The following is a 72,089-nucleotide window of genomic DNA, read 5'->3' as shown; positions in this document are numbered from 1 at the left end:
GTAGTTTTGTTGCTTTGTTTCCTTCCTTCCTTCCCTTTGAGACTAAAATTTTAACTATTATCTCCAATCTACATAACCAAGCATTATTCATAGATGTCATCTAAAATGGAAGAACATCAACTATGATGAACCATATCAACAAAACAACAAGTCTTGTGTCTCAACTTTAAGCTTAGAATGCATAATTTAGAATGAGATGTATCATAGATGTCTTCTCTATTAAAACATGCATACCATGATGACTCAAATGCCTTGGATGGGTATTAACATCTAATGAGATTTATGGTGTTTAACATTGATTTAGATTAGAAGAAGTATCACGAGTTGGCCAAGAATTAATCTTCTTAGGTGCTACTAATTTCAAAGAAATCAAAGTCTTTGTTACAACCAACTAATCTTGGGGAGTATTTCAAGTAATTGCTTCAAAATGTTTTTTTTTTTATGATGTATGTCGTTATTATGAATTTATAAGCTTCAAGTGATCAACTCATAGGGTTGTTATTTGTTGGCTACACCAGAACTTCTCTTTCTTATGTATTACTATATTTTCTTCTTTCAATGTAAAACTGGTTTGAAAGAATACATCACAGTACTCTTGTATTTTTCAAGGTTTAAAGACTTCATATCTATAAATATAATCACAATCAAACCACCATAACTAGTTCTCATTAGTTTAAATTAAAACTATGAAGTATATCATGTATCTAGAACATTTAATTAGCTTTCATATATTATCAATAATAACGTATATGTTCATATAGGCAAGAGTCTACAACATAAGTGTAAATTATGAGCCTCTTATTTGAAAAGTCTTGAATTTGAATATACTCAACATTAATACATAATAATAATTAATCTTAACAATCATAACAAATGAATAATAAATACTCTAAACTTCAGCCAATTACCTATACATTTTAATAGAATTGTTTATAACACAAATAAACTTACAATACCTAGAGACAATAGACCAACTTCCAAAATACATCATTTAGAAACACGCTTCTTATGGCATTAATCAAAAAAGATGGTTATGATTCAGATGTTTATCAAAGTTAGAAAATTTAAAGACCAACTTATGAATCCCACTATCGCTAAGACAAAATGAAAAGACATTTCCAAGTATCTCTATAGAGAATGATATTTATAAATTTTAGCAAGCATTAGATGCAACCTCTATAATATGTGGAGGTTTTACTTGTCTTATTCGTGCTAGATGTCAATCCAAGTATCTTGACGATATTCATATTGTAATGGGAATCTAAAAATGTAAACTGATGCTAAAACTATAGTGGAAATGAATATGCCATCCAAAACAGGAAAAAACAAGAGTAGCAATAATTAAAAAATGAATGTTGGTTGCTAAATATAATAATAATAATAATAATAATAAAAGTAATAATTGAGTAGACGATTGGGTTTAAGATAAGAATCATTTTATTTCTCTTATTTTCTAACCTGTTTTCATTATTTCAATACCACCAATAGTAGAAAAGAATATCTTATTTGACTGAGGGATTCTAGTTATGGAATAATAGAACTCATATGATAATTGATGCTTTGTTGCTGTTTTGTTTGCTTCTTGTTCCGTGAGCGTCTTGTTTTCTGAAATTTTCAATTTTATTTAGATTGTTCAAGTGAAGAAAGTATTTGGCTAAGTGGGAATTTAGTCAAAGTGGAAAGACGGTTTTAAATATATATGGTTGTAATTGAATAAGTAAAGTCCAAATGAAAATAAAATAAAATATTAGTTTATTCAATTAAGTGTCAATTTAGTTCAATTAAATTAGAAATGAAAATAAAATAAAATATTAGTTTATTTAATTAAGTGTCAATTTAGTTAAGTACAAAGATTATATAAATAAATTTCTAATTTCTAATTATTGAAGTTTTATTTAGTACAAATTGGATGGAACGTTTATGTTGATTGTGAATGAATGAGGAAAAAAATGTAAAATAAAATTTTAGAATTTTGATAAGAAATATTTAATGTTAGTTCAATTATCGACAATTATATGCAATGGTTAATCCAACTTCAACAACTATAAAAATATGTAAGTTTGATAATACTCTACAACTCCCCTTGATTTTTTGCCCTGCATTTTTTCAAAGTTCGATGGTTGTTGTTGGGGAGAACCCATCCTCCCCCTTTGTCCTCATGGGCCTTGTGCCCTCTAGCCCTACTACTGACCTTCTTGTTATTGAGGTGATTTAGGTCACACCACATGTGGTCCCTGTCGCTATTGTTGAACAAGATGTGCATGCATCGAAGATTGTCAGTGTACCTGAACAATCCCCCACAAAAAAGGCTAGAAATTAACGCGTGTGGGGGGCTCTAAGAATATTCTAGAGTCTATCATGGTGAACATCACCACAATGGAAGAAGGAACGAAGATTGGCCTTTTGGACTCTGTGGTTGACAAAACTATGATATTAATATTAATAATAATAATAATAACAACAATAATAAAAGTAATAATTGAGTAGACAATTGGGTTTAAGATAAGAATAATTTTATTTCTCTTATTTTTTAAGAGATTTTTATTATTTCAATACCAACAATAATAGAAAAGAATCATCTTATTTGATTGAGGGATTATATTTATGGAATAATAGAGCTCATATGATAATTGATGCTCTGTTGCTATTTTGTTTGCTTCTTGTTCCGTGAGTGTCATGTTTTTTGAAGTTTTCAATTTTATTTGGATTGTTCAAGTGGAGAAAGTATTTGGGTAAGTGAGAATTTAGTCAATTGGAAAGACATTTTTAAATATATATGGTTGTAATTGAATAAGTAAAGTAGAAATGAAAATAAAATGAAATACTAGTTTATTTAATTAAGTGTCAATTTAGTTCAATTAAATTAGAAATGAAAATCAAATAAAATATTAGTTTATTTGATTAAGTGACAATTTAGTTAAGTATAAAGATTATATAAATAAATTTCTAATTTCTAATTATTGAAGTTTTATTGAGTACAAATGGATGGAATGTTTATGTTGTTTGTAAATAAATGAGGAAAAAAATGTAAAGTAAAAGTTAAGAATTTTGATAAGAAATATTTAATGTTAGTTCAATTATCAACAATTATATGCAATGGTTAATCCAACTTCAACAACTATAAAAATATGTAAGTTTTATAATGCTCTATGTTGGTGTAAATAAGTATTTACTATTTACACTTACTTAAGTTTACTTAGGTTAATGCATATTTTATTATTTATTTATTAGTCACCTAGGAGTATGCATACTCTTGTCATGTTGACAACACAGGAGTTAGCACTCTAATTATGCACATGGTGTCTACAACATAGGATTAAGCACTTTATTTGATCACATGGTGTCTACAACATCTACACACGTGAGACACCTCATAATGCTTATCCTTTTATTGTGGAGGATATGTGCTTAGTTGTCATGCTTATCTCCTAGTTCTTTCTAGACACATTCTAGATGCATTTTAGAGGCCTTTATATACATGCTCTCATAGTTGTCTACTATTATACTTGTGCTTGAGTTCCTTGATCTTGGGTGAATATTGTTCTGAGACAAATTCTTATGTGGTATCAAAGCTCTCAAGGAGATTCTCTTCACATAGCCATTCAAGACCATATTTGCTTCAGCACCTTGACTCAGATTTGGAGAATCCACAGATATTGGGAGCGTCTAGAGAAAAAGTGGACCTCACCATTGCGTTCGAAATGTCAATTTGGTGAAATTTGACTATAAATTCATCTATGTTGAGCAATAGTCAAAATTGAGGCAATTTTTTTTTGCAAACTGACAACCCAAAGGTCCACTTTGCGAAATTGGTATGATCATTTCAGATCTGTACATTTAATTTTCAGATCTGCATATTTTATCATTTGCATCTCTGCTTTTTTTTTCAAATTTGCATTATTTTTTTGAAAAAATTGGCCATCAGGCTTGTAGGAGAGATATTTTGCAAGTGAAGATTGAAGCTTGTTGGTGCAAATCAGATATTTGCATCACATTTAGAAGGTCAAAAAACCCTCAAATCAAATTTTGTTTCATCCAAATCGGACATGTAACGCAAAATCTAGAGCCTTTTGATTTTTAGAGGTGCGATGACGGCAATTCAAGAAAAATATTAATAGAGGTGGTTTGAGATCTTTGTTCCTGAATTTTTCTGCAAGTTGTAAATCTCAATTTTTGCCACTTCAAATGCTTTGTCTAGGCACATCTGGACTCGTAATTAGGTTCCATTTTTTTAAAAGTGCATATTTTTTGTCTACTTTCCAATCTGCAATCAGATTAAAGGTTTTGTGGACAGAAATACTGCTTTCAGAAATAGGCCCTAAATTGGCCATTGTAAATGCACTACATATAAAGTGCCAAAGCCATCTTTTTTGGAGGTGTTTCTTGATTGAGTGAAAAGGGGGTGTTCTTGGTGTTGTGTTCTTTTTTTCTGTTGTCTTCTTTCATTTTCTACATCATGGTAAATTTTAAGTTTCCAAAATTAACTCCACATAACTATGCTACATGGTCCATCAAAATGTGGTGTCATTTAATGCATAATGGAGTTTCTCAATATGTAGATGGTACCTTTCCTAAACCAACAGGTGATAATGTATCAGCAAGTGATATCTCAACTTGGCAAGCATTGGATAGGAAAGCCCTAGGTGATATATGTTTGGAGGTTGATGACAGGATCATGTATCAAATCCAAAAGTCTCATACATCCAAGGAAGCTTGGGATACCCTCCAAACCCTATATGGTAAAGTGTCTGAGGAAGATATTTTCAAAATTGAAGATGATCTTGTCTCCTTAGATCCAAAGACATTGATTCCATACAAGATTTTATCATAAAGTTGAATCAATTATGAACAAAGCTTGGTGATTGTGGAAGTCATATTAAAGATGACAGGTTGGTCTATCTCATACATAATAAGCTACCATCAGAGTACTCCACATTTGTTTCTTCTTATAACACCTCAAAGACTACATTAGGGCCTACCTATCTGAAAGTCTATTTTGATCATTATGTTGAACTGTTGGAAAAAGAAGAAAAGAAGTTGAAATCAATGGGGATTCTCAATTCACGTAAGTCTAAAGCATTAGTGGCCAATAATGAGGGTTCTCAAAATTCAGCTAATCAATCTTCAATTAAAGGAAAGGGAAATAATAAGAAATAGAAGAATAACAAATTAGAGGATGTAGAAAAGACAACACCATCATCAAATCAATAGGGCAAGTCTTCCTTGAATTCAAAAAAGAAGGGGGACACTAATAAGGAGAAGAAAAAGTGTGCCTATTGCAAGAAATTGGGTTATGAAGAACATGAGTGTTATCATAAAAAGATTTATGAGTTGACAAACATCATGAAGAAACATAATGTTTCATTTCCTAATGCTTATAAGGAGAAAGGGTATTCTTAGATTCAAAGGGCAAGGGGCAAGCATGCATGGAAAATTTAAGTTCTTCAATGGAATGGATTCTTGACTCAGGTGCCTCCTATCACATGGGTTCTTCAAAAGAAGATTTTTCTTCATTCAAGCAATCAAAGGTACCACACATCTTTGTGGGAGATGATACTAAAATGGAAGTTGAAGGGAAAGGAAGTGTGGAAATGGAAAATGAAGAGTTTAAAGATGTTCTCTATGTTCCAAACCTAGGTTCTAATCTCCTCTCAATTTGCCAAATCACTCACCTTGGAGATGGCCATAAAGTTGAGTTCCTTCCTGACTCAATAAAGGTGCACAATCTTAAAGATGATTCATTGGTTGTAGTGGGGAAAGTGAATCATGATAGAAGGTTGTATTATTTCTCTCACTTTGTGCCCAAGTCTCGTTCACAAGCCTTGTTGACTCAATCAAATTCTCAAATCCAATTATGGCATGAACGGTGTGGACATCTTTCCTTCCCTATCTTCCTCAACTTTGCTTAAACAAAATGGTCAAAGGTCTACCTTCAATCAAATTTTCAACAGGTGAATGTTCAACAAGTACAGTGGATATGCATCTAGAGAGGAAGTTACATAAAGGGAAGTCTTCAAGAGCACCATTTGTTCTTCGAATAGTTCACATGGTACTAGTAGGACCTTTTGTAGTGACATCAATTAGCCAAGGTTGCTACATACTTACTTTCATTGATGATTTTTCACGATACACTTGGGTCTACTTTCTTCATCACAAGAATGAAGTGTTGGATTAGCCTTCAAGACTCAAATTGAACAAAAATTGAGGAAGGCCATCAAAGTTCTTAGAATGGAAAATGAAAGAAGATATGTGAATAGAAGACTTAAAGACTTTTGTAAACTTGAGAGAATTGATCTTCATAATCCACCAGCATTCAGTCCACACAAGACAGACGTTGCATCAGGGAGGATATAAACTCTTAAGTCCATGGAAAGTTGCATGATACAAGCCAAGTCTCTAGATCCATCACTTGAAGTCGAAGCAATCAGCAATGCCAATCATATACTCAATAGATCTCCTCATCATGCCTTAGATGGAAAGACTCCTTTTGAGGCATGGTGTGGCAAAAAACTAGTTGTGACACACTTCAGAGCCTTCGGTTGTCTAGCATGGAAAAACATATCTTCTAGGGGATACAAGGCACCACCACCTCAGCCTTGTACTTTTATTAGATATGAAGATAGTGTGAAGGCATACAAACTTATGGATCTTGAGACATATCAGATCTTTGTGGAGAAGGATGTACACTTTGAGGAAAGTTCACCAAGCTTGTCCTCTAATCCTCTCCGCACTTCATCTATTGTGGAAACTAATAGTGACACCAGCGATAGTGCTTCAATAGATTCATACATGTGGGGTTCTATCGATAGTTACAGCGAGAGGTCATGACATCAGCATTTTCCACATGCATATATTGCCATAGTGATAGGTCCAACACAACAGGGTACACCTAGTCTTCCAACTCCAACATCAGTCGATGACTTCTTGGTAGACATTATAGGTTTGTTTATGGAGTCACACTTAGAAGATTTAGAGGACAATATTGATGATTATATCCATCTTCTCTTTGATGAAGCATACACTTCTTTAGTTATCATGAGGGCTCATTCTGACCCTCTTGTCCATTCTCTACATGATCGATCCTTAGAGGTTGATGTGATTGTGGATACTTATGAACAACATTTGTAGAGGATTTCTTTATCATTTGAGGAGATAGTTAATTCTTTGGGACAGGTTCTATATTCATCCTTAACATAGACAGTTGAGTAGGTTTCAGAGACTACACTTATCTATGGGATTCTTATCTATGGCATTGTTTCTTCTGAAGGGGAGGAACACCATTCAACAGTCCTAGATTAGCTTCTACATTAGAGTAGCTCTCTCTAGTCGACACTCTTCTTTACGAGGGGGAGACTATCTTGTCTCTCTTCTTCTTCTAATGTTTCTCCTTTGTATATACTTGGTGTATGTCATAAAGGGGGGGGGTGGGGGTGTCTTGATTACTCCATCCATCCATACATCATGTCTTTTTCGTCTCTTTTTTTGGGGGAGGGTTTTTCCCATGAAGTTTTCCCTCTTTCTCCACTTTATGTGAGATTTCATTTTCATTATGTACATGGGTACCTAACATGGCCTAGTAGCTGAGACCCATCATGCATTTCATCCTAGATTATGTGAGCTTAAGTGCATTCCTCTAAGTTTCACTTTGGGGGGGGGTGTTGGTGTAAATAAGTATTTACTATTTACACTTACTTAAGTTTACTTAGGTTAATGTATTTTTATTTATCAGTCACCTAGGAGTATGCATACTCTTGTGAGTTGTCATGTTGACAACATAGGAGTTAGCACTCTAATTATGCACATGGTGTCTACAACATAGGATTAAGCACTTTATTGGAGCACATGGTGTCTACAACATCCACATATGTGAGACACCTCATCATGCTTATCCTCTTATTATGGAGGATATGTGCTTAGTTGTCATGCTTATCTCCTAGTTCTTTCTAGACACATTCTAGATGCATCTTAGAGGCCTCTATATATAGGCTCTTCTAGTGTGTGTGTGTACATGCTTACATGCTTGAGATAATATATTCTCATATTGATCATACTCTTTTGGTCTACTATTGTGCTTGTGCTTGAGTTCCTTGATCTTGGGTGAATATTGCCCTAAGGCAAATTCTTACACTCTACAACTCCCCCTGATTTTCTAAACTATGTTTGTTGAAGTTCAATGGTTGTTGTTGGGATAACCCATCCTCCCCCTCTATCCCCATGGCCCATGTGCCCTCTAGCCCTACTGTAGACCTTCTTGTTACTGAGGTGATTTAGGTCACACCACATGTGGTTCCTGTTGCTATTGTTGAACAAGATGCATGTGCATTGACTATGGAGATCATCAGTGTACCTGAACAATCCCCCACAAAAAATGGCTAGAAATTAATGTGTCTGGGGGGCTCTATTTGGCATTTTGGACTTTGTGGTTGACAAAAATGTGACATATCTTAATCTTGCCTTGGTTGGGATATTTGTGAACTTAAGATCCTCAATTCATATGGTTAGAAAATGGAGTTCTGGTCAATGAAAACTAGAGGGTAGCATTTCTTCTTTGTCAATGCCAAGTGGAATCTTTATGTTTTGTTTTATGGTTTTTAAAGACCTTTCAACAACCTTTTTAGGCTCCTTGTTATATGACAAACACCCTCTCTTGTTGGTCAAATGGAAACTAGGAGTTGACTCTCTTAATGACCCAACACACATGGTATCAGTTTGGGTCAGGCTTCAAGGTCTCCCCTTAGAATTTTAGGATGAGAAAATCTATAGATGGATACATGACTTGTTTGGAAACTACATTACAATGGACTTGGTTTCCCTCTCCAAGTCTTGACCATGTGCCATCAATAGTGTACGACTAGAGGCCATATTAGTGATCCTTGCAAGCTAAATGTGGCTAAGGAATAAGGATAACTTTAAGAAACCCCTCCCTAAAAAAAATGTAAAATGTTGGTGAATTCAACATTTAATGTGAAGGAAAAAAATTTAATTGAGGGCAACTTTTTTGTTTGAGACAAGGCAGAAAATTATTTTCTATTGGTGAAATTTTCCTTTTCGTATCAAAATTTAATAATAATTGTGGTGAATTAAATATTCTTTTTAGCATGCAAATAAATGTAGGCAATTTTTTTTGTTGGTCATAAACATTTTGTAATGTAAGAGGCAAATTATTTATTTTATATAGCGCAAAATATTAATATAGTTGGCTAATTTGTCAGTTTCTATTGAGAGATCATTTAACTTTTTATTGAATTCATAGAGTCATGAGTGGGCCATGGCTCATATGCCAAGTGTACAATATAAATATACTTGTAGTCTTTCAATCCATTAAGATTCAATTAATAATGTGTCCTTTCTTGTTGCCAATTTGGTCATCATCACTTTGCATGTTATCATTGTTATCATGAAAGGAATTGATGTAGACTGTTGATGTAAGATAGATCAATGGCCTTAAATCTATTTTGGGCCTAATTTTAAACATTATAACATAAATTCTAATTCTTCCTAAAATCAAAAAATTTGTCCCAAAGTCCAAAATATAAAATAGTTGGCTAAATAGGGGTAGTTGGAGACACGCATTGGTAAAATGGTAGGTGATGCCTGGCCCCAAGGAAAATATTATTTTATTCTAAGGGAAAAATGACATTGTACAATAAGAATACATTAGGTAAAGGTTGGTTCATATTTTAAAATAATTGTGTCCTAGATGTAGATTACATTGGCAATTGGATCAGGACCGGGATTTGGTAACAATTATGTGTAAACTAATGGGCGATTAGCCTAGTATTCAAACCCAAATTATTTAATATCTTGGTGACCTATTTGACCTCATATGTAGGTTTTATGCACCAAAATGTGATTTCCCAAAGAGATAGAATCACCTTTTGGTGAAGATTCACAACTAAAAACATCATTGCTAAGGAACAAAAGGACAAGGAGAAAAAAAACTCACCTGGGGTTGTCATTTTCACCACCAAAAAGTGCTCAAATATTAGCTCACCTCTTGGCGAAGGCAACACTTTGAATTTGGTTGCAAATGATAACTCACCCAAAGTTCTTATGGATACTACCCTAGAGGATGGAAAAATGTCATAACTTGCCAAGGTTACTACAATAGAAGAAGTAATGGTTAGTCTAGTTACTAGTGTCAAGAGAGGTTAAATCCACCAACCCCCTATTCTAGTGAGTGTGGTGGGATGCGTTAGTGAACAATATTTCCCTTCAAAAATTTTAACCGATTCTTGACTCTATTCCCAAACTTAGAAAAAACACACACACTAAAAAATGAGTCCCTTTGATAGAAAACTCTTTGTATTTAACATGTACAACTTCTTGACTTGAAAGATTTTACAAATTAAATCTTATTTTAAAAGAATGATTTCCACAATTAATTTTGACCAAAAAGTATAAAGAAAAACACTCAGTTCATAATAATGAAAAGAATGTGTAGATTCAATAGCAATTCAAATTTCAGAACAATGATTAGCTACATGATCGATTATCATTTTGAAACTTTCTTAAATAGAAAGTATTAAATGGAGGCTACTTTGTTATTCCAGGTTTGAGACCAACATGTAATACAAAGAAAGAACTAGCTTCACATACATCTACTCCCACATGATAATGAAAAGTATGCTTCAATAAACCATATGTTTTAACAACCAATATTCATATGTAAAACCATATGATACCATATATTATTGCATCAAATATCAAGTATCACAGAACTAAATATAGTTAAAACCAAGCTTCAATATCCAAAGAGTTGACCTTCTCAAAATCTCAAAATCATGCTTATATAGCCACATAGGGCTTTAAATTTTAGTTTTTAAAAACTAACTCCCTTGGAAAGTTATAAAATAACATAGTTTAATAGAGTTTTTTAAAACAAACTAATTTAGAAAGAAAGCATACTAAGGAAATTAGCCCCTAAATCCTATCTAATCAACTTCCAGTTGTGACAGTAGGATTCACCTAGTACTTTGGACTTTTAGGAAGTCTACCACTTGCATCCTTCCACTTTTTATAAGTGACAAAAAATTCAACCAACTCCTTTTGTAGGGGCACTATGATCTCTTCTAGCCTTATTTTCCATATGTGCTCAATCATGTGAACATGGTCCATCTTCTTTTCATGTTCTTCTAAATGATCCCTACATATACTCATCATGGAGTCTGCATTGGTGATGGTGGTGAAAATCCTTGACTACTATCTCTTAGATCTCTTTCATTATCTTCATTTTGTCCTAAAAAGATGGTAATACCTCTTGCGTTCCCCTATCAGGTTTATCTTCATTTTCCACGATCCTAACATCAATACACTTGATGCCATTGTCTATGGTATGTTTCTGTTATCACAAAAGTTTTTACCCTTGTCCAAAGTTTTTACCTAAGGACAACCTTGTGAAACATGGAAACAACCTCCAAGCTGTGGGACTTGAACTGTGCGGTTGAGTCTCCAAAGAAGGTCAACTTCCTTTACTATCAGGGTGCACTTGACTACACTTGGAGAGGAAAAGGGAGAAGGAATGCATGAAAGAAAATCTACCTACTTTTACCTAAGGGGTGATACACCATACTAGAGTGTTTGACCTTATCTCTACCCATAAATGCATAGTTAACTAGTTATAACCTCAAAGAATATAGATTCAAACTTTGCTTAATTCAACAATCACATGTAGATCAGAAAACAAAAGAATTCAATAGGAAGAGACTTCACTTAATATCATTTAAATGTCAAAATTAGATACAATCATGCAAATTGTAGAATATAGACAAAAACATTAACCAGAGGCAAAAAAATATTGCAGAATGTATTAGTGGCTAAAAGAGACTTAGCAAGGGATTATAATGGCTTAGAGGCATGAGAAATTACACTAGTGTGCATATAAGTAATACTAGAGAATTAGAGAAAGATCAACCCTTACAAAGATTACAAAATCTACCTTTATAGCTCAGGCATAGCTGAGATACTTCTAACTCAAGTTTCTACACAACCACTACCATTAAGATGATCCAAATAGTAGATTTGATTTGGTACACTTGCAGAGACATGAAAATCATGGAAACCTAATTGGAACAAACCTTGAAGTGATGGAAATGATGCCAATCATTGCTAAAACTCTTCAAAATGGTTGATTAGATGGTGGGAAGAGTTTCCTTTGCATCAATTAAAACCTAATATTAACTTGGAGTGGTTGGGATCGATTAGAAAGATTAGATTGCATGAGAAAACAAAATTTTTCTTCATTTCTAGCTTACAAATCAGCAAGGTCAATAGTCAAACAAAGTCCTTAAATCAAGATAATCCACATGGGCCAATAGCCTTTTATCTTTCTGCCACCTTACAAGGTCTTAATAAGTTTGATTGCCACATTGGCCAACTAACCGCAACACCTTCTAAACTTGACCGTGATGGCTATGGAACTATGACCTAACCGCAACATGACTATATTATTTATTTCCCTTTACTGGGCCTACTGGGACACGTGGCCATGTATCACTTGCCTAAAATGCTTAAAGTCCTTGTAATTCCATAATGCGAGAAAGTGTCAATCATCGATCTAGGAAAAATTGACGATTGTGGAAAACCTTTGTCACTATTGTGCTTGCTCTTAAAACTTTCAAGCCCATTGAACATTTGACATCCACCTTTGTAGACACGTGAACCCTTGATCAATCAAAATGAAGCAACTGACACATACTTTCCACCTGGAACTCCCTTTTTAGCCTTGGCAGACCACACAAAAGAATGGACCCACATGTCCAGATGTCAAAAAGTTACTTCCCCTACATTGTTAGAAACTCTGACAAAATATGGAATGTGAGAAAGCAATGACTAGTCAAAATGCCAATGAACACTATCATGTCAGCACAATCAAAAGATGACCCACAAACAAGAAAAAAGGCCCCACCTTGGATGTGTGGCAAAATGTCACTTCCTCGCACTCATTAAACATTGGATTATTCCAAAATGTAGGAAAGTGATTACCGTAGATCTATGGGAAATCTGATGGTTGGAGGAAATTGCGAGCCCAAAAAAATAAACTTTAGGAAAATATGAAATATTGTAAGGTTTTATTTTATTATTTCATATTTCCATGGTATTTTTTAATATTAAAGATTGGACGTGACTATTTAACATTTGAATTTAAATATTACAATTTTGGTGAGAAGGAACATTTGCCAACATTTTCCTCTAGACCATGATCAGTGGTCATGTTTCTCCACTCTAAATTGGCTCTTGCAATGAGAAGAAATTGACATCTACAACTACATCAGGTATATATTCTAAGAAATTAGCAATACGATAAGTCTAAACCTTTGTAATTTGGATAATGTACTCATCCCATTTCACTTTGTTAGCTTCCCACATGTTTGGTTCAGACTCCAATTAAGCTACAATATTGGTTTCCCATGTTTTTTTTTTTATAAATTTAGAGATGTAACTCACTCCACTAGCCATCACAATATCCATCCAATCATTAAAGACTTTTTCTACTGACCTTTCCCTTTTAACTTGATCAATGAACTTTTTATTAGCAGGGGAAGAAACATCTATTACATAAGTGCTACTTAGGATGACCAATGCATCAAGATTATGGAGGACGTGGATATAATGTCATTAATTGTATGGTATACTTCATTTCCTTTTTGTATTTCCATTCCTTCCAAATCCTATGTTCAATCTTCTTATTAATGGATTGAATATTTTCATGTCAACAACCCTAGTCACCATTCCAAGGTCATTTCTTTCCACCATGAAGTCTTGTGGTTGAACTTCTTCCTAGTTTTTCTCATTGGTGAGCTTGTAGATATCTATAATCAAATGCATTATTTTATCATCCACATCTAGCATAGCTTCAAACTTAGATCTCTTTCTCTTGGGAGTCCTACCAAGGTATTTACCCACCATGTCTTGCACTAGAAGGGTGACATGCACTATGCTTCTCTTCTTAATGAATGAGAGGTCAAACCAATTGAGAGTGGAAATATCGCCCTATATTTGAGGAGTTTGAGACCCTATTAGGTTTCCAATAGCTAGTGCATTTTTATTTATAATATTAACCTTGTTCTTCACTTTCTTGTTTTGATTCATCTAGTCCATCACTTTCACAGGGCTCTCAACAGTGGAATCTATATTTGGCTCTTTCACTAGGCTCTTTTCCAGGATTACTACAACCTCTTTATCATTTTTCCCTTTTCAAGTCTGGGAGTGGGTGATCCTTCATTGTGCCTAAAATTGAGCTTGGAATGGCTCTTTTGTAGGGGGTTCAACTTCTTGTTCTGAGACCTATTCACCTATAGGGCAATAGGGCACAACCTTATCAATATCAGGAGGAGGTACCACTAAATTAGAACTAGTTGAGGTCATCTGCAAGGGATGCTCTATTTCTTTTAGCTTTAGTCTCCTTTTTTTTAAGCCATGCTTTGGTCCTTTCAATTACAAGGATAGTTCTCACATGAAGATCATCCTCTTCTATTTTATTCCTATCCAAGCTAGGTATGGGGAGAACTTTAACTTTCTCTATGTACATAGGGTCCAAGACCTCTTCATTCTTTGCTTCTTCAATTCCTAAGACTTTTATAGGAAGCTTGAACTCCAAAATTTTCTTTATTGTAAACTAAGACCATAGCCTCTTCCTTACCTCTAGATCATCTTCATAGTCCACCCAATAATCTTCTACATGAGGCTCATGTACAAATGAAGGGTTGGGTTCAAATTGGGAACTAGCAAAGATCTTTCTATCAAACTCAAGTTTGCAAGAGTATGGTTGCAAATTCATAATTTTTAGTTCTTCTCTAAGATAGAAGCATCTTGGATACTTTTGCAATGGTATGGCCTAGTTCAATAGGGAAATTGTAACCTAAACCTTTTTTGATCTTGCAATTCTTATCAACTTTGACAACTTGGCAAAATACTTGATGCAGTGCAAGGTAGGAGAATCCCAAAGGAAATGTCCTAGCCCCTAACAAATAACCACACAACAAAAACAAAACAACAAGAAACAACAAATGCAAGATCTGATACCAATTCACAACTCTTTATTCATAAATAACTAATTACATGCAATATGCCTAGCTATAAGGCCTTCCAGGTTAGGACCAAATAGAAACAACACTTACAATACCAGTTCTGCAAGATCCTACAAGATCTAGATACCACACACCAATTCCAACTAGTCCAGATCCATAACTGGATAAGAACACCAAGAAGAATTCCACACTTGCACCCTCAAGTCCACCAAATAATCCTCTAGTTCCTAAGCCACAACCCTAGCTCTTCAAAATTTACATCTACACTTCATCCCCTTCTCAATGCTAGAATGAATAACCATTGCCCTATCCTCCTCCTGCCTAAAGACACTACAAGACCCCTTACTTATACCTAACTAAGCCATAAGTCAGCCCAATGCATAAAAAACTAAATTAAATCCCTTACATTAAATATATGTTAAGCTACAAGTCAGCCTCAACACAAATCAAATAACCCATACATAAATTAAATGCCAAAAGTTGGTTCACAGACAACTCAACACCAAAAAAACCCAAGACCAAGCCAAGCACCAGTAAATTCCCAAGCATTATTGATCTCTATAGACCATGCCAAGTAACCAAAGACCATGCTGAGTTCCATAGACCATGCTGAGCTCCCAGACCATGCCAAGTTCCATAAACCATGCCAAGCTCCCAAACCATGCCGAGCACCAATATCTACCGAGCTCCACAACTTTAAGCCAAAATCCCTCCAAACATATAGGATTGCAAGAATATAGAAGATGCTCCTACATCAAACATCCTAAGTTCAAAAAGATGTTCTAGTAACTAGAAGAAAATCTTATGGGATTCAACACATAAATCTCAAATTGGTTCTTCACATACATATCCTCCAAATCTTCAACTCTTACACTCTTTTGTTTATTCTTATTCTACCTATTCACATCCATCCTCAGTGTGCTACAATTTCTATTTCCATACTTATCTCCAACCTTCTCAAAATTTTCCAAATCCACTTGACTACCAATACTCAGGCTCCTCCTACCAAGCTCTTCATTCTACAAAGGAATTAGTGAAAACTTCCTACCACCTTTCTCAATAGTAAACACATTCTTGACACAATCATACATAGCCCTGCAATCATACTATCAAGGTCTACCAAGCAACACATGACAATTGTTCATGTCCACAAAATCACACACCACTTGATCCTTATACTACCCAATTTGGAAATCAACAAGGCATTGCTCCCTCACTTCCAAAGCATGTTCACCTTGCAACCAACCAATCATATAATGATAAGGATGCCTCAATCTCTTCAAACCAAGTTTGTTAACCATCTCCTTAGTAACAAGTTAATTAGTACTACCACCATATACAATCACATTGTAGACTTTATCACCAAACTTAAAACAAGTCCTAAACAAACTAGTTCTCTGGCAAGAATCTAATGTCCTGTCACCGACAAATACTTGTCAAGCTAGCAAAATTTCTCCTTACTCAGGCTGGCAGTTTTGAAAATCATTCTAAATAGTATTTGTCCTATCAATTGGACACTCAAAAGATCTATGCCCTTCTTTACCACATCTAAAACAATTAACTCTAAACTTAGCTCTACCTATCCTCCTTTTTTGTTCAATAGGTTTTGGTTCACCTTTTGCACTCAGTTTAGCTTATGCTAAGCTATCCTGCTTCTCCTTCCCTCTAGCATTACCTTGAATTTTCCTTTTCAACTTATCCTCTTCCTTCAAGGCATAGTAATAAGCATCCTTAATTGAAGAAACATTCAACATACCAACCTCATCATGAATATTAAATCTCAAACCATTAATGTACCAAGCTACATTTTTCTTTGACAATTCTCTATGACCAGACCAAATAGTCAACTTGTAGAACTCCTCAGTATCATCTTTCATAGACATATCTTTCTATTTTATATTCTACAACCTCTTAAACAACTCAAGTTCATAATCAACATGAATGAACTTAGCCTTCAACTTAGTCACCATCGATCTCCATCTAGAGATCTTCATTTCACCTTCCTCTTCTTTGTCTCTTTGCAATTATTTCCACCAAAGAGTAGCATTTCCTTTCAATTTAGTTTGTGCCAACCTCATTTTGAGTGCATCCTCAATATCCTCAAGCTCAAAGTAGTCTTCCAATTCACCAATCCAATCAATCAGGTCTTCAGGAGTCAAAATACTTAAGAAATTAGAAACCTCGATCTTATGCTTCAACTTTAACTGAGATCTGGGTCTAGCAAACTAACTAGCCCTAGCTCCAATGAGTCTCTCCACACAATCAATTTTGTCCTCGCCACTAGATCTAGTAACTTCAAAGTCTTCAACAAATTCCTCATAACTATCTTCAGTACCCACATGCCTAGGTACACCACCTAAAGCACTTACAATTTCAGAAATCATGTCACTCTTTATTGATGCTATCTGAGATTTGAACTCTGCTCTAACCTCCTCCATCTCAGATCTAAAATATTCTTTAATGTCCTTTGAGATCCTTTCATCCACAATATCACTAAGATCATCAGTTACCCTAGGGTCCAACCTTCTCGGAGGCATCTTCCAAAATTTACAAACCCTTAGCAATAGATCCACCAATCCAAAAAATCAATCAGCCACAAGATCAACCTTCTCTACAAATCCTAGTGTAAACTACCTCATCTTTGGTAATCTACCAACACACTTAGAAAAAACCTTTGCTTTGATACCATCTAACACAGTGCAAGGAAGGAGAATCTCCAAAGGAGATGTCCTAGCCCCCATCAAATAACCACACATCGGAAACACAATAACAAGAAACAACAAATGTAAGATTTGATACCAATTCACAACTCTTTATTCATAAATAACTACTTGCATGCAATATGCACAACTGTAAGGCCTTCTGAGTTAGGGCCAAATACAAATAGCAATTACAATACTAATTTTGCAAGAACCTACAAGATCTAGATACTGCATGCCAATTCTAGCTAGTCTAGATCCACAACTAGATAAGAACACCAAGAAGAATTCCACACTTGTACCCTTAGGTCCCCTAAGTAATCCTCTAGTTCCTAAGCTGCAACCCTAGTTCTTCAAAATTTGCATCTACAGTTCATCCCATTCTCAATGCTGGAATGAATAACCATTGTCCCATCCTCCTCCTACCTAAAGACACTACAAGACCCCTTACTTATACCTAACTAAGCCATAAGTTAGCCTAGTGCATAAAAAACTAAATTAGCTCCCTTATATTAAACATATGTTAAGCCACAAATCAACCTCAACACAAATTAAATAACCCATACATAAATTAAATGCAAAAATTCGGCTTATAGACAACTTGACACCAATAGAAACCAAGACCAAGTTGAGCACTAGTAATTTCCCAAGCATTGTCGAGCTCCATAGACCATGTCGAGTAACCAAAGACCATGCCAAGTTCCATAGACCATGCTGAGCTCCTAGACCATGCTGAACTCCTAGGCTATGCCGAGCACTAGTATTTACCAAGCTCTACAACTTTACGCCAAAATCCCTCAAAACATATAGGACTGCAAGCAAACCCAAGATGCTTTTGCATCAATACTTCAATCATAGCATATTTATCTAAACATTATCTAGGTAGCTTCAAAGCCTTCCCCTAAAGACTTTAAACTCTTTGATAAGTGAATTTAGGGAATTGTTTAAAATAGCTACCATTAATTGTAATCAATTGCATGCACTCTTCTAACAACCTTTTTGTTTCATTTCCTTGTAACTCAAACACCAACTTGGCTAGAAAAGTGTCTTGGACTCTATAGAAATTATTAGGATTCTTCTGCTTATACAACAATGGTTAATAAAAAAAAAAATCTATATTATCTACTCACATATCATGGGGTAAACCTTTCCATTGCTCACATTAAGCTAAAATGTGCAACAAGTAAGATGACATATAAATCTCTAAAGTCTTGGACACCTAAGAAATCTCTTCATGCAACATGTTTGCAATAATTTCAACCCAATCAATATATTTATGCTTGTCAAGAACGTCTTGGATGAGTAAGTACATCTCGTTCTTCCATAAGAAGGTGTGTGGAATTTCCTTCAATCTATTTAGGAGAATGATCACATCTTCAACCTCTAGTATCATATGTTCTTTGATAAGAGGCCTTGACAAGCAAGAACCACCTTTCTCAGGTTTTAACAACTGGTTCTTTGAGATAATAATATTATTTTCCATGGAATTAATTTTGAATTAGGAATATGACAAGCTAATAGTCCAGTCCTGATAAGATTCTTTGGGTGGAATTTGTAGGGCTTCCCTCACCATTTAAATTTTGGATGCACCTCTCCACTGTATCATATTTGTCTCTACACTCTAGTACCATATCAGGGTAGGTATAGCTTCAAGAAAATAGGTAGCTTGAATAAGACCACTTTTAGACACACGTTCAACCTTGGAACGTAGGCATGTATTCTTGAACCTACCCACTACCTTATCAATTTATTCATTCACAAGGGATCTATCTCCTAACTGTGGTAAAAAGTTCATCAAAGGGCCACAATTTTTTTGTTTGGGTAATTTAGGACATGGGTTCGCCATTAGAATATACAAGTTTCCACTCATATAACTAGACAAGGTATAGAAAGAAACCATACAATCTCTTAAAATTACTAAATGAAACAAAGTGGAGAACTTAGTTGGAGAATGCAGACTCATCGTGTTTGGATTTGACAAAAATATTCTAGCGTAGACACAACTTTCTATTCACCTTTGACTCTAAGAAGATAGACCAAATTTTCTTCATTCAAGAAATGATAGCATTTACTAGAAAAAAGAGTTTTTATGGTAATGCATACCTAGAGGACATGCACACTAAATGATCGAGAAAGTACTAAACTATTAGGATTTCTTACTCATTAATGAGTGCCTTCATGTTTGCACATAGTGAAATTTTTATCCTGTTATCAACTTAACTGATTGGCATTAATTGCATGTCTTTTCATCATTTTCTAAAAGATTGAATATCTTCATACTTCCATGTGTCTATAGGTAAGTGACTCTTAATCTTACAATATTTGAATATTTGAACTATAAAATAATCGATTCAAAATTCAAGTTCATCCCACAAAGAAAATATTGGAACCAAGTGCTCATCAAAACTGACCCAAAATTACTTAGATTGGCTTTCTTTGAATAGAACTATGAACTTGAACTAACTGCAAGAAGTTAAAAGTTCAACTTTTAGAAGAGCACTAAAATCCACTATGAAACAAAAAAATTCATGACAGGTGTATGAGATCAAACATGATGAACTTTTTAACCTTAAGCCTTGAGCCTTTGAGCCAACTAATTCATGGGTTCAAGTTTAACATTTGGGCTCAATGCAAAGTAAGACTCAAGAATCTTCCTGATGGAAGAACAAGAGTCTACACATCTTTAAACCTTGAACCACTTGATTAAAGTTCAAGATTCAATATTATTTTCAAGACTCTATTTCAAAAATCATAAAAATACTAAGGTCTAAGTTATAAACATGGGTAACAGATGGCTCTAACTAGGGATTAGGAGTATGAGGGACCAAAGAGGGACTCATAATCTCTAGTTTCGCAACAACTAAATTTAAACAAAAAGAAAGACAAAAGATGACTAAAAAGAAACAAGACTACGTCACAACAAAAAATTATGTATATTATATACAAGGGCAAAGAAAATATCTCACAGTTGATACAACTTAGGTCTTGCTCATTATAGGAAAAGGGTATCTCCATTCCATCTTGGTACCTTGATTTGAAAGAGTTTGGTCCAAGCACTTGACTAATTTTGAAAAGGTTCTTCCAAATTAATTCATTTTTTTCATGGGGTCTATGAGACTCTCTCTGCTTTTCCCAAAGAAGTACTTTATCATTTTCCATGAACTTTCTTGTTCTAGCCTTGTGATAGAAAATCTTCCTGATTATTTCTTGGTGGCTCATAATGTGATCTACTATGCTCTCCCTTTATTATTTAATCTTTGTAAGATAGAAGATATTCTTTCAAGAGCACTCCAAAATGTCCCATCTTCTATTGCGTTCTAAATTTTAGCTGCAGCTAGCTCAAAGGGCAATGATAAATGAGATTCTATTCCATATACTTGTCAAAGGGGTTCTTTCCTCTAGCCCTTTTGGGAATTTTTTTGTCAACCCATAATAATTCAAACAACTTCTTATGCCAGTCTCTAGTGTTTCCATTGACCAACTTCTTCATGATAGTAATGCAATTTTTATTTGTAGACTCTGCTTGGCCATTCCCTTGTGGAAAGCATTCAAAAGAGTGTGAAAGATAGATACAATTTTCATAGAAGAAGAGTTGCAATTCTCTTGAGGAAAATTTATTAGCATTATCAACTACCACTTGGGTCGTTACCTTGAACCTAACCAAAATATTTTCTTTCAAAAAGTTGCACACAACTTTAGAAGTAGTCTTTTTCATTGGGACAACTTTGAACCATTTGGTGAAATAGTCTATTAATGTTAGAATATGATTGTGTTTGACACTTAAAGGACGATTTAGAGGCCCTATAAAATCCATACCCCTTTGTTCAAATGGATCCCCAATGACTACATGTCTCAAAGGAAATGTTGTTAAGTGGGGTTTACTTGAAAATGACCTACATTTATCACATTGACCTACCCACTTATATGCATCTTTCAACATCCTAAGCTAGTAATATCTATTCTTGAGGATATTAAAGGCTATGACCATGGATGAATAATTCCCTCCACATGCCTCATTATGGAATTCTTGTAACAACTTCTTTTTTTGGTCACTATTAACACACTAGAGGAACATGTTGTCTAATCCCTTCTTATATAAAATGTCATCAATGATTACATATTTTGTAGAGTTCAACCTTAGGGTTCTTTTCTCTTTACTAGTAATATTATCGAGACACTTTCCATAGGAAAGTTATTATGAAATATATGAGAACCATGTATCCTTTAAGCTTGCTAACAATTTTAGTGGTTCATCTCCTTCAATAGAGTCTTGCATTTGTGTCATTAGCTTGAATAAACCCCTTCCCCTCACAATTTTGGTAGGCTTGATTGCTAGATCAAATTCCTAAACCCATGCCACTCAAGTTGCTTTATTATTCACAACCACCTCCTACTAAGTGAGAATTATCTTAACCATGGTGTTGGCGACAAATACGAATATATGGGAGTACAAAATGTAATAGTGAAACTAATTTACTACCTTAACTACAAAAAATGTTTGCTTCTCCATGAGTGAATATTTCAACTCATGGTTCTTTAGCAAAACATTCATGAAAGAGATAGGAACTTCTCCACCTTCATTATTCTTCTACAAAAACACGACTGGAATGGTGTGCTCACTAGCATAAAAATAGATTATAAATGTTTTTTACAATCTATGTGTGCCAAAAGTAGGGCTTGCACAATACATTTTTAAACTTCTCCAAAGGCTTTAGTGGCTTCATTGTCCCATTCTCACTTAGAAGATTAGGTATGGGTCTAGTGGTTTCCATGAAGTATGGTATGAACCTCCTTAGAAAGTTTATTTGACCAAAGAAAGATCACACCCCTATTCCTATATGAGGGAAAACATAGTTTCTATATCACCTAGAATCATTTAGGATCAATTTTGATGTCATCCTTCAACAATAAATGTCTTAACATCTTACCTTCAATGATACAAAGCATATACTTATTTGGATTCAAAGATATTCTATTTTCTCTACACCTTTGAAGAACCATTCTTAAATTATGAAGGTGTTTCTTCCTTCTTCTAAAGAAGATAGTCATATCATACAAGTAAATCACAATCATCTTGTCTAAGAGATGAAAAAAGGATGAGGTTATGACCCTCTGAAAGTTAGCACTTATGTTAATAAGCTCAAACGACATCCAACTATTGGAAAAGGTGCCCCAAGGAGTAGTAAAGGCTACCTTGTGTTGGTCCTTTGCAACTACACTAATATGATTATACCCTAAAAATCCATTAAGCATGGAAATCATTTCGTATCCCACAAGAGTATGCAAGATGTGGTTCATATTTGGTAATGAAAAGTTATCTTTTAGGCTTGTTTGGTTCAAGTTTCTGAAGTCTACATAGATTCTGATTCCACTGCTCCTTTTGTAGAATGGCACTATGTTGTCTATTCATGTAGAGTGGTGTATGGAGTAGAAGATGCATGCTTCAACACATTTTCTACTTCTTCGAAGATAGTATCTTCTACCTTTGCATTATAATTTGTCAGCTTATTCCTAAATGAGGTTGCTCTAAGTTTTAGTGGAATTTGATGCTTGAACTGGCCTTGCCTATAGTCTTTTAAATCTTGATATGAATAGGTGAACACATCACCAAACTCTTTTCATAGCTTATTAAATCTCATCTTTTCAATCTCACTGCAATAGATGCTCAAATTCACAAATTTGTGATTTTCCTCCATGTCTACATTTATCTATTCACATTCACCTGATCAATTCTTATATTTCTTTACAATTTTCCTCACATAATGATCTCTCCTATCAAAGAGCATTTCCAATGCTATTACTCCCTTTAGAATTTGATTTCCTTTTAATTGAATGACTCCACCATCAGGTTTATTCATAAATTTAGGACATAAATCCCAACATTATGACCTTGATCCTTCAAAGTAGAGGTCATCAAATGCTTCAATTCCTTGTAGGAAGGTGTTTATGCGAGCATCATCATCAGACACTTGCTAAGAATCAACATTGTTAGGTACACTAGATTGGTGAACCAATTCTATAGTATAGTAGTCTTCTTGAAAATCAAGGTGTAGTATCATCAAAGATGCTAACCCCGCTAACACATAAGCTTTAGCATTGAATTCCCTAGGTAGTGCTTCAATGGAAAAGGCATCAAATCCCTCCACAATTTCCTAGACTTTATTTCTATGGTGCTCTTGTCTACTATTTGTAACAAAAAAAAAATCCTTTACTTGCTTGACTACCAATTCTGCATCCTTGCAAGTCTTCAAGAGTTTCTCTCCTTTCCTTTTGGCTTCTTCAATTCCCAACATAAGGGATTCATATTTGGTAGTGTTGTTTGTACTTTCAAATTCTTTCTTGAAAACACTAGGAATTATCTTTCCTAAGGGTGATATCAACAAAACTCTAGCTCTTGACTTGGCTCAAGAAAAAGTACCATTGAATTCAAGATCTTATATACCTTTATCTACCACTTTTTTTGCACATGTTACATATTCTTTAGGCAAGATCACATAGTTAGTGAAGTCATTTTCATTATACAAAATATGGGATTTGGAGTCTTCGTAGGGGAAGACTATGTACCATCTTAAAATGGATACACTTTCCTTTTAATATCATTGATCTCCCTCCTCTTCAAGATCCCCTCTTCAAACCATGGATATGCTCATGCACACTCTCTTTTCCTCTTCTTGCTTCTATCATTTTACCTTATCTTTTTAGTGTCTTCCTTGGTTCTATGTGGCATCTAAGACCCGTGCTCCTAGAAGAGGTCAACCCAAGTCAGCCTAGTCTAGACTAGGTTGACCTAGGTTGGTTTAGTCCTCCTAGGTTGATATAGTCCTAGACTAGATTGACCTAGGTCAACCTAGTCCCTTGCAATTCTGAATCTTAGGGGGTTTATTTAGTTTATGACTATTATCTAGTCACCATGTATTGTTTTTGTTAGAATGGGGTTTTTTTTGCACCAAAAGACTGATCTATCAATGCCCAATACAATTACTCAACTTTTAGTATACATGAGGTGGTTAAGCCCTTGTGATGAATCTTGAGGGAGGCAGTGAATTTTTTTTGAACAATCTCCTTCTCACTGTTACCCAAGGGTCTAAGGATTCAAAACTATGACTAAGCTCTAATACCAGTTGTCAGAATGAGGTTTTCACTACACCAAAAGACTGATCTATTAATGTCTAGTACAACCACTCAACTTATAGTACATAGGAGGCAATTAAGCCCTTGTCACAAATCTTGGAGGGAGCCCTGAAATTTTTTTCCAATAGTTTTCCCACCCAAAAAATCATATATAAGGAGACTTGGAGGCTTCATTTTCATATCTCAAGCATCTCATCCATATCCCATGAACATCAAGCATCTCATTTTGAATTTCTTTCTCTATAGTGAATATTTTAGTCTTTTGCATTCAATGAGCTTAAGAATTCAAGCATTCAAGCAAGGAGAATTCTATCTAGCATTGGAGAATCCTTTTTGAGCATTTCCTTTTCAAGATCTAGCTTATTGTTTGCCATCAAAGGAGGATATCAGCATTGAAGCATTCATCCTCTTCATTAATGGATATCCATATCCATGGCCCCATGGCAGAGTTGTGATAGATCCATTGCAAAGTGTGTAGATATCCCTACATCCCTAATTCAAGATCTATAGTACATATACGTGGGCAAGGTGAATCTTGAGAATTATCTTATTCTTTAAAGTCCTTTACATTTACATTTCTCATTTATGGTTGTTTCCTTAACCTAGGGCTTGTCCAAGGAAAACCCTCATCTAAACCCAACCTTCCAAACCTTTCCTTTCTATTTTGATTTGCAAGTTAGGAGTGAAAAGAATTGCAAATTTGGAACCTATAGTTCACAAGCTTTCTGGAGTCATCGGTTTTAGAGTTGCATATTACATCAACTTGGTTGTAGGAAATCCTTCCATGTTGACCTAGTCCTCTAGTCTCAAATTTTGGAGAGATTTATGGGTTCTATTCCTTTCTTCATTTCATTCCAAGACTCATGAACGTAAGTTCATAAAATTTTCAGATCTAAAAGTTATTAAGCATAAATACATCATCCTCTACACATTTCAAGGTGAGTCTTTTGCATTTTATTTTATTTCATATCTTTACCCTATATTTACATCTTAATTGGGTTAATTGTATTCACATAGCATCTAGTTTTATATTTCCTAAGCAATTAGTTCAATTTCACATTCACATTATCCTATCAAAGGGCCTAAGAGAGTATATTTCTTGGTATTGTATTCCTCTTTAAAACCTATATTTGGTATTAGCACCCTCCTCCCTTTGGGTCCTAGCTAATCTAATTTGGATCATAAGTGGAATCATACTTGGAAATTCCACTCTTTCCCTTAGTCACATATTTGAATGGCTTAATGCCCCATAAAAGTGGAAGTCTACATCCTATCAAAGTGCTTCTATTTCATAGTTGAACATTTGTTAGGCCCACACTAATTCCCTATTATAGATATGATGAAATGAACATGATTAGGAGTCAATTAGGTTATGTATGACTTTCTATCACTAATAACAATTATGAGATCCTATTAGAGACTAATGTAGATTTGGGTTATTATAAGTGTAATACCCTTCAATAATATTAGATCACATGAAAATGAGACTCAACATATTCAAGCTGAGAACCTAGTTACGAGATTTAAGGTATGATTTACTAGATCTTTTGATAACAAAACATAATGGTTGCACTTGTAGATTGGTATCAAGTATGATGGCATAATTAGGAAACATTCAATGGCATGAAAAACTAACCTTCGGGGCACACACACCTCATAACAAGATAAAAAGGACATTGTTAGAAATATTACTTGGTCAATTGATTTGAAAGGATACTAGTTAACAAGTCTGCTCAATAGTGATTTTCACTTATGACATATATACTAAGATCTGTTTTACATGTTTTAATGATTTAATAGACATGACTTCGGTGTTTTGTTGTTATGATAGACAAGGATTGTGATGGTATTTAGAATGGTAATTTTGTCATGATTTGAAAGATTAAGGTTATGTATATCTTGATATTTTAATGTTTTGAATATTTTATGGAAACAATTAGATGGAAGTTAACTGAATATGTTAATGCAATTAAGTGATATTGGATTATACTACACTTATGTACATGTATTTCTATATTATTTCATTGGGCTACTGACATTAAGTTGAGTGTGCAGGAAAGTTGAACCATGGAGATTATTTGGGGAAACAAGGTTCAAACCTATGTGAACACAGTAAAGCCAAGGTGAATCTTTGAAAGATTCAAAACCTCGTTGTATTGTGTTTGTTTCGTAATGTGATTGTGCATGGGTGTTATAAGTTTAAAGATCATGATTATTTAGAGACATGTCATCGTGATGTGTAAGTGTTTTAATGTGTGTGTCATTTGATGCTTGTGTTGTCTATGTGTAAATGATATGTCATATAGGGTTTTGGGCATGAATTCATTTAACTTGAATTTAATCCCCATTATGAAATTTTGTTAGCCCACCTTGGAGAGTGTTAGGATGAGTCACCTTCACGATGGTTTTCAAATTTAAAATTTGGTAGGAAATTTAGAGAGCCTAAAAGTGGTTCCCAAGTGTTATTTTGGTGAAAATAAGTCTTCCACATGGTAGTAGTATAGGTTGGGGGTCTAAATATACCCATAAGTTGGCCTAGGGGACTTAGGAGACCCTCTAAACTAGTCATTTTCAAGCCAATTCGAAAATAAGAGTGTCACATGACTTCTTTCCTCACCCCTCCACTTGGTTAAGTTCTTATTGGTAGAAAGGTACAAGGGTGTAAGGGGGGGTAGGTGGGGTTGGAAGTAGAGGTCTTTTTAGGGAGCTTGTGCCAAACTTAGGGGTTGTTCACCCACTCTCTAATTGTAGAGACACTTACGGTTTGTAGGAAGAAACTTGGAAGAAAAGAAGGAAGCTCTTCATCACCACTTCATAGCCATTAGCTTGGAAAGAGGTTAGTGCTTCATGCCATGAGTTTTCTTATCTCTTGAGAGTTGAATAATGTAGATTTGCAGAAGTGTTCTTGTAAGGTTTATGTGTTGCATGTAGTAGTTATTATGTATGTAAATGAGCATGTTGGATTTACTTGAATTTGATCTTGTTTCTTGAATTTGTTGTGGTGGATTGAATTTTATGTTTGGTGTGAAGGCTTCACTCACCCTTGGGAGGGAAGAGAAGCCTTGGGGTGAAGGGGTTAGTTGGGCTTGACATTGGAGTTGAGAAATCCTTCTCTTGGAGAGGGGATAGATTTCATGGAGTATGAGCTCCATTGAAGCCATATGCCTATCTATTGTTCTATAGGAGGTATAAGTGAGGATATCTAAAGAGGAGTAAGTGTTGATAACCTTGTTGAGGCATGTGTTATTGATAGCCTTGTTGTGGCATGTTTCTTGGAAGCCTTATTGAAATATTGTAATTTGTTCTATGGGAGGTATAAGTGAGGATATGTGAAGAGGAGTAAGTGTTGATAGCCTTGTTGAGGCATGTGATATTAATAGCCTTGTTGTGGCATGTTTCTTGGAAGCCTTATTGAAATATTACAATTGCAAGATTTGTTGTTTCACAAGGATATGACATTCTCCTCCTTGAAGAGCCCACCTTCACCCAATGTTTATGATTCCATCTGTGAATCATTGTGCAAGCCTTGGTTGGGGATTGTAAATGTGTTGTTAAATTGTGGTATTCATGTTGGTTCTTGTTGTTGTGATGCTGTTTGTATGTATCCCGATTGAGCCTTGTTTTCCCTAGTGCGAGGGTGGCCTCCTTGAGGCCTAGGTTGGGAGGTGAGCCTCCATGGTTCACCATATTTATTTCTCATTTGCAGGTCCTTGCTGGATGATCTTGAAAACTTGGAGCTCTTATTATTTTTCCATGTGCATAGGAGATGAGACATTTTTTTTTTGTATTAAAGCTAAGGCTATGGGAAAATTCCATCTTGTTGTGTGCATTTAAATGTGTTGTAAAAGTAGTGTTATTGCCTCTCATTGGCAAGGAGATTTGGTGAAACATATATGTTTAGTAAATAGCATTTCGATTGTGTCTATTTTGATATGTTGATTTCACCACCTTTCATGTGTATCATGGGATCATTATGGAAGAGAAACTCATTGTAAAAATTTGTTGTTTCAAAGTTTTGGATAGAAATATCAATTAGGGAATTTTTTTTTTTTAAATACTTGATGTTCTTGAGTGATCTGTAAAGGACTGCCAAACTAAATTTGATACCAAAGAAGAGTTTGTGTTGTTAGGAAGATTATCTTGTTGATCATTTCTCTTTATCATCTTAGTTGTATTGTAAAATAATTGAGCATGTGTATTGATTTGAAACTTGCATGGGAATGCAATGTTAATCCTTGTGCAAATGGTTTCTAACTTCATAAGGCTTAGACAAGGTCAATTCTAATAGTTCATATATAACCTTGTCAAGAAATGTATATCTATTGCATTAAGTTTAAAGTTTGAATGCTAAATGAAGCACCAATTTAGACTATACACAGTTTAATGAATAACCCAAATTATCATTGCAATAACCTATCATGAGTACCCTAGACCATAGAAAGAGAAAATCAAATAGATGACATAGAATGTATAAGAGCATAAGAAAATAACTTGCTGTAGGTGCCCATTCATCTCTCTGGATTTTGTATGGGAATGTAGAATTTAGGCCTAGGTCTATTACAGACCAATAAAATATTCAAGAGAATATACCATAGAATCTTTAGAGGAGAAAATAAAAAATTACCTTGTTAAAAAGTATGCAATATCCAATCTCAAGAAAATCACCTTAGGGATAAAATGAAATATAATATATAAGTGAAGCAATTATCAAGATAGGGGCAAATGAGAAAAGACATATTGACCATATAATAATGACATATACATTTTAACATCATAAACAAATAAAAAAATAGACTACACCTACCCTAGGCGATGATATTCTAAACCAGCAAGGAAACTTTATATATATATATATATATATATATATATATATATATATATTGGGGAGGGAAGGGGTCCCACCTTCCCTTCCTCCTCTCCCACACTGTCCCAAGTTTCTAAGCACTTTAAGTGTTGATTGAGCCTGGCAGAATGTAGTAATACATGCTTCCCTTTATATTTATGAAGCCACCCACCTAGGGAAGAGCCTTGGTCGGCTAGGGGTAAGTGGGTCCAATTTTAGATTGTTTAAAAAAAAAAGTAAAGACATGACTTAGCGCTTGGAAAGGGGGGAAGTTTTAAACCAAAGTCAAGTCAAGGGGGACATGTACATAAAAGAAGGTATAGCATTTTGTTTTAAAAGGGTCATGTCAAGGATAGAGTCAAGGGGTAAATTCGCATGGAATAAGGTGTTTAGGGAGAAGGTAGTATTAAGTGCAATGTGTAGAGTAGTTGGGAAAGTCAATATTAGTGATTGGTTAGAGGAAGTAATTTAGGGGTTAGGGCTATATATGATGTAAAATTAATGTAGTTAGTTATTGATATTTAATAATAATAATAATTGTGTTAAAATAAATAAGTTAGTTTTAATAATTAATAATAGTGTTAAATAAGTAGGCATGGTAAATATTACAAGTTATGGAATGATATGGTAGTAGTTGGTGTAATTAGAGTTGAATTAATTAGAAAATTATGTGGAATCATTGAATAACAAATTAAATGATATACTTATAATTGTCAAAAATGTTTGGGTGTAAGAATTTAAGTATCACATTTATATCATTGAAACACATTTTCATACATGCAAGATATGTGAATCATGATGAAGATCCATTACTAAACATGTATCCTGAAAATAATTATCTAGAGTCATAATCTTGAAGTGTATGTTGAACATTGTAGATACATACACAGTGTTATATATATAATAAGATGAGATAAATTATTTTATTACAAAAATATAGTAGAGGGTAAATAGAGTTAAAGAATTTGTGAGGAGATATATAATTACATGTATACTTTTGTATTTTTTTTATTGAATATCTTATGTTACGTGTATCCTTTCACATCAATAGTATATCATACTTGTTGGTTGGGTTGTTGCTCAAGTAGAATGTATGCACTAGGTTAAAGGGTATAATCATGGGTTATATGCTGTCAATACATAATGAGCTAGATGATGTAATCTACCATCATCATCATCATCACACACACACACACACACACACACACACACACACACACACACACACACACACACACACACACACACACACACACACACACACACACACACACACACACACACACACACACACACACACACTCATATCATTTTCATTAGCTATTACTTATTCAATAATTGTAGATCAAAATCCCCTTGATATAATATAACATTAACGTAGAAAGGTTAGGGTGTCATAAAGATATAAATCTAAGCTGGTGCGGATCATGATAATGAAGTAATTAATGGGGCTAAGTTTACTTTAATAAGATATGGGTTAGTTAATACGATGTAGTTAAGGAAGCATGCTAGGTATAATGGTTTAAGTAATGAGATTATGATGAGATTAGAGGGTCCATTGAATAGTCAAGAGGTTGAACTAGTAGATAATTATGATGTTACTTATATATGTAAATTTTGTATTGCATTCGAATTGTACATAAATATATTCAAGTAGAGTCCCAACTATGTTTCTAATAGAACCTTAATAGTATGTATGAACATTATATGTATACCCGTCATTGAGTATACTAGATATGTCTTCTCCTTAAGTCATCGAGTTAGAGTCATTTACCGAGTCCCATAATAGGATTATAATGAGTAATTTTGATAGAATAAGGATACAAACATTATCTGATGAACAATGGAAAATAGAGGAACCACCAAACCATTACCAAGCTTTAGTTATGGTAAAAATTGTGGGAAATAGCTTTATTGACAATGTTTGAACTCATCCTTATTAAGATAGATGTAGAAAGTACCATAAAAAACTACCTTGGCATCATAGCCATGTTTAATGAAGCATTTGATTATTTGGTGATGTATTGGTAAAGTTTCCTTATCACCTAGATGGATATATATAGGACAATTGTGGATCATAGAAGGTGGTCAATCAATTACCGATGTGTCCTTGAAATTTGATACTTGCACACTTAGTTGTGTTGGTCCCATTCTTAAGTTAACATTAACCTAATGAAAGTATGAATGACTTATCTGATTATCATTGTCATTGAAATCTTTGACGTATAATTTAAATGTTGTCAAAAAAAAGAAAAAAATTAGTTGTGTTACTTTTCCTTGTATGTTTGGGCATGACAACATTTTAGTGAACTTGACGTGAACCCTGTGTCTTTTTGGTGTTGGATTATATGAAATATTTTTCCCTCTTATAGTGTATGTTCTTTACTTTGGTTGGATCTCAATAGGTTTTAGTTTTGTGATCTCCTTTTTTTATGAGATTAATTACATGAAGCCCTACCTATAGCATTCCTATTAGGTGAAGCCATAGAATCATAGGTTTATTTGATGATAGTCAATTTTTTCTCATGATCTTAATCCTATCATAGAGCATATTTCTTCTTACTTATGTTATGACGAGGATAATTCTTTGAGAGTTCCTACTTTGTGAGTTGATAAGCTTTCTAATGAATTTGGTAAATTGGAAACTTGGCTTGCTTAAGAAAATTAGAATCCTAATAGCATTTCTAATGTTGAAGCTCTTAAGAAGCCTATTAATAACGATGATAATAAAATTTCTATCTTGTGTGGTGTATATCACATTTATAATACTCATGCTAAGTCTTTGGTAAAATGTGCTCAAGAGTTAGGATACTCTCCTCCTTCTACCACCATTGAACCTTCTATCTTGATTTACACCACTCTTTCAAGAATACCTACAAATGATCTACCTCTTGTTACTACTTCTACATAAGTGTCCATTCCTTTAAGTGTTAGTCTTTCCAGTCTTTCACTTTTCACAAGTATTCCTCCTACTTCTATTCCTTCTTCATTACCTTCATATAATGCGGTTCCTTTTACTTATTTGAACCCTTATCCATTCCTTCCAATTCTCCTCTAGCATCCTTACATATTCCTTCCACATCTAATACCTTTCCTAATCCATCTAGTATGGCTACTAGTGTACCTTTTGATCTGACTATTAGTACCTTGGTTCAAAATGTCTCTACTTTACAAAAACAACTTGCTCATTTAGCTCAATCTAAGTACAATATTCCTACATGTGATGTGGTGAATCCCCTTTCCTTATTTATCCTTTGTGCTATTATTATGGAACATATTGAGGTACCTAATCTTGAGGCTTATAAGTATAAGGTATATCTTGTGATTCATGTTAAAACTCTTCAAAATATATGTAGTATTTTTTCTCATGACTATAGGCTTATGGCTAAGTTATTTCCATGCACCTTAAGGAATAGAGCCTTGTAATGGTATTGATCTCTACCTCATTATTTTATAGATTCTTTTCAAACTCTTGCTAATGCTTTCATTCTACAGTTTTAGAATAATATTGGTCCATAAGTTTCTTTAACTAATTTAATGCATTTTGAGCAAAATTATAAAGAGAAATTTATTGATTTTATTGTTAGATTTAAACATTTGTATGCTCAAATTTCTTATCCTATGCCTAATCATGATATTCAATGAATTTTTATTTCTAATTTATAAAAGAAATTAGGGATAAGATTCTCCTTGCTGAGTATACCTCCTTTTCACATTTATGTGCAGTGCTTCACCATTATCAATTACAAGTGAGCCAACTTGAGAGATCTACTCTAATGGATCCTCTTTCTAGTAATAAGAGTGATGCTGTTAGGAATTCAAACAAGTTTTCTAAACCTAACAATTTCATCAAAATCAAGTCTATAAATATAGTTGATGATCAAGTGGCTACTAAATCTTGAGGTACAACTACTTTTTACTCTGTATTTCATCCTAATTATTACTATACTCAACCATCTAAGCCATTGTGTGAGGCGATGACTAAATTAATTCATGCTCATGTTCTTAATCTTCCTCTTGTTCATCTTATTGATCCTAGTAAACCTCTACCTAAGTTTTAGACTCTAATACTTTCTGTCAACATCACTATTAACTAGGTCATGATACTCAAAACTATTATGGTTTAAAGAGTTCTATTAAAGACCTTGTTTATTATGAGGATATTTCTAGTGATGCTCAAGTTAATCATAAGAATAAGTATTTTGTGCCACCTAATCAAAAGTTGTAGATTTACACTAGTCCTTTACCTTCACACTAATGAATGTCATTAATCAACCTTCTTCTTCTAATTGTCATATTTCTTATGAAGAGAACATAGTTTAGAATTGAATCAAGTGGTTAATCATGTTGAGTTAGAGTCTAGCCTCCAATTTCTTCTCAACCCGATCCTCAACAAATACCACCTATTATTAGCTTTAGTCAACCTAATATGTTTAAGGAACCTAATGGTCCTCTTAACATCTCTGCTAGAGTGGTTTATATTCCTTCTCATGGTATTTTGGTTGATCCTTCCTCTACTGTGAATGTTATCACCAAAGAACACCTTTTTATTAAAAGTTTGTATAGAGATACTTATGATTCAACTATTGTAAGGATTCAAACTTGTAATGGTTTTATTTACCAACCTTAAGGTTTTATCACTTTATCTATTATTATTTTAGAGAACACTATTTTTACTACCTTTGTGGTTATTCCTACTTTTGATCAATTTCAAGTGAATCTTGGTATTCCATGACTTTATTCCATTCAAGTTGTTGCTTCTTCTATTCATAAATGTATTAATTTTCCTAGTGATGGAGTCATTATTACTATTTATCATTCTCTATATAAACCATCATGTCCTAGAGATTGTGCTAAGATTGATTTTTATTGGCCATCTTGTCCTAAAAAATGATATACTCATCCTAATAATCTTTATAGAAACTATCAATAACATAAATTAGCTAAGATTATGGAGTTTAGTCTTCCTAAGGGATGAATACCTTCACCTGTATTTCCTACTTCATCTGAACCTTCTATTTGTGCACTTGTCTTACCCTCTACATCCATATCTTCAGCTACTACAACTCAACTTGTTGATGTTCCTTCTATGGGACCTATGGTAGTTGATCCTAATCCTTCTGCTATCCCTTAGAAAACTATTCATAATCAACATGTTTGTCAATGTCGTAAGAACCATTAAGATAGAGCTAAAGCTCAAGCTCATTCTCATGCTTCTTAGCTTACATGTTTATCTCAACCTTTACCTTCCTTTGATCATACCCTACATGCATCTTTGGAGGTGTATAGGATAAAATATGGATGAGTAGAGTTTTAGAATAGTGCACATGAAAGAGACCCTAAACACATATTCTACACATACACTTAAATTATTATGATATGTGTTGGTGTAAATAAGTATTTACTATTTACACTTACTTAAGTTTACTTAGGTTAATGCATATATTTTATTATTATTTATTACTCACCTAGAAGTATGCGTACTCTTGTGAGTTGTCATGTTGACAACACAGGAGTTTCCACTCTAACTATGCACATGTTGTCCACACTTAGGAGTTAGCACATTATTTGAGCACATGGTATCTACAACACATTATAGACACCTCATCATGCTTATCTTCTTATTGTGGAAGATATGTGCTTAGTTGTCATGCTTATCTCCTAGTACATTCTAGACACATTCTAGATGCATCTTAGAGGCCTTTATATACAGGTTGTCCTAGTGTGTATGTACATGCTTCTACATGCCTCTAATAATAGTAAGCATTCTCATATTGATCATACTCTTTGGTCTACTATGTGCTTGTGCTTGTGCTCCTTGATCTTGTGTGCATTTTTCTCTAAGGAAAATTACATGGTATTAGAGTTATACCAAATTATTACATGGTATTAGAGCTCGAGGAGATTCTTGTCACTAGCCATTCAAGACCATAGTTGCTTTAGCACCTCAACCCAAATCCAAAGAATCTGTAGAAATTGGGAGCATCTAGAGCTAAAGTGAACTTTGCCATTGCATCTGGAATGCTGATTTGGGGAATTGACTATAAATTTGCCTATGTTGGGCCATAGTCAAAATTGAGGCAAAATTGGTATGATAATTTCAAATCTGCATTTTTTTCATCTGCCTCTCTGCAATTTTTTTTTTTAGATTTGCATTATTTTCCGAAAAAATTGGTCACCATGCCTATAGGAGAGATATTGTGTAGGTGAAGATTGAAGTTTTTTGGTGAAAATTAGATATTTGCATCATATTTAGAAGGTCAAAAAACTCCCAAATCATATTTTGTTTCATCCAAATCAAACATTTGAGGCAAAATCTAGAGCCATTTGATTTTTGGAGATGCGACTGTGATTTAGGAAAAATAATAACAACAGTGTTTTTCAAATAGCGATATCTTCCTCATATAGACTCCCTTTTGCAAGAATTTTTTTTTTTGTTTTGGGGTAGAATTTTGTGATCTACACATTGGTGTAGGTGGTTTGAGATCTCTATTCCTAAATTTTTCTACAAGTCACAAATCCCAATTTTTGCCACTTTAAATGCATGGTACGAGCTCATTTGGACTCCAAATCAGGTTCCATTTTTTTTGAAAGTGCATATATTTTTGTCTACTTTCCAGATTTGTAATCAAATTATAGGTTCTATGGAAAAAAATATTGGCATGTGGCTATTGCACTAAGTGCCAAATCATAGATGGCGGGGGGGGGGTTAATTGATTATTTCTATATTTTGGGGGTTGCATACATTCATTGATCTCATGGAGGCTTGTCACATATGTTAGTTTGGTACAAGACCAAAGTTGACACTAAGGAACTATCAGAAATGGAGTACTTTAATGCTTGATCATCTAAGAGAACATCAGGAAGTGATTCCTTATCTCTGCTCAAAGATACTGCCACCTCATCCAAATTGGGCAGATCATCTTCATCATCTTATTCATTTTATGTATAGTAGTATGAGTAAGGAATATTTTTCTCCTCTTCTTATGGAAAGTTTACCTCATGATGTTTGAATGGCTCTTTGGGAGCATATGGAGATCCAAATATTTCTCCCTTTCCTAAAGACATTATATCTTTGGTTACCTTAGCCATGATTCCTCCAACTCCAGATGAGATCTCACCTCTTGATTCTCTTGTTGACTCTACTAATCCAATTCTAGCCACAGATGCTTCAGATTTAGTGTAGCAGGACCCTTCATGTCTTCCTACTTTACCTTCATGTGACAACTTCCTTACCACCCTTGCAAGCCTATTCATGAAGTCTCACATTGAAGATGTGGGAGACATCCTAGATGATATTCATCTTCTCTTTGAGGCAAATACTTTATCCATTTCCATAGTGACAGATTCATGTACTTCAACACAATAGGGTACACATGGTCTTCTAGCCTTAGGTGATGACTTCTTGACTGACATTTCAGGTTTATTCATGGAGTCACACACAATGGATTTGGAGGACTTATTTAATGATATACATCTTCTCTTTATTGAGGAAAATCCTTCTACAATTGTTGTGAGGGCTTACTTTCACCCTCATGCCCATTCTCTACATAATCAATCTTTACAGGCTGATGTGATTGTGGATACTTATGTACAACATCTGCAAGAGGTCTCTTTGTCATTTGAGAAGACTATTGGTTCCTTGACATAGGTTCTACATCACTCCTTGTTCGATCTGCACTTCTTCTCAGAAGTTTTGGAGGAAGCCATCATCTGCATTGATACAGGGACACTTGAACACATTTTAGAGATACCTTTCATCATCGAGATTCTTTCCACACATAGGGGAAGCATCTCACCTACACCTTTTCCATTGTTTCTTCCAAAGGGGAGGAACATTATTCAGTGGTCATGGATCAGCTTCTACATTGGAGCATTTCTCACTAATCAACACACTACATTTGGGGGGGGGGGGGACTACCTTGTCTCCTTCTCCTTTTTGGGGAGGACTTTTTCCTCTTAGGGGGTTTTTTCCTTCTCCCATTTCTCTATTGTATATATTGGATGTATGTCATAATGGGGGGGTCTTGATTACTCCATCCATCCATATATCATATGTATTTTTCATCTCTCTTTTTGGGGGAGGGTTTTTCCCATGTGGTTTTCCCTCTTTCTCCACTTTATGAGAGATTTGCATATGCATTATGTACATGGGTACCTAACATGGCCTAGTAGCTGGGACCCATCATGCATTTCATCCTAGATCATGTAAGCTTAAGGGCATCCCCTAATTTGCACTTAAGGGGGGATGTTGGTGTAAATAAGTATTTACTATTTACACTTAAGTTTACTTAGGTTAATGAATATATTTTATTATTTATTTATTACTCACCTAGGAGTATGCGTACTCTTGTGAGTTGTCAGTTGTCATGTTGACAACACAAGAGTTTGCACTCTAATTATGCACATGTTGTCTACACTTAGGAGTTAGCACATTATTTGAGCACATGGTTTTTACAACATTCTAGACACCTCATCGTGCTTATATTCTTATTGTGGAAGATATGTGCTCAGTTGTCATGCTTATCTCCTAGTAAATTCTAGATGCATCTTAGAGGCCTTTATATATAGGCTCTCCTAGTGTGTATGTACATGCTTCTACATGCTTTTGATAATAGTAAGCATTCTCATATTGATCATACTCTTTGGTCTACTGTCTGCTTGTGCTTGTGTTCTTTGATCTTGGGTGAATTTTTCTCTAAGGAAAATTATTTTAATATGGGATGTAAATATTGGAGATTAATATTGAAATGAAGAAATAAAAGGTACTTACCTCTAGAAAAGAATGAGCTGAAAACCCTATCAAACAATCTAAAAAATTGTTAATTTTTGCATTCTTGCACTGAAACTATGAGGTCTACCAAACCCATACATATTTTTCTTTTCTAAGGGTAGGTTAACCTTAACCCAGTTAGTGGTGCACAAGTGTCCCTTGGGGCAAGTTGACCTTGATCTACACTACTCTACTATAATTTCTGTTTGCAGACCCTGTAAGTTTGACAAAAAGGGTATCCAAATCAGCACTAATATTCATTGTTCCACACTTGTAATTACAAGAAAAATGGTTTTGTTTGTTGGATGAGGGGTTTTCCTTTATCAAAGCCCAGTTTGGAATTAACCTTGAAATTGAATTAGAATTGTAATATGAATAAAAAAAGTAAATAGAACTATTCACCTTGGTTATATTGATAATCCTCGTCGAGGATTTGAATCTTTGAATCTACTATTATGGATGCTCCAAATGAATGTAGGAATATAAGTAGGATGTCTCAAATCAATGACATTAGATCTTCAACACTAGTCTTGAATGGCTATTAAATTAGGAAGAGGCTTGAATGGAAATGGATGAATCTTCAACAGGAGGGCTCCATAGAGCTTGAATCCTTCAATGGCTACTAATGGATCTCCTTGATGAATTGAATGCTTAAAGATGGATTCTTGCTTGAACTTGATAATGCTTGAATTTTTTATCATGAAAGAGTATAAATTTGTCTCATCACCTTATGAATTATTCTTGTTAGTTCTTGAGCATTCATAGGCTTTTATTATCATCATATGCCTTATAGAAAATGAGAGGAGGAGGCTTCCCTATATGGAGATCTAGGGCACAAACTTCTAGAGAATGATGACATGGGAGCATTAAATCCCAATTAACCTTAACCCCTAGAAATGGACCTAGATTAAATGAAATTTAAGAGTTTACCATTTTAGAGACCAAAACAACCAACCCAGAAGTGGGAAAACAACTATTTCTAAAACATGACATCCAAAAATCATGGAACCTTAAATTTGAACCTGGGATCAAGGACGTGGTTGACCTTGCCCTAGGTTACGGTCAATGTCATCCTTGACCTAGGTCAAGGTCAAGGTTGACCTTGATCTAAAAGGTCATCCTTGACCCTAAGGTCAAAAATCTCAGGATCTTAGTCCAAAATGCCAGAAAAGTGTAGAAAGAAAGTGGAAAAGGGGGTAGAGTAGGGGAAAAAGATAGATCCAAGTCAAAGACCCATTCAAGGTGCTTGAAATGACCCCAGACCACTTACTTAGAGGGCCAAACACTTTTAACATGGAATTACTTCTTGTTAATCTTAGATTATACTTAAGTCATTTACTTAGTTCATGCTAAACAAGTAATACATGCCAAGAATAAGTTGTCAGATAGTATATGCCAAGCAGATAATAAGTGCCAAGTAACTAGTAAGTGTTAAGTCACTCGAGTGTCGAGCAAATAGTAAGTGCCAAATTATTTATATGTCGAGTGATCAATAGATACTGAGCATTCAGAGGCTGAGTTACAACATTGAAGTTGTAATGGATGCCGAGCATCAAAGACTTCAAGTGCCAAGTAATACAAATTTGACATTGTTGTTTGTAATGGAACAAACTACTATGTAAACTATTTTTGAGCTAAAAGGAGGACTTTTTGTGATCCTAGATGATAAGGATGAATCTTTATTGAGAATCCCTATGTAGTACATGCAACCAATCAGAAAAAGGTAAGGATTAAGTGACAATATAGGTAAACCACAATCATTGATTCATACCTAACCCTAAGTCACCTAGGTATTCTTAAGGAGGAAAAACCTTAAACTTTAAGACAAGTGTGGAAGGAGAAAAAGAAAAAAATTGCATGCGTAAATAGAGCATTCATGGTCGCTAAGGAATTGTGAATTGAGATACATTGTAAAATCAATTAGAGGAGAACAAAAGAAAGAAATTACAAGACAATGAAGATACATCTAATTAGGAAGGATCAAGTACACATTAGGAAAGAAGTGATTTGTCATCAAGCAACAGAGTGCCAACTAAAGGATCATTGCTAAGATATTCAAACAGGTGAATCAGTTTAATCTCTTAACAGAGTAGTCTTAACAGGCTATTGTAAATCCTTTAACATGGTTCTTACTTCATTATAATTCAAATTCCTTTTACCAGGCACACTTGTAATAGGGTGTTGAAAACTTTTAATAGGGTAAGATCTAACGATCATGTAAGCCTTTAATAGGGCAAACCTTTCATAGGGTAGATCATGTTTTATGATCAAAATATTGTAACCTTAATTGGATATACTTTATTACTACAGTAGTGGAGATTTGTGGGTTTCATCCCCAGCCTAGTTTTATCCTCTCCTTGGAGGGTTTTTGGGTAACCAAATATCTTGTGTCACACATGTATTGAATGTTTATTTACTTTCATGCTATCAATGTATATGTTTAAGTTGATATTTGAGTTTACGTATATAGATCATGAGATGGATGTGTGGTGAATGATTTTAAGGTTAAATTTTTTAAGTACTGATTCACCCCCCTCCCCCAAAAGGGTATCCAAATCTGCACTAATACTTGTTGTTCCACACCTATACTTGCAAGAAAAATGGTTTTGTTTGTTGGATGGGGGGTTTACCTTAGTCAAACCCCAGTTTGGAATTAACATTTAAATTGAATTAGAATTGCAATAAGAATAAACAAAGTAAATATAACTATTCACCTTGGTTGTAGTGCCTCTCATGATTGCAGTCTATACCTTGTTATCTATTTTGATTTGAGAGATACTAGATACTCTTATTATTATTTGTATTTTGAGATGACCTGAGGTCAGATGTATACTTTGATTCAATACCATAGATGCTTTACTTCTATAATATTTAGTTTATCATATTTACATGTTGATGCGATTTTGAGATGACAATCGATCTATGATGATACCTAATTTTATGGTTTATTGGACATAATTTTTGATTATGTTATGAGATGGATTTTATGCTATAGTTAATTACTTCATTCTTATATATTTATGCTTTGTGCAAATGTGAGTGATGTAAATGGATTAATTAGTTATTTAATGTATTTTTCTTTAGCTATGATATTATTATACAATTACACTTGATCGTGTGTTTTAGTGTGTAGGATTTATATCCCTAGTAGTGGCACATGGAGTTAGTGATTTAGCTATTCATATTTTACCAATGTCATCCATGTATGGTTGACATATCCTTATTTTAATTGTTTTAATTAAAACCTTTCGGTGATTAGTAAATCTGAACTCATCTGCATTATGTGATTAGACCATTAGGCATGTTTGTGCATTTAGAAGCTCACATTGTCGTGAAAGTGTTAAGTGATTTTTTATGATTTTGGGTTTTTGGGTTTTAAACATTTTCAAATTTAATTTCTGGCAGCTTTGCCTTAGGTGAATTCTATTATGGAGAATAACCAATTTTCAATTGGGTTGATTCGGAGTCTAATTGCTATAGTTGGCTATTTGCAATAATCAAGTATTCACTAGAAAAGTGGATAAATATTGGAAAAGTGATTTTATTATTCAATTCTCACTTTTTGAAATAGAAAATCTAAAAGCTTTTTGAGAATCCTCTTTTGAAGGATTCAAATTCTATTAGTTTTGGGAGTTGTGAGCATGCATTTTTCATGAGGTCGGTCTCACTAGATCTAGCTCAGAGAGTTTATGATTTACCATTACTTTAAGTAGATTTGGCGGATTATTTATTTTATTAGGCGGGTTTCAATTTTGGCCCCTTTTGCTATCAGGTAGGACTTTTCTATTTTACTATTTTTACTCCATTTTAGCTTCCATTTGTTGTAGCTGTATGTTAGGAGGCAGAGAACTAGTGTTCCCCTCCATTTTTGTTTGCTGGTTCTACCCGGTTCATTGGGTATGAATGTTTTCCCTATTTTTAGGATGAGAGTTCGAGGTTTTGAGCTATTATGCTGGCCATCTTTGCATACGATGTCTGATTTCATTTATTTTGGGATTTTTGGGGTTTTTGTACCCAAAGGTCAAATTGGTTTTAATTTCAAAATTTTTCCAAAATTTGTGATTTTTACCTCATTTTGCATGTTGCCCTATTTTCTCGAGTTTTCTTGGCATGAGTTGGGTCATTGACCTAGAGTATCCATTTGGATATTAGTCAGCCCTTTATTGCACTTTTATGTCACATTGGGATATATCACACATCCATCCTCCTGAGTTTATTTTCGGTCAATTAAATTTCTACATTGTTTTCTCATCCAGTCCTTGTGTTATGATCTTCATGATGGTGGTGCACCACACATGATTACGTGCACATATATTATCAGTTGACTTGCGAGTCCTATTCTTCCATGGTACTTTTCAAAGTTATGATCATCGGGGTTGGGTTGGGAGTTTGCATGCCTATAGGCACTGGTCATTGGGTGAGCATGTGTAGGATAGGGTACCATATGGAGGGGCTTCTATCCTACAACCTGGTGACTATTTCCCATTGGTTGGTAGAAGAAATTTTATTTAGGTTATAACTAAATTAAAATATTTGGGTGGTAATAAAATGTAAGATAATTAAAAATGGGAATTGTGTGCCTTCCATTGGGAAGTTGAAGGTGCCTAGAATTGTGCACCTTCCATTAGGAAGTTGATGCTACCAATACTAGCTTGGGTTTGTCGATGCCAAGTGACTCTCCATGATGTCAGCCCCTACAGAGTAGCCCATTGAGATGTCTGACTAGGACTTGTAGTTTATGCATTGCATTTGTCTTGGATTTAGTCATCATACTACCTGGTGTGTGTGTTAGCCATGGATGTTATTGCTTGTGTGTGTTTGTGGTTAGATCATTATCTCCATTAGCATGACAGGTGTGGACCTATAGGTGCCACGTGGTTGGGAGGCATAACTACCTACACCACTACTAGGTACTAGTGTATAAAAATGGTCTATCATTCTAGTGCGATCGTTGCTGAGTGTTTTCACTTGGTACTCCAAGTTTTAGAGTATGCTTTCTTGTGATTTATGTTTTCATTAGAATGCTCATATATCATGTTTTAGATGGTGTTATTTATTGACACATTTCATTACTTTGATGATTAGCATGTGATAGGTGATGTTATCTACTTGTAGGATTATCTTATGCTTTACTTCTAGAATGTTACATTTCCATATGCTTATGCTATAGCATGTTTAGTAGTGACGTCCCTATTATGATAGTATTAATGATCTAATCGGTGGCTTGGGAGGTTACATGCAGGGGATGGCTAGGGCCCACAATGGTCTTATGATGCTATTGACAATCAGGAGGAACCATATACTTAGTTAGTTGTTTTGTTATTGTGATGTTGCTTTCAATACACTGCGATGTTTCCCTTCTATACTTTTACTTCTACTATTTGTTAGGTGGTTAGTTATTATTTTCTATCTTTTAGATATGGTTTGAGTGTTCTTGCCTCAAAATGTGGATCCAGTACTCTCGGTGTGGAGGTTTTGTTCTCAATTTTTCCCCTTTGTGTTAACCTTAAGTGTTTCTTGTGTTTCCTAAGTGACCATGTATTAGCATGGTGTGATACAATAAAATATCACATGCCCATTAGAATTGTATCATGCATTTCCTAATTGTGTCACACGCCTCTTGGAGTTTTGTTGTGTGATACTTCCCATTATCACACCCCCTTTGAAGAAATATTGTACAATACTTGAAAAGTAGCACACACCTTTGAGAGAAGTGTCACCCAGTCCTTGAAAATGTTGCCTTGCTTCTTTAGAAGTATTGTGCAATATTGCAAAGTATCACCTAGTGCTGATTTAAAGTATCGCCTAGATTTTTGCAAAAACCTGTGCAGGCGGGCAATGGGCACTTTTTGATAAGACCTAAACTTTTTGGGAAGTTTTTTGAATACCCTCTTTAGTGTTCTTAACCCTATGGTGTCACATTTTGGATTCAGATTGTTTCTATTCAAATGTAGTTCTATGTCTTTTCATTGTCAGTCCTTTGGGTTTAAAATATATTGTTTAAGTATAAGTTGATAATTCCTTATATTGAAGATATATTTTAATATATGAGATGATTCATTTGAGATAGGTTCTAGACCTCTACGGGCTAAGATAAAGATTCTAGAAAATTTTAGGGTTTTAGAATTCAGATTTATCCAATTTTCAGGAGTTAGCTTTTGTCTTTTAGCTTGGTTGATCTCTTATTTTTTCTCATTTGTGTTTTGGGCAGTGGTGATGCTTGGAGATCTTTTGTGGTTGGTTGTTAGGTAGTTTTCCATTGTGATCTTTGTGATCCATGTATGTTGTTGTCATGTGCACTTACACATGTTTAAAAAATAAATCATCTTGCTTGTATTTCATCCTTGTTTTCAAGGATCTTTAGGCGAGGCATTACATCTGGTATGAGAGCCCATGTTGCAACATTGGGATCTCTGTGTTATGCTTCCACTATAGTTTTGTTTTTTGTTGGGTATTGTTAAATTATGTTGATTATTTGATATCTTGTTGGTTCATTCTTTCGACTCTTATGCTTATGATCTGTCTTTTTTGACATCACCTTATTATTTTCACAGTGATGCCTCCTGCACGTAGACCTGATGGCCATGGTAGTACCAGTAGAGGTTACTGTGGAAATGAACACCATGAAGATGAATGTTAGGAGGGAGAGGGAGAATGAGGTAATAATGCTAATCAGAATGGTGTGGGGTTATTATTGCTAGTACTCTAGGAGATTCTTGCTCGGTTGGGCCCTCGTGTTGAGGAGTGCCAACAAGATCATGATCAAGAAGAGGGATCTCATCATGGAGATTCCCATTAGTCAAAGCATAGAGAGGAAGAATGTGAATGTGAACATTCTTGTACTCCACCAAGTGGAAGAGGGCACCATCAGGGTGGTAGGGACCACAATAGTGAGGATTCCATTAGGTTGAATATCATGAAGTCCCTTCCGCTCGGCAAGGGAAGTGGCCTCAAGGCTAAGACTTGGTTGTTCGACATGGAGCACTATTTCACCATGTATCCATTTTCAACCAACATGAGGGCTTGTTGTGCTATTATGCAGTTGAGGGACCATGCATCCATTTGGTGAAATATTGAGAGTTAGAAGATTCAGGTTAGTGTTGCATATATCACCTAGGAGATCTTTGAGGAGAGATTATGAGAGTGATTCTTATCTCCTCTATTCAAAGAGGCCTATGCTAATGAGTTCCATGTAATTTGGCAAGAAAACATGATAGTGGATTAGTAAAAAATTTGATTCTTTGAACTTAAGTAGTATTTATGCTACAAAAATGATGATTTACTCTTAGCTCATCATTTTATTCGAGGCCTTAAGGATTACCTCATTAGAGAAGTTTTCATGCATTAGCCTAGGACACTTGTTATTGCTATTGAGAAGGCACATATTGCTGAGGAAAATTTGGCCTAAGGTTTTAGTAGTAGATCTAGGTGTTAGAACCAAAGTGCAAGGAACTCAGGGCAAGATGCATAGTATTCCCAATGCTCAGGGAAGGGACAATTTGAATCTGCACCCACCCAAGGTAGTGGTAGTCATCATGGGTCTTGGTGGAAGGGATTTTGGACCAAAGGTGGAAAATTTTTTGGTACCTCAGGTAGGGGAGGATATAACAAGAATCGAGGGCAGAAATCTCAGTAGGATCATCCTCCTTAGATTGCTTAGTATAATTCCAACAAAGGTAGTGCACCTTATCCTAGTACTACTTAGGTTGGTCATAGGACAGGACCCAACTAGTCTGGGAACTACTATTCCCATGGCCAACCTAGTCATAAATCATTTGAGTGTTCCATCAAACCATCTATCGGACCTAGTAAGGATGCAGGGAGATCCGAGCCTAGTATAGGAGATGTAGGTGGGAATCATAGAGTCTTTGTGGTTGCTAACAATCGTCAAGCTAAGCATCAAGGTATGGTGGTCAAGGCTACAAGTATGTTGCATGGTATTTCTACTTCAATTTTGTTAAACTCTGGTGCTTCAGGTTCTTTCATATCACCATTTCTTGTTCAACAATGTGGGCTAGTGGAAATGCATCAGGTTGATAGGTGGTAGGTTGAGTTGGCCACAGGTTCCAATATGGCTGTTGGCTCATTGGTGAGAGGTTGTAGTTTGAATTTGGGAACCTTCACCACCACAGTGGATTTACACATTCTACCTTTGGGATCATATAATATTGTGTTGGGCATGGATTGGTTAACCCCCCATTAGGCGAATATTGATTGCCATCGTAAGGTGGTATAGTACATTGATGACATAGGTGGGTAGGTGGAACTTTTGGGAGTTTAGAGACCAGTCTTGCTTCATATGATCTCATCTAATCAATTGAAGCATAGTGTGTAGAAGGGTTGCTAGTTGTTTCTTGTGTTTGTCAGTGATCTTGAGCAAGCCAAGAGCTGTACAATGACACTTGATGATCACCCACTCCTTTGTGAGTATGCAGATGTGTTTCTTGATGAGATTCTAGGTATGCCACCATAGTATGACATTGATTTTTGGATTGATCTTGTACCAAGAGCAGAAGGATTTCTCACGAGTAACTCACCCCATCACTACTCTTTAGAGGAAAAGGAAGAAGTATGTTTTATTAGACCAGTGTAAGGAAACATTTAATTCTCTTAAGGAGTGTTTGACCTATGCACTAGTCCTAGTAGTACCTAATTCTGTAGGTGATTTCATGGTTTGCACAGATGCTTTGTTGGAAGGCGTGGGTGCGATGTTGATGCAAGATGGTCGAGTGATTGCATATGAGTTTAGAAAAATCAAGGACCTTGAGCTTAACTACCCCACTCATGATTTGGAACTTGTGGCCATAGTGCATGTCATTGTCAGATGGGGGCATTTTCTTTTGGGAAACAAGTTTGAGTTGCATAGAAATTATAAGAGCTTGTAGTATAACTTTACTCAACCAAACCTAAATGCACAAAAATGTCATTGGATGGAGTTCTTGTATGAGTATGACTTTGATGTTCATTACATTAAGGGAGGGAGAATGTTGTAGAAAATTTTTTGAGCATAAGGCAAAATGAGGGATTAGTGATGTCACTAGGAGTGGACTTGTGAGGTTGCATCTTAGAGGCTTTACCTAGTGAAACTTGGTATCAGGAGGTGAGGACAAAGATCAAGTCTAGACGTACCCTTGAGGAAAGATTTTTAGGTTATGCACTTGAGTCTGATGGACTACTGCATCATATGGGGCATATCTATGTACCTATGTTGGTTGATCTTCGTACCTTGATTTTGTTGGATGTGCATTGTGCACCATATTTTGCACATCCTGATGTTAAGAAGATGCATGTTGATCTCAAATAGATATACTTTTGGGCAGGGATGAGGGACGATGTTGCTGATTTTGTTGCTAGATGCCTTCACTGCTAGAGAGTGAAGGTAGAGCATTAGCATCTGGCAGGTCTTTTGCAGCCACATACCATTCTAGAGTGGAAGTGGGATATGATATCTATAGATTTTATCATAGGGTTGCCCATGAAATTGCAGAGACATGATTGTATGATGGTGACAGTGGACAAGTTGTCTAAGGTAGCACATTTTTCACCCATGAGAGCATCCTATACAACTTCTTCTATAGTGCATGTTTTCTTGGAGGATATTGTTCATTTGCATGTGATTCATCATCAGATCATTTCAGATAGAGATCCAGTATTTACTTCAGCACTGTGGACATCTATCAAGCATACTTTGCATGTGTAGCTCAATTTTAGTTTGGCTTATCATCCAAAGATTGACAGTTAGATTGAGAGAGTGAATTAGGTTCAGCAGGATATGGTCACATGTATGTTATGGATAGGCAGGTGAAGTGGGAGGACTATTTGTACCATGTTGAGTTTGCATACAATAATGAATATCATAGTTCTCTTGGCATGTCACATTTTAAGGTCTTGTATGGTAGACCATGTTGTACCCCTTTGAGTTGGGATCATCTAGAGGACCAGGTTCTTCTGGGTCGAGAGATGCTTTAGGATATGGAGCAATAGGTTGTTCGCATTAGGGTTCATTTGGTTACTACTCAGGATAGGCAAAAGAAGTATGCAAATGCCCATAGGTTGGATCATCACTTTTCTATTAGTGACAGGTTATTTTTTGGAGTGTGTCCAAGGAAGAGCCCCATCCGTTATGGAAAATGCTCTAAGATGGCACCATGTTTTGTTTGACCTTTTGAGATCCTCAAGAGGATTGGTCCTGTGGCTTATCAACTAGCATTGCCACCTAGCCTATCACACATTCACAATATTTTTCATGTTTCTGTGTTGAGACAGTATATTCCGGATGTGAACCATGTTCTTGATTGGGATACTTTGTAGGTAGCAGATGGGCAGCTTACTTTGGAGCCCATTCGTATGCTACAACACTAGAGCTTGACCTTGTGAGGTCGGGGCATAGAGAAAGTAAGGGTCCAGTGGGACCCAAGTGATGAGACCTCTATGGCTTGGGAAGATGCTACATGACTAAGGGGATTGTACCCTTATATTTTTGCTAGATTCCATGAGTAAGCCTATGCTAGTGGGGGAGGATGTAGTGCCTCTTGTGTTTGTAGTCTATACCTTGTTGTCTATTTTGATTTGAGAGATACTTGATACTCTTATTATTATTTGTATTTTGAGATGACCTAAGGGTTAGATGTATACTTTGATTCAGTACCATTGATGCTTTACTTCTATACTGTTTAGTTTATCATATTTGCATGTTGATGCTATTTTGAGATGACAGTAGATCTATGATGATACCTTATTTTATGAGTTATTGGACATAATTGTTGATTATGTTATGAGATAGATTTTATGCTATGGTTAATTACTTCATTCTTATATCTTTACACTTTTTGCAAATTTGAGTGATGTAAATGGATTAATTAGTTATTTAATGTAATTTGCTTTGGCTAGATATTATTATGCAATTGCACTTGATTGTGTGTTTTAGTGTGCAGGATTTATATCCCTAGTAATGGCACATGGAAGTAGTGATTTATCTATTTATATTTTACCAATGTCATCTTTATGTGGTCGATGTATCCTTATTTTAATTAAAACCTTTTGGTGATTAATAAATCTAAACTCATCTGCATTATGTGATTAGACCAATGGGCATGTCTGTGCATTTAGAAATTTGCATTATCACGAAAGTGTTAAGTGATTTTCTATGATTTTGGGTTTTTGGGTTTTAAACCTTTTCAAATTTAATTTCTAGTAGCTTTTCCTTAGGTGAATTCGCATTATGGAGAATAATCAATTTTCATTTGGGTTGATTCAAAGTCTAGCTACTATAGTTGGCTATTTTCCCTAATCGAGTATTCACTCGAAAAGTGAATAAATATTGGAAATGTGATTTTATTATTCACTTCTCACTTTTTGAAATAGAAAATTGGAGAGCTTTTTGAGAATCCTCTTCTGAAGGATTTGAATTTTGTTCATTCTGGGAACTGAGTGTGGGTTTTTCACAAGGTTAGTCTCATTGGATCTAGCTTGAGGAGTTTATGCTTTGCCATTACTTTCAGCAAATTTGGCAGGTTGTTTATTTTATTGTGTGGGTTTCAGTTTTGGCCCCTTTTGTTGTCAGGTATGGCCTTCCCATTTTATTATTTTTACTCCATTTCAGCTTTTGTTTTGTGTAGCAGTATGTTAGGAGGCTAAGAACTAGTGTTCCTATCCGTTTCTATTTGCTGGTTTTGCCTAGTTTGTCAGGTATGAATGTTTTCCCTATTTTTGGGATGAGGGTTTTGGGTTTTGAGCTGTTATGCTAGCCATTTTTGCATACGATGTCCGATTTCATTTATTTTTGGATTTTTGGGGCTTTTGTACCTAAAGGTCAAACGGGTTTTGCTTTCAAATTTTTTCACAATTTGGGATTTTTACCTTTTTTTGCATGCTATCCTATTTTCTCGAGTTTTCTTGGCATGAGTTGGGTCGTGGACCTAGAGTATCTGTTTGGATATTGGTTAGACCTTTACTGCACTTTTATGTCACATTGGGATGGATACTATTTTTGGTTGAGTGACTTTCTACATTATTTTTTGATCTAGTGCTTGTGTTATGATCTTCATGATGGTGATGTGCCACATACAAGTATGTGTGCGTATATTATTGGTTGACTTGCAAGTCCTATTCTCTCGTGGTACTTCCAAAAGTTATGATCATTGGGGTTGGGTTGAGATTTTGCATGCCTACGGGAACTCGTCATTGGATGAACATGGGTAGGGTAGGGTAGCATATGTAGGGGCTTCTATCCTGCAACCTAGTGACTATTTCCCATTGGTTGGTAAAAGAAGTTTTATTTAAGTTATAACTAAATTAAAAAATTTGTGTGGTAATAAAATATAAGATAATTAAAAATGGGAATTGTGCACCTTCCTTTGGGAAGTTGATGCTACCAATACTATCTTGGTTTTGTCAATGCCAAGTGACTCTCAATGATGTTAGACCCTATGTAGTATCCCATTGAGATGTTTGACCAGGACCTATAGTTTATGCATTGCCTTTGTCTAGGATTCAGTCATCATACTATCTAACATGTGTGTTAGCCATGGATGTTGTTGCTTGTGTGTGTTTGTGGTTGGATCATTATCTCCATCAGCACGACGGGTCTGGACCTATAGGTGCCATGTGGTTGAGAAGCATAGCTACCTACACCACTACTAGGGACCAGTGTACAGAGATGGTCTATCATTCTAGTGTGACCATTTTTGGGTGTTTTAACTTAGTACTTTGAGTTTTGGAGTATGCTTTCTTGTGATTTATGCTTTCATTGGAATGCTCATATATCATGATTTAGATGGACTTATTTATTGATGCATTTCCTCACTTTGATGATTAACATGTGATAGGTGATGTTATCTACTTATATGATTATCTTATGCTTTACTTCTAGCATGTTAGATTTCCTTATGCTTATGTTGTAGGATGTTTGCTAGTGATGTCCCTATTACGATAGTATCGATGATCTGGTTAGTGGCTTGGGAGGTTATGCATAGGGGATAACTAGGGCCCACGATGGTCTTATGATGCTATTGACGGTTGGGAGGAACCACATACTTAGTTAGTTGTTTTGTTATTGCGATGTTTCTTTTAGTACGCTGCGATGTTTCCCTTCTATACTTTTACTTCTACTAGTTGTTAGATGGTTAGTTATTATTTTCTATCTTTCAGATATGGTTCGAGTGTTCTTGCCTCAAAATGTGGATTATATATATATCTTAGTTTTTCCCCTTTTGTTATCCTTAAGTGTTTGTTGTGTTTCCTAGATGACCATGTGTTAGCATGGTGCGATACAATAAAATATCACATTCCCGTTAGAATTATATTGTGCATTTCTTGATTGTGTCACATGCCTCTTGGAGTTTTTTCATGTGATACTTTCCATTATCACACCCCCTTTGAAGAAATATTGTACGACACTTGAAATGTATCACACACCCTTGAGATAAGTATCGTTCAGTCCCTGAAAATATCACCCTGCTTCTTTAGAAGTATCACACAATACTAGAAAGTATTGCCCAATGCTGATTTAAAAATTGCCTGGATTTTTGCAAAAACTTATGCGAGCAGGTAGCAAGTACTTTTTGGTAAGACCCAAAATTTTTGAAATTGTTTCAGATACCCTCTTCGATGTTCTTCATGCCTATGTTGTCAAATTTTGCATTTAGATTATTTCTTTTCAAATGTAGTTCTACATCTTCCCATTGTCAGTCCTTTGGGTTTAAAATATATCATTTACATATTAGTTGATAATTCCTTATACTTAAGATATATTTTAATATATGCAATGATTCATTTGAGATAGATTTCAGACCTCTAGAGGCTATGATAAAGATTCTAGGAAATTTTAGGGCTTCAGAATTCAGATTTAGCCAATTTTTAGGAGTCAACAGTTGTCTTTTAGCTTGGTTGATCTCTTATGTTTTGTCATTTGTGTTTTGGTCAGTGGTGACACTCAGAGATATTTTGTGGTTGGTTGTTAGGTAGTCTTCTATTGCGATCTTTGTGATCCGTCAATGTTGTTGTCATGTGCACTTACACTTGTTTTAAAAAATTCATGTTGCTTATATTTAATCCTTGTTTTCAAGGATCTCCAAGTGGGGCATTACATCTGGTATGAGAGCCCATGTTGGAACATTGGGATCTCTGTGTTATGCTTCCACTATGGTTTTGTTTTCTATTGGGTATTGTTATATTATGTTGATTATTTGATATCTTGTTGGTTCATGCTTTTGACTCTTATGCTTGTGATTTGACTTTTTTGACATCACATTGTTGTTTTCACTGTGATGCCTCCTGCACGTAGACCTAGTGGTCGTGGTGGTAATCATGGAAATGAACACCATGAAGATGAATGTTAGGATAGAGAGGGAGAACAAGGTAATAATGCTAATTAGGATGGCATGGGGTATTGTTGCCAGTACTCCAGGAGATTCTTACTAGGTTGGGCCCTCATGTTGAGGAGTGCCAACAGGATCATGATTGGGAAGAGGGATCTCATCATGGAGATTCCCATTAGTTAGAGCATAGAGAGAAAGAACATAAACATGAGTGTTCCTATACTCCACTAGGTGGAAGAGGGCACCATTGGGGTGGTAGGGACCACTGAAGTGAGGATTCTATTAGGTTGGATATAATGAAGTCCCTTTAGCAATCCATACTACCAGTGTATGAGGGCAAGGGAAATGACCTCAAGGCTAAGACTTGGTTGTTGGACATGGAGAGCTATTTAACCATGTATCCATATTCAACCAACATGGGGGCCTCTTGTGCTATTATGCAATTGAGGGACCATGCATCCATTTGGTGGAATATTGAGAGTAAAAAGATTCAGGTTAGTGTTGTAGATCTCACCTAGGAGATCTTTGAGGAGAGATTCTAAGAGAGATTCTTATCTCCTTAGTTCAGAGAGACTTCTGTTGATGAGTTCCATGCAATCTAGCAAGGAAACATGATAGCAGATCAGTATGAAATATGATTTTTTGAACTTAGGCAGTATTCGTGCTACAAAAACTATGATTTACTCTTAGCTGATTATTTTATTTGAGGCCTTAAGGATTCCCTTATTGGAGAAGTTCACATGCATCATCCTAGGACTCTTGTTCTCACCGTTGAGAAGGTACATATTGTTGAGGAAACTTTGGCTAGAGGTTTTAGTAGTAGATCTAGGTCTCAGAACCAAAGTGCAAGGAATTTAGGGTAGGATGTACAATATTCCCAGCCTTTAGGGAAGGGACAAGCTCAATCTACACACACCAAGGTAGTGGTAGTCATCATGGATCTCGACAGAAGAGATTTTGGACCAAAGGTGGATAAAATTTTGGTACCTCAGGTAAAGGAGGAGATAACCGAAATTGAGGGTAGGAACCACAGTAGGATTTTCCTCCCTAGACTACTCAATAGAATTCTAGCAGAGGTAGTGCACCTTATCCTAGTGCTACTTAGAGTGGTCATGGGACAGGGCTCAAATTTTCTGGGAATTGCTATTCCTGTGGTCAACCTAGTCATAAATCATTTGTGTGTTCCATCAAACCATCTACAAGACCTAGTAAGGGTGTAGTGAGATATAATCCTACTATAGGAGATGTGAGTAGGAATCACAGAGTCTTTGTGGTGGTTAACAACCGTCAAGATGAGCATCAAGGTACAGTGGTCGAGGCTATAGTTATGCTACATGGTATTTTTACTTTAGTTTTGTTTGACTCTGGTGCTTTAGGTTATTTCATATCACCATCTCTTGTCTAGCAATGTGGGCTAGTGGTAATGCATCAGGTTGAGAGGTGGTAGGTTGAGTTGGCCATAGGTTTCAAAGTGGCTGTTGAATCATTGGTCAGAGGTTGTAGTTTGAATTTGGGAACCTTCACCACCATAGTGGATTTATGCATTCTACCTCTAGGATTGTATGACATTGTGTTGGGAATGGATTGGTTAGCCACCCATTAGGAAAATATTGATTTCCATCATAAGGTGGTATAGTGTGTTGATGACACAAGTGGGTAGGTGGAACTTTTGGGAGTCCAGAGACCAGTCTCGCTTTGTATGATCTCAGCTAATCAACTGAAGTGGAGTGTGCAAAAAGGTTGCCAGTTGTTTCTTTTGTCTATTAGTGATCTCAAAGAAGCTAAGAGTTGTATGATGACACTTGATGATCACCCACTCCTTTGTGAGTATGCAGATGCATTTCTTGATAAGATTCTAGGTATGCCACCACAACACGACATTGATTTTTGGATTGATCTTGTACTAGGAGTGGATCTGATTTCATGAGCTCCTTGCCACATGACTACTTAGGAGTTGAGTGAGCTCAGATTGTAGTTGGAGGAATTGTTAGCCAAGGGCCATATTCATCCTAGTGTATCCTTATGGGGTACAACAATCATCTTTGTGAAGAAGAAGGATGATTCTTTGCATTTGTGCATTGACTACCAATAGCTGAATAAGGTGAAAATGAAGATCTGTTATCCTTTTCCAAGGATAGATGACTTGTTTGATCAGATGAAGGGAGCACAAGTGTTCTTGAAGATTGGTCTTAAGTCAAGATACCATCAGCTTCCTATTCAAGAGGCTGATATTCATTGAATAGCTTTTTGTACACGATATGGGCATTATGAGTTCATAGTTTTACCCTTTGGGTTAAGAAATGCACAAATAGTATTTATGAGTTTGATAAATGGTGTATTTCACACTTACCTTGATTAGTGTGCCATTGTATTCCTAGATGAAATATTGATCTATTTGAAGACTGAGGAGGAGCATGAAGTCCATTTACATTAGGTTTTATAGTATTTGAGAGACCATCAGTTGTATGGAAACTTGAGTAAATGTGGGTTGTTCTAGACAGAGGTGAAGTATTTGGGATACATCATCACTGGTGATGGAATTGCTACAGATCGAGAGAAGATTTGTGTTATCATGGATTGGCTAGCACCCACTAATGTCTCAGAAGTTTGTAGTTTCATTGGATTGGCAAGTCAATACTATGGCTTTGTGAAGGATTTATCATGAGTAACTCATCCCATCACTTCCCTTTAGAGGAAAAGGAAGAAGTATGTTTAGTCAAACTAGTGTGAGGTAGCATTTAATGCTCTTAATGAGTGTTTGAATTATGCACAAGTCCTTGCAGTACCTAATCTTGTAGGCAATTTCATGGTTTGTATAGATGCTTCGTTGGAAGGTCTAGGTGCAGTGTTGATGCAAGATGGTCGAGTGATTGCATATGAGTTTAGAAAACTCACTAATGATTTGGAACTTGCAGCCCCAGTGCATGCCCTTGTCCATTGGAGGCATTTTCTTTTGGGACATAGGTTTGAATTGCATAGCAATCATAGGAGCTTGCAATATATCTTTACTTAGCCAAACCTAAATGTATGACAACATCATTGGATGGAATTCTTGTGTGAGTATGACTTTGATGTTAATTACAGTAAAGGGAAGGAGAATGTGATCATAGATGCTTTGAGCAGAAGGCGACATTAGGTATAAGTGATGTCACTAGGAGTGGACTTGCAAGGCCGTATCTTGGAGGCTTTACCTAGTGACACTTGGTATCAAGAGGTGAGGGAAAAGATTGAGTCTGGACGTACCCTTGAGGGGAGATTTTTAGATTATGTACTTCATTTTTATGGATTACTGCATCACATGGGGCGTATCTATGTACATGTGTTGGGTGATCTTTGTACCTTGGTTTTGTTAGAAGTGCATCATACACCATATTTTGCACATCTTGGTGTTAAGAAGATGCATGTTGATCTCAAAAAACTATACTTTTGAGTAGGGATGAGGCATGATGTTGCTAATTTTTTTGCTAGATGCCTTCAGTGCCAGAGAGTGAAGGTAGAGCATCAGCATCCAACAGGTCTTTTGTAACCACATAACATTCTAGAGTGGAAGTGGGATATGATATCTATTGATTTTATCATAGGGTTGCCTATGACATCATGGAGACAAGATTATATCTTAGTGACAGTGGACAAGTTGTCCAAGGTAGCACATTTTTCACCCATGAGAGCATCCTACACATATTCTTCTGTAGCGCATGTTTTCTTGGAGGATATTGTTTGTTTGTATGGGATTCCTCGTTAGATCATTTCAGATAGAGATCCAATGTTTACTTCTACACTGTGAACATCTCTCATGTTGAGATAATGGGTGTTGCAAACATTGCATAATATTCTTATTTTATTATTTTATTTTTATTATGTAATTTGGCACCTAGATGGACGTGCAACATGTAAAGATTCCCATGGAATATTCTTGATGAGTTGTATTGTAACATTGTGATAATATTTCATGTAATTATTTAATATTGGGGAAAAGAATTAAATGCCCAATATTAAATGTGGGGTCAATGGGTTAGGTAGCACATGGTTTTTAGCACATGGTTTATGTAATACCACTTGGTGGTTTTGTGGGACTTGCTACTATATAAGCAGCCACAAGGGTAGTTGTTGTATAAAGGAGAGAGAGTGACAAGGAGAAGACAAAAGGCAAGAGTCGAGCGGGACAAGGCTTGACAGGTTAACCAAGGGAGCATTTGTGAAGGTTGAAAGCATGGCATGGGATGTGTGGATTCATGCTTGTTCACATAGTTTGCTCGGTTGTGGCTATGACCATGAAGGCTTCCATAGTTGTATGGCAATGGTATTTTTTGCTGAATAATACATGGTGATGGATGCTTTTGGAGGCTGGGTTTTTCCCTCAATGAGGGTTTCCTAGGGTATATCTTGTGTCACATTTTGTGGGTATGTTTTCTATTCTCTTGCATGTGGATTTTGATTTCGTGTTTATTTTAGATCTATTATGGGTTATGTGGAAACGGTTATATTCTTTGTTGCCAAGTTTCCTTACATCTCCAACATGCTTTGGGTGTGTACTTCAATTTTAGTTTAGCTTATTAGCTAGAGATTGATGGTCAGACTAAGAGAGTGAATTAGGTTCTTCAGGATATGCTTCACATGTATGTTATGGATAGGTAGGTGAAGTGGGAGGACTATTTTTACCTTGTTGAGTTTGCATACAACAACATATATCACAGTTCTCTTGGCATGTCACCTTTTTAGGCCTTGTCCAATAGACCATGCCATACCCCTTTGAGTTGGGATCATTTAGAGGACCGAGTAATTTTGGGTCTAGAGATGCTTTAGGATATGGAGCAATAGGTTTTCACATTAGGGAGCATTTGGTTACTTCTCAAGATAGGTAGAAGAAGTATGCAGATGTGCATAGGTTGGATCATCACTTTTCTATTGGTGATAGGGTGTTTTTGAGAGTGTGTCTGAGGAAGAGCCCCATCCATTATGGAAAAGGCTCTAAGTTGGCACCACATTTTATCAGACCTTTTGAGATCCTTGAGAGGATTGGTCCTATTGCTTATCGACTAGTATTTCCACCTAGCCTATCACACATTTACAATGTTTTTCATGTTTCTATGTTGAGACAGTATATTTTGGATGTGACCCATGTTCTTGACTGGGATGATTTGTAGGTAGCGGATGGGTAGCTTATGGTTGAGCCCATTCATATCGTACAACACTTGAGGCTAACCCTGTGAGGTTGGGGCATAGAGTAGGTAAGGGTCCAATAGGATCTGAGTGATGAGACCTCTGTGACTTGGGAAGATGCTACACAACTGAAGGGATTGTACTTTTATCTTTTTGGTGGCTTCCAGGAGTAAGCCTATGCTAGTGGGGGAGGATGTAGTGCCTCTTGTGTTTGTATTTTGTACCTTGTTGTCTATTTTGATTCGAGAGATACTTGATACTCTTATTATTATTTGTATTTTGAGATGACCTGAGGGTTAGATGTATACTTTGATTTAGTACCATAGATGCTTTACTTCTATACAGTTTAGGTTATAATATTTGCATGTTGATGCTATTTTGAGATGACAGTAGATCTATGATGATACTTGATTTTATGAGTTATTGGAGATAATTGTTGATTATGTTATGAGATGGATTTTATGCTATGGTTAATTACTTCATTCTTATATCTTTACGCTTTCTCCGAATGTGAGTGATGTAAATGGATTAATTAGTTATTTAATGTATTTTTCTTCAGCTATGATATTATTATGCAATTGCACTTGGTCGTGTGTTTTAGTGTGCATGATTTATATCCCTAGCAGTGGCACATGGAGTTAGTGATTCAACTGTTCATATTTTACCAATGTCATCCTTGTATGGTTGACACATCCTTATTTCAATGATACTTATAAATGCACAGACACACCCACTGGTCTAATCACATAATGTAGATGAGTTTGGATTTACTAATCACCAAAAGGTTTTAATTCTGGGAGCTGTGAGCATGGGTTTTTCACGAGGTCAATGTCATTGGATCTAGCTTAGGGAGTTTACGCTTTGTCGCTACTTTCAACAAATTTGGCAAGTTATTTATTTTATTGCGTGGGTTTTGATTTTGGCCCCTTTTGTTGTTAGGTAGACCCTTCCCATTTTATTGTTTTTACTCCATTTTAGCTTCCATTTCTTGTAGCAGTATGTTAGGAGGCTGAGAACTAGTGTTCCCCTTCATTTTTGTTTGCTAGTTCTACTTGGTTTGTCAGGAATGAACATTTTCCCTATTTTTAGGATGAGGGTTTGGAGTTTTGAGGTGTTATGTTGGCCATTTTTGCATACGGTGTTTGATTTCATTTATTTTTGGATTTTTGAGGTTTTTGTACCCAAAGGTCAAATGGGTTTTAATTTTGAATTTTTTTTCAAAATTTGATATTTTTACCTCATTTTGTGTGCCACCCTATTTTCTCAAATTTTTTTTGCATGAGTTGGGTCATGAACTTGAAGTATCTATTTTGGATATTGGTCGAAGCTTATTACACTTTTATGTCGCATTAGGATGTGTAATGTATCCATCATCCCAAGTCTATTTTTAGTTGAGTGACTTTCTACATTGTTTTCTCATCCAGTCCTTGTGTTATGATCTTTGTGATGGTGGTGCACCACACATGGGTATGTGCATGTATATTATTTGTTGACTTGGGAGTCTCATTCTTTCATGGTACCTCTAGAAGTTATGATCATTAGAGTTGGGTTAGGAGTTTGCATGCCTACGGGCACGTGTCATTGGATAAGCATGGGTAGGGTATGGTAGCATATGGAGGGGCTTCTATTCTGCAACCAGGTGACTATTTCTCATTGGTTGATAGAGAAGTTTTATTTAAGTTATAACTAAATTAAAGCATTTGGGTGGAAATAAAATATAAGATAATAAAAAATGGGAATTGTGTGCCTTCTGTTGGGAAGTTGATGCTACCTGGAATTGTGCACCTACTATTGGGAAGTTGATGCTACCAATACTAGCTTGAGTTTGTTGATGCCAAGTGACTCTCCATGATGTTAGACCCTATGTAGTAGCTCATTGAGATGTCTAACCAGGACTTGTAGTTTATGCATTGCCTTTGTCTTGGATTCAATCATCATATTGTCTGGCATGTGTGTAAGCCATGGATGTTGTTGCTTGTGTGTGTTTATGGTTGGATCATTATCTCCATCAGCATAATGGGTGTGGACCTATGGGTGCCATGTGGTTGGGAGGCATAGCTACCTACACCACTGCTAGGGACTAGTGTACAGAGATAGTCTATCATTCTAGCATGATCATTGCTAGGTGTTTTCACTTGGTACTTTGGGTTCCAGAGTATGCTTTCTTGTGATTTATTGTTTCATTGGAATGCTCATATATCATATTTTAGATGGTGTTATTTATTGATCCATTTCCTTACTTTGATGATTAGCATGTGATAGGTGATGTTATCTGCTTGTAGGATTATCTTATGCTTTACTTCTAGCATGTTAGATTTCCTTATGCTTATGTTGTAGCATGTTTAGTAGTGAAGTTCCTATTATGATAGTACTGATGATCTAGTTAGTGACTTAGGAGGTTACGTGCAGGGTATGGCTAGGGTCCATGATGGTCTTATGATGCTATTAATAGTTGAGAGGAATCACGTACTTAGTTAGTTGTTTTGTTATGGCAATGTTACTTTTAGTACATTGCGATGTTTCCCTTCTGTACTTATACTTCTACTGTTTGTTAGATGGTTAGTTATTGTTTGCCATTTTTTAGATATGGTTTGAGTGTTCTTTTCTCAAAATGTGGATTTGATACTCTTCGGTGTGGAGGTTTTATTGTTTATTTTTCCCCTTTGTGTTATCCTTAAGTGTTTCTTGTGTTTCCTGGGCAACCATGTGTTAGCATGGTGCGATACAATAAAATATCGTATGCCCATTAGAATTATATCGTGCATTTCCTAATTTTGTTGCATGCCTCTTGGAGTTTTCTCATGTGCTACTTTCCATTATTGCACCCCCTTTGAAGAAATATCGTACGATACTTGAAAAGTATCACATGCCCTTGAGAGAAGTATCAATCAGTCCTTGAAAATGTGGTCCTGCTTCTTTAGAAGTATCGTGTGATACTAGAAAGTATCACCCAATGCTGATTTAAAGTATTACCTAGGTTTTTTTTTAAAACCTATGTGGGTGGGAAGTGGGCATTTTTTTTAAGACCCAAAATTTTTGGAAAGTGTTTCAGATATCCTCTTCGGTGTTTTTCAACCCTATGGTGTCACATATTGGATTCAGATTGTTTCTATTAGAATGTAGTTCTATGTCTTTCCATTGTCAGTCCTTTGGGTTTAAAATATATCATTTAAGTGTAAGTTGATAATTCCTTATACTTAAGATATATTTTAATATACACGATGATTCATTTGAGATAGGTTCCAGACCTCTATGGGCTAAGGTAAAGATTCTAGGAAATTCTAGGGCTTCATAATTTAGACTTAGCCAAATTTTATGAGTCAGCATTTGTCTTTTAGCTTTGTTGATCTCTTATGTTTTCTCATTTGTGTTTTGGTTAGTGGTGATGCTTGGAGATCTTTGGTGGTTGGTTGTTAGGCATTCTTCCATTGCGATCTTTGTGATCTATGTATGCTGTTGTCATGTGCACTTACACTTGTTTAAAAAAAATTCATCTTGCTTGTATTTCATTCTTATTTTCAAGGATCTCTGAGTGGGGCATTACATTGGTTATATTGAAATCCTCATGGAGGATTTGAATATTTGAATCTACAAGTATGGATGCTCCAAATGAATGTAGGAATATATGTAGGATGTCTCAAATCAATGACATTAGATCTTCAACAATAATCTTGAATGGATCTTAGATTAGGAAGAGGCTTGAATGGAAATGGATGAATCTTCAACAAGAGGGCTCCATAGAGCTTGAATCCTTCAATGGCTACTAATGGATCTCCTTGATGAATTGAATGCTTGAAGATGGTTTCTTGCTTAAGCTTGATAATGCTTGAATGTTTGATCATGAAAGAGTATAAATTTGTCTCATCACCTTATGACTTGTTCTTGTTAGTTCTTGAGCATTCATAGGGTTTTATTATCATCATATGCCTTAGAGAAAATGAGAAGAGGAGGCTTCCTTATATAGAGATCTACAACAAAAACTTCTAGAGAAGGACAACATGGGAGCATTAAATCCCAATTAACCTTAACCCCTATAGGTGGACCTTGATTAAATGCAATTTAAGACTTTACCATTTTAGATACCAAATCAATTGACCTGGAAGTGGGAGAACAACTCTTTCTGAAACCTCACATCCAGAAGTTATGGAACCTTGAAATTTGAACATGGGGTCAGGGATGAGGTCAAGCCTACCCTAGGTCAGGGTCAAGGTCATTGTTGACCTTGACCTTGAGGTCAAAAATCTCAAGATCTTAGTCTAGAATGCTAAAAAAGTGTAGAAAGAAAGTGGAAACGGGGGAATAATAGGGGAAAAAGATAGATCCAAGTCAAAGATTCTTTCAAGGAACTTGACATGACCCCAGACCACTTACTTGAAGGGCTAAACACTCTTAACATTAAAGTGCTTCTTGTTAATCTTAGATTGGTTTTGACATATGAGTTATAATATACTTAAGTCATTTACTTAGTTCATGCCAAACAAGATACATGCCAAGCATAAGTTGTTAGATAGTATATGCCAAGTAGATAGTATGTGTTGATTAACTTGTAAGTGCCAAGTCACTCAAGTATCAAGTAGATAGTAAGTGCCAAATTATTCAAATGTAGAGTGATCAATGGATATCAAGTCATTTAGAGGTTGAGTTACAACATTGAAGTTGTAGTTGATGTCGAGCATTAGAGACTTCAAGTGCTGAGTAATGTAATTTTGACATTGTTGTTCGTAATGGAACAAACTACTATGTAAACCATTTTAAAGCTAAATTGAGGATTGTTTTGTGATCCTTGATGATAAGGATGAACCTTTATTTAGAATCCCTATGTAGTACATATAGCCAATTAGAAAAAAAGAAAGATTAAGTGACAATATAGGTAAGCCACAATCATTGATTCATACCTAACCCTAAGTCACCTAGGTATTGTTAAGGAGGACACACCTTAAACTTTAAAACAAATGTAGAAGGAGAAAAAGAAAAAAACTGCATCCATAAATAGAGCATTCATGGTGGTTAAGGAATTGTGAGTTGAGATATATTGCAAAACCAATTAGAGGAGAAAAAAGGAAAGAAATTAGAAGATAAAAAGATATATCTGATTAGGAAGGATCAAGTACACATTAGGAAATAAGTTTTTTCTCATCAAGTAATAGAGTGCTAACCGAAGGATCATTGTTGATATATTCTAATAGGTGAATCAGTTTTATCTCTTAATAAGATATTATAAATCCTTTAATAGGGTTCTTACTTTATTGTAAGTCAAATTCCTTTTACCAGACACACTTGTAATAGGGTGTTAAAAACCTTTAACAGGGTAAGATCTAACAATCACATAGCCCTTTAATAGGGAAAACCTTTCATAAGGTAGATCTTGTTTCATGATCAAAATATTATAACCTTCATTGGATACACTTTATTACTACAGTAGTGTAGATTTGTGGATTTCATCGCCACCCTAGTTTTACCTTCTCCTTGGAGGGTTTTTTGGTAACCAAATATCTTATGTCGTACATGTGTTGAATGTTTAATAACTTTCATGCTATGGATGTATATGCTTAATTTGGTATTTGAGTTTACATATACAAATTATAAGATGGATGTGTGGTGAATAGGACTGATCACATGCTAAAGTGAATGGAAAAGATATTGAGATCACAACACTGATGTTGTAGAATGAACAAATGAAAAATGATCTAAAAAGAGAAAAAGAGTTTTCTAAAAGCTTCAACAAACCTAGTGAAGATATCAAGTATTTTGAGCAACTAATGAGATCTCCTAGATCCAACATTGATACTACTAGATTAGTTACACTATACTAAAGAAGGAGAATGATCCAAAAGTGGTGAAGAAAGAAGTAACTAAGGTAAGAACTCCAAACATACTTTCATAATTGTGGTAAGATAGGTCATACTGCCAATGTTTGTAAGAGCAAGACTGTAAATCAAAATCCTAAGTAGAAGTTCATGGGTCACTTCCATAAATGCAAAAAAAATGGACATCAGGCACATGAATGCAAAACCAAGACCATAAGCACACAAAGATTTGAAGGTTACTATTATAACTGTCAAAAGTATGGACATAAAGCATATGAGTGTAGATCAAAGTCTAAATGGTCATCAAACTAGCAGAAAAAGTTAAAGCATAATGGAAACTCTTATAATTGGGATTATAATACTAGATAATGTTTTCATTATTTTCAAGAGAATGGGCATGTTGCTAAAATGGCATAAGAACATATTTTAAAAGTAACTACAAAGATGGTTGAGTCAAACTACATGTTTTAGTTGTTTAAAGACTAGTCACATAAGAAGGAATTGTCCAACAAGGTCAAAGGCACCTAGTAGTAAGTTCAACAAAGGAAAATGTTGAAAATATTAGAGATGAGATGAACAAGACATGGAAGAGAAAGGAAGATTGTAGCACATTAAGTTAAGATGGGATCACTTCACCCAATGGGTAAGGTGATCATACCACCTCCAATTAAGAAATCAAGAGGTATGTGTGGGATTGATATTTAAAAAATATACTATACATAAGTTCCAAGAATTTAGTTCTAAAAATATTATATTTGCATGAAGAAAGATGCAAAGTGTTGTTTAGAATCTGTAAGAAATCTTTAATTTTTGTCAGTTTCCATGTTATTGCCGAGCATGAAAAGTTCCACTATGGTTGTCGAGTGAAATATAGTTAGTGTCGAGCTATTGCAAGTGATAGTGTTGATGAAGCTCATAATGGTTGATGAGTGTAAAGGAAACTACATGGATGTTGAGTGAGTTAAAATTTCTATTCAAGCCAAGCTTATAGTTGTGTAAGAACTAAGCATTAATTATGAAGTTTAAAGGTCCATTTGATCAATATTTGACTCATTTGACATCATTGAAAATTGGAGAGAGCATGAAAATATATAGGAAAATTTTAGAGATCATTCCAAGCATTTTTAGAGTGAATTCAACCACTATTTGACAACATTCATCAGATTTGTGAAGGTATTTATCATGTGCCAAGCTATGTTGTTTGAATTTGTGCAAAACCTAGGGATTAAATATGGCATCTATTTCTTTTGCTACTAAGGTCAAAGAGGGAAAATAAGTTTTAAATATTTAACTTATCAACAATGAGATTAGACAACCAAATTTCAAGCCAATTCCTGACATTTCTTATAAACAAGACCCATTTGGTGCATTATCCATGATACCACCACAAGTCTTAAAGATTCAAGATGTGAGGTGTTGTTACACATGCAAGGTGGGTAGCATAGGAGATATGGAAATCAAAGACCTATATGGAAAATTGTGTGAAAATAGAATACTGAAGGAGGAATACAAATTTATAGAAAGAAAATGGTTAACCCATGCACTAGAATTTCCAAACGTCTTTAAAACAAAATGGGTTAAGATTGTCTTGAGTAGAATTCATGGTCATTCTGTATGGTTAGAGAATGGACCTATCAAGATGACTAAGAATATTGTGTAAAGGGTGACTAGGTATCAAACCCTAGACATGCCCAAAACCATGAGAAGTGATGCAAAAGAGGTTATTGAGAAAAGCATAGGGGCAGTGTAGAACAAAAGAGAAATGCCAATTGATACCATCACAAATCCCCTAATTATTTTTGTAGTGTGGATTACTTCACACAAATTCTTTCAATCAAGTAGGTTGAATAGTGTACCTTGTATTTTTGTTGACATGGGATACACGATAGTAAAGAAGGATCATACTTATGACCTTGCCAAACTACAATTGTAACAATTATCAAAAAACTTAGGAGTCATAAGGAAAACCAAGAGTGCACAATGCAAGTTTGGATCAATACTTGTATGTATAGTTTTCTATATGCAAAACACATTTCCTTCCTTTGGAAAAATTGCATGGAAGACAAACAGGTCTATTGCAATACAAATTGGTAAATTTATATTGAATAGATGGGAGGCAATTTTGAGTTTGTTATGACTAGTTATTTTGAGGACTTTAAGAAGTCTATGAAACAAAGATACAAGATTCTATTGTCACTAGTTGATAAACATTTTAATGATGTTTTTTCTCTAGTTGATACTGACTTCACATATGTACAAGCTACAATTCCAGGGGTAAGATGGTTAAGACCTCTAGGATATGAGATCGATGTAGATGAGGCATCTGCAACAATTACAACTTTGCTTGCAAAAGATGTAGATACTAAGGCTACTGCCTTTGGAAATTATGATGTCGCTAAATCAAAGATAACTATGGACTTGAAGACAACATTAGTAATAAGAAAGAAGAACAAAATTGTTAAGAATCTTAAAGAAAATTTTGGTGAAGAAGCAATGAAAGATGAAGAAGAGGAAGGCAATGAAGAAGATGATGAAGAAGATGTTCCTGCTCAAGCACCACTGACCTTGGAGAAGATCAAGGTGAAGAGGAAGCAAAGCTTGAGGAAGGTGTTAAGGGAGAGGAAGGCAATGAAGCACCTATAGCCACAAATAAGAAGAAGAGAAAAGCTAAAGCTCTAGCGGTCAGGAAATCAAAGAAGGTTGTAAAACTTAAGCCTATAGTTCCAACTACTTGAACTAGCACAAGAGCTATTGCTAAGAAATATCAAGAAGTGGCAAAGCCAAAAGAAAAAAAGGTTAAGAAAGCTATACAAGTTTATGAGTCTATGAATAAATCAAGGAGAAAGTATGTTGCTCCAATAAAATCAGGTGAGGAGAGGAAAGAGTCTAATGATAATAGCCAATTCGAAGTGGTGAGTCACATTTCTTCTTCTAATTTGGATAATTTATGTGAAAATATAAAGAATAATGAAGATTTAAGTGGACTTTCTCATATTGAATTTGATAAGCTTGGAAAGTTAGATATGGATGAGGTAGAAGAGTTGGTATATGCCATGATGGCAACATTCAAGATGACCCCAATTGAGATTTCCAACTCTCTAGCAAAGGAATTATATGATAGAGTTGAGAAAATATGGAAATATAATCTCACAATAGAGAGAAATTTAAGAGAGACTACACTTGCAAGAGTGATACCAGATTTAGATAAGTCTAAGATGACAAAGGCCATCAAGAAATATGTAGGAAAATTTTCTCCAAAGTACAAAGCTTTTAACATTTTGTAGAATAAAATTGAAGATGTTGTTCAACATAGTACTCAATTATGGAAGGTAACATAAGGGCTAACAATACCTAAGGAAATTGAGTAGACACCTATTGAGGTAGGTGATAAAAAAGATGAACAAGAAGTAATTGAGGTTACTAAAGTTAATAATGAGAAAGTTTCACATGTGGAAGGCATTGAGACAAATAAAAATACCCAAGCGGCAGTTGTAGATGAGTAGCAAACAAAACAAAGTATATAGATGCTGAGTGCTAGTCCACAACATGTGACATAAGTAGACATTGCAACTATAAAGATCAATGATGTTTCTAACAATGTGACTCAGAACATCAATCTCCTAATAAAGGAGGACATGTAGAAAATATTACAAGACATCTCCACCAAAGAACAATTATGTAGTTATCCAATATTGGTGAGTGTAGATGAACTTACAAATGTAGAGAAGACATCTACAAAGGTGGAAACATAAGACATATAAAAAACCCCTCAATTTATTGTGATACAACCTAAATTACCCCTTGTAGTGTATCAAAGAAAGGAGCCATCGATGAACAACATCATAAAATTGGTACACACTATGTCAATACTAGAAGTTGCTATAGAAGCATAGGCTACAATACAAGTTCCAACAAGTCAGGTTGATACTCCTACACCTACAACAAAATTTCAAGGCGTAATTGCAATTAAAAGGAAAGAAGAGAAGAGGACTAAAGATTCAGACTTGACTATATAGCGTGAGGAGAAATTATCAATATAAGCAATTAGTAATACAAACCCTAATTTCTTTGCCAACAATTGCTACTCCTCCAAGTCAAGCACTTCACAAGTTGAGTGTAGAAGCTACACCACTATAGTTATCAAGGCCTAGTTATAGTACATCCAAGATAGATGAAGTTACATTATTTGGTGATGTAAACTTGGATGAAGTGATTTTTCTACAAAAGTTTGACCTTGCAACTATCACTATTGAAAAAATGGGCGTATTACATGATGCACTTGCAAGGAAGAAGGAACAAGAACTGCTTAGAAGGGAGCTTAGGTAGTGTTGGCACTCAAAATTGTAGTCCAAATTTTGAGCACCGTTGAAAAATTTAGCCCTATAAAATCTTTTCATGCACATGTACGCGACTATCAGTTTGAGGCCAAATAGGTGTTTGATGCCTCTAACACCTTTCATTTAGTGCATCCACATGTTCCATGAAGTTAAACTGAATGAATCAAGTTTTTATATGCATTATGAAGATAAGAATGAAGATTCAGTTTTACTAAGTGTTGAGTTTCAAGATGTGTATCTGATTGGTGAAACTAATATGAGAAGTAATTTTAGTTTACTTCATGAGGAAAGGAATGAAAATCAAGTATATGATAGAGGTAAACAATTTTGCTGAAGTTTGGTGACCCGAGGTCATCATGTGTATATAGTAGTTGTAGTTGTTTCCTTGCTTTCAATAAAGCTATTTGAGACAAGTTTTTCTATCAGGTGTGTGGTCTACTTCCCCCAGAGATCCAAAATCTTTCCATGCTTGCAAGAGGCATGCATCCCTAGATAGAGCCACTCTTGGCGCTCAAAATTGTAGTCCAAATTTTGAGCACCGTTGAAAAATTTAGCCCTATAAAAACTTTTCATGCACATGTACTTGACTCTCAGTTTGAGGCCCAAGAGGTGTTTGATGCCTCTAACACCTTTCATTTAGTGTGTCCACATGTTCCATGAAGTTAAACTGACATTCCAAGCTATTTCGTGAAGTCCTATTTTGAGCATTTGTCAAATCTGCATTTTTCACCAAAGTGTCAAACAGCGACAGGAGGCCATGTTTTTAAGTGAATATCTTGCACCCAGAAATGTTTCATGACTCACCACATTGGGAATATCTAGTTTCCATAACTAAGAACCTATATTTCAAATTTGTAGTCATTTTGAGTTTGTTTGAATAGGTTTTGAATCCCTCAAAGTTGGTCAGTTACTGTTTTCATGTTTTTGTCAATTAATTCATAATTCTAAGAAGCCCTGTTTGACGAGTTACATCTTTGACCCAATTGACCAAAATGATAAATTTCCTTTTGTGTTGCATTGTAGATGTCAGAAACTTGTTATGTTTCAAGTTTCAGCTTATTATGAATCCATTTGATCAGTTTTCAAACGTGATTCCAAACACAATTTTTACCTTTTTACTGGTGTTAGCATTTGCAAATTTGTTGGAACCCCTGTTCGTGATGTTATGACTCCTAATCTGTGATTAGTAAAGTAAAATGGATTATACCACTATGTTATCCTCCAAAAATAATTCAAGTGTGCCAATTTGCAAGTCACGACGAATCCGTTTGCACACTTTTCCAAGCCCATTCTATTTGCAAAAACCACTTTTCTGCCAGTGTTTCTAATATGCAAATTCTGGGTAGCCCACTTTGACTGATCACCATTTGCACCTTGCTATTCTTCATGAGCCCAAATCATAGATGTATAATGTCCTCATGATAGAGAACCAACGCCCCAAGTTTCATTTTCCCAAGTGTCCATTTGCCTAGTTTTTTGATGCCAAATCTGAGCCCAGTTTATTGTTTTCTGACATGTTTGTTTGCAGGTAATTCTAAAAGGTTAACTTTGACAACAAATATCTTTTGAATTCAAATTTTTCATGGGACAAGATTTGACGGGGTAGAAGTATGTGACACAGAGGATCAGTATTATTGATTACATAGTCCGATCAATTGTTTGGGTCAGTTTTTAAGGCCAGTCAGAGGACCTCTTGACACAAATTGACAGTTTGCAGATAAAGTGGTAAAATGAGTTTTAATGAATGGTTCAGTGATTGAATTTTGATCAAATCATTTTTAGATGACTAATGGATCAGTTTGGAGTATTAGTTGTTCGACAATGAATTTTTTTTTAGCCGAACCCACTTTGGGGCAAGACTAATTTTGCCAAGATTAGCGGGTTTCAAGGCAAATGAAGGACTTTATCAAAGAAACAATATAAAAAATATTCCCTTTTCTCATTGATGGATGTTTGGATGGTAGGAAAAGATTAATAGCTCTTTAACCAATAAATTAGAGTGTACCCCATATAGAAATACAATCGAATTGTAAACATCACACAAAAAGCTAATTCCTTTATAAGAAGTGTTTGTGTGATGTCTAAGGATAGGCTGAAATGTAGTATGAAAGCCGAATGGGAAGTTAAAGAGGTAGGAGAAGTATAGATCATATGAGCAACTTGTGAGATTGAGGAGGTTATAGCAGTTTGATGGAGGCATTAGCAAGAGGCTTGAATATTTGCCTCCGGTACATTGTAATAGAGATAGAATACATTGTAAAAGATTCCAATCTAAAAGGTAAAATAGAAAAGGAGGTCAAAGTTTGCACTAAAAACAACAAGGAGGTAGAAAACCATGAATTAAAATAGAAGTCCCACGAAATGCTTGCATGAAAGTATCAAGAGGAAAATATGCAACAAGTGATCCCTCTAGTCAAGCTAGACAATCCATCTAGTGATTGTAACATGTCCTTTTCATTGTTAGAGATCATTTAGCCTAGGAGATGTTATTGGAGTCAGGAGATTTTTCAGACCCATGTGCAGGCACATATAAGGATAAAATTAGAGAATGCCTTTATGGCATTCCATATTCCATATCCCAAATAGTAAATTTGGGATAATGTTAAGGCATTATATTCGGTGTCTCCTCAAGTTTTTCTCTGAATCTCGTGATTTCTAATTTATTCTTAGATGGGGAGTGGCGCTAAACATAAAGAAAGCCATCTACACATGTTTAAAGGGCAGAATATCAACCTCATGTTGCAAATCAATGAGGAACCCATGCATTGACAAGGAGTGGGAGGAGTTTTATGAAGAGTCAGCGCTAAACAAAAGGCAACACTCACGCAATAAAAGGAGAAAGTCACTAGTCAATGCATGGGAGAAGGCATATTGAGAGGCTAGAGTTGAAGGGAATAACCTACAAATAGGTAAGAAGGGAGCCTCCAAAACACCAAAGCCACAGTAAGACATAACACGCCCAAACAGCAGGAGAGGATGCCATGAGAAGCTATGGCAGCGGATAGGGTTGACTTCCATCTACAATAACCCATGCATAAAAATGAAGAAGGATGGCGTTAGATAAGAGGCAGAGGACATCTAAGGAGGTAGATCACGCCAATAAGTAAGGGCTCCACATTTTAAAAAGAGAAACTAGCGCGAGTCAAGGGCAGGGGATGTGCAACCCTCGATAAAAATAATAAAATGCCCACATTTTTTTAGCATAAGCCGAGCATTTAAAAGAATATGCCTTGCAAAGAGGAAGTCTCACGTTTTCAAATGAACAGGGGAGCTGTTTGAATGCCATGTGAAGGCACTAAATCAATGCATAAAGAAATCTCACACATTCAAAGAAAGCCACACGAGATAAAGGGACTAGGTAATATTAAAACAATTTAAGATGGCCATTTTGAGTTGTATGAGTTTCAATGTGTATGGGGAGAGTGCAGAGGCAAAGGCTAAGGATGGAGGCCATGAGTTTTCAAATGCACGCTAGCAGAGGCCATCCAAACAGAGCTATCTCCAGCACATGAAAGGAACCCCACATCCATGTTGGAAAGGAAGTCTCAATGCTAAACTTGAAAGGAAAGCATTTACGTAATTGAGCAGATGCAAAAGATTATGGAGAGATTCCCATGCATATGGAAATGACCATGCAAATGGGGAAGCCACAACACAGACTTGAGCAGAGGAAGAAATATAGAAAACGGTATAACATATTTATCCCACATTCAATATGTGAGGATGTTCTTCAGTGTTTTTATACATCTTTGTAAAAAAGTAACACGTCTTCAAAGGCACAGGCTTTTGAAAGGCAAGCAAGTGCAAGGTGGGGCCATAAAAGGATAGCTGGCGGGTTGCCTAGAAGGATATTTTAAACAAACTTGTAAGCGCGCTGATGTGGCAGATTTCACATGATGTTGACAAGTGGCAAGATGAACGACGGGGGCATACTTGCAAAATAAAGATGTGGGGAAGATAAATAATGTGGGAATGCCCGTGATTGACATGTG

The sequence above is a fragment of the Cupressus sempervirens genome, chromosome 4, assembly GCF_028749045.1.
Source record: "Cupressus sempervirens isolate cs-2001-9-10 chromosome 4, ASM2874904v1, whole genome shotgun sequence".
In the NCBI taxonomy this organism is placed as follows: domain Eukaryota; kingdom Viridiplantae; phylum Streptophyta; class Pinopsida; order Cupressales; family Cupressaceae; genus Cupressus; species Cupressus sempervirens.
This window is presented reverse-complemented; position numbering follows the sequence as displayed.